The 64,723-nt window shown below is 39.0% G+C and overlaps 4 protein-coding genes across 5 annotated transcripts; 2 read left to right on the top strand and 2 right to left on the bottom strand.

Annotated features, from left to right (window-relative positions):
• The first annotated feature begins 5,786 nt into the window (after positions 1–5,786).
• LOC103328657 (translation elongation factor Ts (EF-Ts)) lies at positions 5,787–11,086 on the top strand. Of its 2 annotated transcripts, none has more exons than XM_008231065.2 (9): positions 5,787–5,945; positions 6,118–6,529; positions 6,616–6,788; positions 7,037–7,126; positions 7,784–7,958; positions 8,199–8,383; positions 8,875–9,000; positions 9,612–9,700; positions 10,775–11,086. In XM_008231065.2, exons 2-9 carry the CDS (start codon positions 6,166–6,168, stop codon positions 10,818–10,820), a joined length of 1,248 nt encoding a protein of 415 aa, XP_008229287.2. In that variant the 5' UTR covers positions 5,787–5,945; positions 6,118–6,165; the 3' UTR covers positions 10,821–11,086. The 2 variants fall into 2 exon arrangements, with proteins under 2 accessions (XP_008229287.2, XP_088906752.1); XM_089050626.1 differs by having other exon boundaries at positions 10,710–11,086.
• Positions 11,087–13,233: 2,147 nt separating this feature from the next.
• Positions 13,234–14,112, top strand: LOC148917591 (uncharacterized). Its single transcript, XM_089050692.1, has one exon. It carries the CDS (start codon positions 13,360–13,362, stop codon positions 13,948–13,950), a length of 591 nt encoding a protein of 196 aa, XP_088906818.1. The 5' UTR covers positions 13,234–13,359; the 3' UTR covers positions 13,951–14,112.
• A 639-nt stretch (positions 14,113–14,751) lies between these two features.
• Positions 14,752–19,665, bottom strand: LOC103328659 (serine/threonine-protein kinase 12-like). Its single transcript, XM_016793469.2, has 11 exons — positions 19,311–19,665; positions 18,426–18,515; positions 18,220–18,306; positions 17,792–17,883; positions 17,533–17,653; positions 16,903–16,982; positions 16,421–16,483; positions 16,084–16,172; positions 15,917–16,005; positions 15,483–15,595; positions 14,752–15,062 (listed from the first exon to the last, which is right to left on the bottom strand). The coding sequence occupies exons 1-11, from the start codon at positions 19,572–19,574 to the stop codon at positions 14,930–14,932; spliced, it is 1,221 nt and encodes a 406-aa protein (XP_016648955.2). The 5' UTR covers positions 19,575–19,665; the 3' UTR covers positions 14,752–14,929.
• Positions 19,666–21,556: 1,891 nt separating this feature from the next.
• LOC148917590 (THO complex subunit 2-like) lies at positions 21,557–41,978 on the bottom strand. The gene is given in 34 exon segments (XM_089050028.1): positions 21,557–21,965; positions 22,195–22,508; positions 23,233–24,345; positions 25,192–25,514; positions 25,629–25,656; positions 25,735–25,815; positions 25,901–26,056; positions 26,805–26,909; positions 27,077–27,683; positions 27,811–27,992; positions 28,253–28,433; positions 28,828–28,885; positions 28,888–28,930; positions 29,147–29,275; positions 29,368–29,464; positions 31,913–32,040; positions 33,142–33,201; positions 33,311–33,430; positions 33,568–33,648; positions 33,741–33,977; positions 34,081–34,291; positions 34,558–34,638; positions 35,303–35,496; positions 35,946–36,021; positions 37,115–37,248; positions 37,335–37,403; positions 37,707–37,754; positions 37,834–37,902; positions 39,072–39,152; positions 39,658–39,720; positions 39,846–39,905; positions 40,107–40,148; positions 41,486–41,611; positions 41,703–41,978. Coding segments are annotated over 34 exon segments (5,502 nt in total). The 5' UTR covers positions 41,844–41,978; the 3' UTR covers positions 21,557–21,901.
• Positions 41,979–64,723: the final 22,745 nt, after the last annotated feature.

Genomic DNA, 64,723 nt, shown 5'->3' with positions numbered 1-64,723 from the left:
TATTCATTTTTTTGTTTTTTTCACAACTTTGTTTATTTAAACAATTAATTTGGATAATATTTTCGGAATAAGATTTTTGGGTTCCTACGTGTCAATACTATTCATATCGGATAAGATTTTCGGTTTCAAATTTCAGATAAATTTCAGATAAATTTCAAATTTCAGATACATTTCAAAATTCAAATTTGAGATAAATTCAAAATTTGAATTTCAGATACATTTCGAAATTCAAATTCCAGATAAATTACCAATTCCAAATTTCATTTGAATTTCAAATTTCAGATAAGATTTTCATCCTCTAAAATTGCGCCACGTGTCATCTCTATCTGTCTAAATTTTTCTATAAAACCAGAGGCTCAGCTCATACCTCCCACACCATATCTTCTCTGCATCTTCATTTCTCATATTTTAGATTTCATTTCTCAGATTTTAGATTTCATTCTCCATTCTCAATGTCAGACATGGAAGATGTTTTGGATAGGCAAGAGCGAGAAAGGCGAGCAAGAATGCGCAGAAGAGCTGCAAGCAAAAGGGCGCAGAGAGAACTAGATGAGCAACTTGGTGTGGCCGTTGCTTTGATGGAGGAAGAAAACCAGAGCCGCCGTGGTTCACGAGAAGGCCGGGCATCGAATGTGGACAGACATAGACATTCTCGGGGTAAGAATCTTCTGGAAGATTATTTTATCCCACAATCTCTGTACTCTGATGTTCATTTTCGAGCAAGATATAGAATGCAACCCCATTTGTTCAATAAAGTCATGCATGATATTTGCAATTATGATGACTACTTTGTTCAAAAGAAAAATTGTGCTGGAGATTTGGGGCTGCTTCGAGCAAAAGTTCACTGTGATAATGAATGTTGGCGTATGGGTCATCTGCTGATCAGTGGATGAGATTGCCCGGATGGGGAAGTCCACTATTTTGGAGAGCTTGGTGCGATTTTGTGATGCAGTGGAAAATCTGTACACCATGGACTACCTGCGCAGACCTACGCCAGGACCTGCAACGGCTTCTACAAAAAGCCTGAGTCTCGTGGATTTCCTGGAATGATTGGTAGCATTGACTGCATGCACTGGCAATGGAAAAATTGTCCATATGCTTGGCAAGGGGATTATGGTAATCGGAAAGGGCGTAAAAGCATCATCCTTGAAGCGGTTGCTGGTTTTGATACCTGGGTTTGGCACGCCTTCTTTGGAGTTGCCGGCTCTCAAAATGATTTGAACGTCCTGGGTCAATCCCCGGTGTTCAATGATATTTTGAGAGGTGAATGCCCAAATATCACATATCAAGTCAATAATACCGTGTATCAGAACGGGTATTATCTAGCTGATGGTATCTACCCGAGATGGACAACATTTGTGAAATCAATTCCACATCCCCGATCCGAGAAGGAAAATTTTTTTGCTGCCTATCAAGAGGGGTACAGAAAAGATGTGGAGAGGTGCTTTGGTATCCTTCAAGCTCGGTGGGCTATTATCGGGCGCGGCGCGTCTATTTGATGAGGAGGTGCTCAGAAGTATAATGATGACTTGTATCATCCTCCACAACATGATTGTGGAAGATGAGTATGATTATGATGTTGAGGAAGTGTATGAGCCAGATCCCATGAACACGACCTTAACACGAATTTATGAAAAACCTATGGGGCCAAATGGAGAACCAGTGCAGCATGATCCGTTAGTTAGAGACGGTACTTTCATGCATCGCATGATTGAGCGCTACACGGAGATGCAATCGTCGTATATTCATGAACACCGTCAAGTTGATTTGATGGAGCATTTGTGGGCGGTGAAAGGCAATAAAGGTCAATGAAGTCAAGTGAAGAAGTTATTTTAGTGCATTATGTTTATGTTGTATTTTTAGTTATGCTTTGTTGTTTTTTTCATGCTTTGGTTGTGGTTTGTTTATTTTTTATGCTTTGGTTGTGGTTTGTTTATTTTTTATGCTTTGGTTGTGGTTTGCTTTTTATGTATGGAATGTTTTGAATAAAAAGGAATTTTGTTGAATATTTTCTTCATTCACTACAAGAAAATCAATACAACTCATAAAATAAAATACATGAATTACCACTAATTTTTTAAATAAAAAAAAATTACAATGAAATGAAAGGCAAGCAAACTAATTTAATGGTACAATGAAATGAAAGGCAAACAAACTAATTTAATGGTACAATGAAATGAAAGGCAAGCAAACTAATTTAATGGTACAATGAAATGAAAGGCAAGCAAACTAACTTAATTGTTTTGATCATTTAACCAATCCGTGTTGCTAGGTCCATCGTCACGAAAAAGTCTTCGTCTCATAACATCCCTTTATTCTAGCTTCCAATATTGTTTTGTTTCAGAGGACATATGAGTTGTATCCATGGCCATTGTTTCCCGATCCTTATTTTCAATCTTTTCTTGGCGTGCATACTCCCTTTCTTGGCGTGCATACTCCCTTTGTTGGCGTACATACTCCCTTTCTTTTGCATTTTCTACATCAATTGCCCTATCGTGCTCTTGTTGTTTCATGTCCATTTCAATTCTCATGGCTTGCATCCTTGAAAGTTCCTCCAAAAATTTAGATGATGACTTGGTCGAATTACTCCCTCTCTTCGCCTTCGCCGCCTTCCTCCCAATAGGCCTCGGCTCCTTTTCGATAGGTGAGTCTTGACTCATTGGAGAATCCATAGGTGAATCCGATGCCGGTGTCTCATAGAGTGGCGTCTCGTTCAAGACTACCGTCGGACCCGTTGGAATAATTTGGAATTTCTTACAATTCTTCACCACCTCCCAACAATGGGTATGGTTGAAGCTTTTTTTTCCTTGCCCAGAGCACCAAAAAATATTTGTGCTTGTATAGTCTATAAAAAAAAATAGGAATGCAAGAAACTTTAAAAATTATTGGCAATTCAACAAGTATAAAAAAATAATAATGGAAATACAAGAAACCTTAACAATTTATTAGAAATGAAAAACAAAATTTAAATATTGCAACAAACATTCATATTAATATTGGAAATACAAGAAATATTAACAAAATATATAAATTGCAAGAAATATTTAAATTAACTTTAATATGACATAGAAATTAATAAAACAAAAATTACAAATAATTTACCTCACTGGTAAGGTTTTCCCCGCTTCTATGGTTGTCCATCGCCTTTGCCAAGGCATCCCTCCATTTCGCCAACTCTTTGTTAAGAATTTTCCACCTACTAGATAGTGCTTGATCTGTACGGGTCGTACCAATTACCCTTTCACAAAAATCCTGATGATTTTTTTCCACATATGACAGAATTTCATCTCATTGCCCGTTACGAGACAATGACTAATGTGGAACCAAGACTCACACAAGCTAACATCTTCCATGACACTCCATGCCCCTCCGGTTTCACTAGAAGAACCCATAAATTTTTCTAGAAAAATTCAACTTCAAAGTGAAAAAATTTAGACTAGAAAGTGAATAATGGTAGAATGAGAAGAAAATGTATGAAGAGGTGGTGTTAAAAGTGAAGAGTATTTGTTGGTATTTATAGGAAAAAAATTAGTATTTTTTTGGGTATTTTTTCAAATTTTTTCCGATTTTTTTCATTTTTTCATTATTTTTGGCTGATTGAACAAATTGCCGTTGGATTGTCGGAAGAACTTCGTCGGAGCGCCGAGCATCGCCACGTGGAAGAGAGCCGTTGGGTGCAACTTCCGATTTTTTTCATTTTTTATTCGCGAAAAATGAGAAGCGTTGGATTTTGAATAAAGTTGATCGGACAACAGCGCGCCACGTGGAATAGATCCGCTGGCGGGCATCAGAAGGTGCGCTAATTTTTTAGGTTGGCGCTGCACGCGCCAATGTTAAAAATTTAAACAAATGCTACGACGCCGCCCAAAACTCGCTTTGTCGCTCGTTGGACCTCCCGAGGGCTAGCCCAGCAAAGTTATTTTGTTGGGGCCCACACCTTGCCCTGGCAGCTTTGTGTTGCCGAAACAAGATTTTCCCCATTCCTCCCCACCTACTTGGAAATGCTCTTATCAAATCTACTCGAGGAGAAATTATAGAATGATATGGTATCACTACGTCAACTGGTGATACTTCCACCCATATATTGACACGTGTCTTTTTTTTCCTCCACTAATTAAATTATTTTCCAGCTAGACATTAGGTTTCAATTTTACCCTTTGGAACAAAATTAGTTCAAAAAAAGAAAGAAGACGACTGCACCTTGGCTGCAGTGTGCCTCTACTACCCCTTTGCTGCCCCTCCCTTCTTTTCCTTCATCTCTCTCTCTCTCTCTCTCTCTCTCTCTCTTAGAATCACTTTATTTAATAGTTGGCTTTTATCATCACATTCCATGACCTTATCTCTGCGAATCAAGAATTTCTTGGGGCATTTTAGGTTAAGTTTGCTTTGCACATCTTTCTGAATGCGTGTATCTGATCATCTCTTGTTAGAGCACTTCCACCAGTTAGCCTTTTGCCATGGCAAGGGGAAGCCTAGGGCAGCTACTATTCACGTGAATAGTGGCTGCCCTACCCCCTTAGCAAAGTGTGTTTCCAGCAGTTTAGGTTTGCTATGGCAAATACTATTCATTTTTTTGTTTTTTTTACAACTTTGTTTACTTAAATAATTAATTTGGATAATATTTTCGGATAAGATTTTTAGGTTCCTACATATGAAAAATCATTTTCTCAAGATTTTTAGCGGAGGTGCAATATTGATTAAGTAAGAAAAATGGTTTTTCGGAATAATCATTTTCTCAAGATAATTTTTGGCGGCTTTTATTCCTTACACATCAAATAAGAAAACTTGATTTTATGGGATTTTAATATGAAGTATATATTCACTTAATGAGCCATCATTTTTAGCCTAAATCGTATTTTGCACTAAAACCGATTTTTCATATTTTGATTTGGTGGGAATTTGATTTTCTAGTATTTTTATTTGAATCCAAATGGGGGGGTACTTCCGTATTTACATTGTAAACTTAAGTAAATGGAATAATATAAAAATAAATAAAATTAAAAGGACAAAAACATTTACTTAAATGTTGAAAATGGAAATAAGGTATAGAGAGAGAAAAAAAAAAAGAAGTAATTTTTTGGTATTTTTTTCAATGTTTTATTACAAAAATATTGCCTGTTGGTATTAAAAGTGAAGAGTATTGGTTGATATTTATAGAAAAAAATTTCAGTATTTTTTGGGTATTTTTTACATTTTTTCGATTTTTTCATTTTTTATTGAGCAAAAATTGAATGCCGTTGGATTCTTTGGAAAAAGGGATCGGAGAGCCCGAAAGAGCCACGTGGAAGAGAACTGGGGAGCATCAGGCCGACGCCAGATTGCCCTGGCGCTCAAGGCCACCTCCCCTCGGGCCCCAGTAGTGGGCCCCACTCCTTGCCCTAGCAGATCTTTGTTGTTGAAACCCCATTTTGGGTTTCCCAAAACCTCCTTGGGCCCTTTGGAAATGCTCTCAGGGCATTGCGGGATTGAGAGCAAAGTTGGATAAAGAGAACTCGGATTTGGAGGTTTAGAGGGAGATCAAAGCAACATAGATAAGGAGATTTAAGGATGGGGGAAAGGAATACAAACAGGGAGGGAGGGCGCTGCAGAGAGGGACTGTGAACTGGACGGAGGCGGGAGGGATGACGTGGCGAAGGGGGCTGTGAACTGGACAGAGGTGGGAGGCTGTGACACAATTTTTCTTCTCTTTCAATTTTGATGAAGGGTAAAATTGGAACCCAATGTCTAGCTGAAAAAGCAGTATAAATTTTCTTTTAAAAAATACACGTGGCAAATTTTAAATGGAAGTATCACCGCTGACGTGGTGATACTGTACCATTCTATAACCTAAAACCCACTGAGTAGCGTAGAGACTTTCATCAAACGGTTTTGTCTGACCATTTTCGAAGCGTAGTTCTTACAGTAGCAGCAGAGTTCGATCCTTCTCTACCTCTTTTATCAGTCAGGTCAGTTCTCGCTTCAATCCTCAAGTTATTTTCACAATCAAAAACCATCCATTTTTGTTTCCTCAGAAAACTCATAGAAAATTTCGCAGAAAATGAGTATCTTTATTCTTTACATTGTATCATTGTATGAGATTTTAATAGAGCACTTTTCTGATTGAATTTTACATAATAGATTGGAGAGAGAGAGAGAGACAGAGAGAGGGGATAAGGATATATTGGCATGGCATTTCGTGGAGGTGCAAAGCGCTCTCTTGGCTCATTCCTGTGTAACAGGGTGCTTAACACTAGTTATAGTTCTTCAAGTACTTGTACTGCTTCTGCTGATGCCAATGGACGTGGTTTTTCAACCTGGGTTTCAAGCAGAAGATCTTCATTTGCTCAAGCCACAGAGATCCCAACCTCAATTCCTCTCAAATTTGCCAATACCCAATGTGGGTCTGCTCTTTTTCTAAGAAGGTTCAGCGTGGGAACTTCTTCTTCTTCCTCTTCTGACCAAATGAGCCTTATAAAACAACTGAGGGAGAGAACCAGCGCTCCAATCAAAGACGTCAAGGCTGCTCTCATTGATAGCAATTGGGACATTGGTTAAAACCCCTTCTCTCCATTTTATTCATTCTTATTTGTGTTTTTGCCTTCCTTATAAAAATTTGGTTTCTTTAATGAAATGCAGAGGCTGCACAGAAGGAATTAAGGAGAAGAGGGAAGGTTTTGGCGTCGAAAAAGTCATCTCGAATGGCTGCTGAGGGTTTGCTGGCACTGGTCCAGAACGAGAGCAAGGCTGCTGTCATTGAACTTAACTGCGAGACTGACTTTGTTGCTCGAAATGATATCTTTCAGCACTTGGTTAGTGTGACTGATATGGTTCCTCCATATTCGGAGTTCCATTTGATTAGGTGTTATTGTAACCATACGGTTGTTATTGGTATTTAGAACCGGTCTCATCAATGGTTTTTATTTTTATAAGAATAATTTAATTTCCAAATTTTTTTATCTGTTAGACTTTCACCCTTTATTGTATTGTCTTTCATGTTGAATATATAGTAATTTTGTTAGATTCTGCAGCCACTTTATCTATTTTGTTCTTCTTATAGGCCTTAGCTTTGGCAAAGCAAGCTTTGCTAGTTGAAAGCTCTTCTCAACTCGTTTCTGGGGTCTTCCACGTTCCCTCTAAGGATTTGGAGGTAAGCTTATGCATTCCTTTGTTTCTGTAGTGTTATTGTTTTCATATATTTAATTTAGAAACAACATACAATTTCCTAGTCTACATTATTATGATTCCCCTTTCACCTTGAAGTTAAATATGTTTCAAGAACTTACCATGAATTAATCTTTAATTTTACTTAGTAAAATCTATAATGATTAAAGTAACTTGAATTATGACCATATTTGGCAGCTGAGAATGACTTTTACATGCATTGGTAGTTGCAATGGACTACACAGATATCATATAATTTCTGTTTCTGGTGGATCCCTTCTCCACCGTTCGATGTATCTTATTTTTTGTTGTGTTGAATAAAAGTTTCTCTTATCACAAAAAAGAAAGAATGAAAAAGAAAGCTGACACCAGAATAGTTGTCCATAAAGTTGGAATATGGTGATTGCTAGCTTTAGTCTAAAGTCTTATTAAGAAGTAGATATTAGTAATGTACTCTTATGTGTGTTTTGAGTTGAAATTAGTAAAACTCAGAGATGTTAATGATTTGTTGTAAGTTTTTTTATATTTGTGAACTAGTAGTAAGCGTATTTATTGAATTTAATTAATTTCCAAGCCCCTCCTGAACTTTAATTGGAATTTGGTTTCTTGAGGAGTTGTATTAAATTCATTGAATCCCTGCCAGGACTTGAAGTTAAATCTTGAACATCCAAAAGTTAGTGGAGAAACAACTGTTCAGAATGCAATTACAGAAGTAGCTGCAGTGATGGGGGAAAATGTTAAACTTAGAAGGGGTATTGTGATGTCCACAAATTCACACGGTGTTGTTTCTACCTACCTCCATACAAGTCCCCAACCAGGTAAATATAATGAACCGCTTCTTTCCTCTTTAACTGGAGATAGTCTATCTGCATCCAAACATAGGCGCACAAAAATACTCATTTTAAATGCATTATGTTCTGCTCTTGTCGGATACTACCTTGATGTTAAGTTGCATTGCAAAGTCACAACCACTGCAGGTCCTGCAGGACTAAAAATATCTGAGTTGAAAAGAATATTTTCATTTAGTCTTCATCATTCTCTGTTTTATCTAATTACAGGTTTAGGTCGTATTGCTGGAATTTTATCTCTTTCAGTAGAGGACAAAAATTCTCAATTGGATGCTATCCAGCGCGTTGGTTCGCAATTGGCAATGCATGTAGTGGCAGCGAAGCCCTTGTTCTTAACAAAGGAACTTGTTTCTTCTGATGCATTAGAGAGTGAACGTGAAATTCTTAAGTCTCAGGTACTTGGTAATATCATGTTTTCTTTAATGGTTGTCCCTTGGCTCTGTTATAAACATGAAACAAATTGTGATCTGTGAAGCAAGTTGAAATTCATCTAGTTACATGCTTTAATCAAGTGTTTATGACACTATGTAGGATTTTAATTAAACGAGTCATTGTGGAATGTTGATTCTTTTACTTTTTATTTTTTCCTTGTTTGTTTTCTTTGTATTTTCATTCATATGGCTAAATATGAAGCCTCAAATGGTTATTAGATATAGAGATTTGTGGACATCAACATGCATGCTTTTTAATTGTACTTCACAGTTCAGCTCCTCATTCTTTGTTTATGGTGATATTCTGGCAATGATTATGCTGATTGATCCCGGTTATTTTTTTTATATGGAGAAAAGAAATAAACTATCTTCGTGCAAGTGTTTTACACCATTTACTGCTTGTAGTCACCACCTATCTGCCTGTAATAATAACTTTTGTTCCGTTTTGATTTCAGGCTGAAAGTACGGGTAAGTCTCAGATGGCCATAGATAAAATTGTAGAAGGTCGGTTGCGTAAATACTATGAGGAAGTTGTTCTTATGGAGCAGAAGTTTATTATGGATGACACCCTAACTGTAAAGGTGCGCAAATGTTGTAATGTTTTATAATTTTATTTAAATTTCTCTAAGACTCCGTTTCAATGTTAGTGGCTTCCTTGTGATGGCCATGTTCATATGGAAAAAAAGACATGTTTTTTGGTGTGTGGATGGATACTATCTTAATGAGAATTCGTGCCTGTCAAATATGTGAATTCATGGATTTTTAACTGTCATATTTTAACTGGCATATTACATCATTTTTATAAATACGATGAATAAACTGTTATCGTTCATTATCTTTCATACCTAATGCATGGATCCATGCATAAATAAATAAATACTTCATTCATGCGTGCACACATACTAAAAAGCAGTGGTAGGTTAGACCAGGTTAGTGGCCTTTCCCCACCCGAAATTTCTTCATTTATGTGGGTTGAACTTCACACTCCCTTATAGAGGAATCAAGACTATTTTGGTCACACATTCAATGTATTTTGACATTGCAATTAGAGTGTGGTAACTGTTAGTCAGGTTTATCAGTTAGTATGATGTACTTTTAGTATATTAGTTGGTTTGACCTTGGTAAAATGGTACATGCATATACAAGCGATATGGTGCACTTGCTGACTAGTGTCTTACAAACTATTCTACAGAAACTATTAGAGAATCTATCTACGGAAGTGGGATCACCTGTGAAGATTGAGAGCTTTTTCAGGATGGAAGTGGGAGATGGAATTCAAAGGTAGAAACCCATTGCTTATTCTTTATGCTTTTCTTTTCTAAGTATGATTTTTACAGTGCTATACTAGTTACATAATTGATTGGTTCCTAGAATAATGTCCATACAACAATATTAATCTATCTTATTATCGATTTTATGTCTTTCTTTATGTTATTGTACTGCATTTTATCTACTTATCTGAAACACCGACCCTAATGATTACTTTTCCACTGGGATCTCTCACATTTGGATGACGATCACGAATCATGATTGCTGTTATTATCATCATAATTGTTGTTTACCTACTTATAACTTATGAGAACTATACTATGTCATTTTGCTTCCATCCTTTAACAACTGCATCAATATGGGTGTCCACAACAATTATTCTATGCTGCACTTGCATCCTGAAAATTATCAGAAGTTCTCACCTGTTGGTGTTCTATCCCACTTCATAGAAAATGTAAATTGGCTTAACTGTGTCATTATAGAAAATGCCTTGGTGGGAGCTGAAAGTGCCCTATTTCCTTTGTGCATATTAAAGACATTGACCTGTATAATGTCACCGACTATGCTTGTCTGTGGGTATTGAGCCAAGGTTATCCTGCAAGTGACTCTGGTTGGATTATCATCATTCATCCAGTCTTGCCACCTCAAGCCCTTCAACCTCTATTTAATGAACTGCTATCTCGCAATGCATAACACCTATACAATTCTTACATTATTCTATCCTTTCGCCGCGTAATGGAATTTATAGTCCTGTTTGGCATTAAAGAGAATATATTTAGAAAGATACAAGAAACCATTCTTTGGTCCAATGTAATCGATGTCCAGGGTGGAGTGAAATATGTTTATTTATGCTTGCTTTCCTGGAACTACACCTTAGTTAATCTAGTGACTGTTGATATTTATTAGGCTGCATTTATGGTCGATTGACTCTAAGCTTGGTCGATGTATACAGTTGTATAGTCTATATGCTGTTTACTAATTATTTTTGGTCTATATGAGTTCCTTTTATTTGATGCCTAAGGTAAAAGTCTGCAACAAAAAGGCCGCATCTGATGATTGAGTGTTACTGACGTTACGAACTTGCAGGCTGGAAGCATCCAGTGCATCGGAAAACTTGGCTCAGGCTATTTGAGGAAATGCTGCCCTTTCATCCACAGAAAAGTAGAGTTTAGTTCCAAACAGCTCCAGAGATGAATCAGGGTTGTGCCTGTTGATTTTTGCACTCACTAAAGGTAGTTATAGTAATGTCGAAATGAGGTATTTTTGTTGCCTGATGTTTTCAGGTTCTGATGTAATGATTTTGAAATGCCATTTATGAATTTTGTGACAGATGTGAGATTCTTTACTTTCTGCCAACAAACACAAAACAAAGTAATAAAGTTCATGCTGTCTCTGCCATACATTTACCTATTCAGTACGTCAATCGAGTGCCTGTTACTGAATCCCCCAATGGATGCACTTGATTTAGGTTTGTATTTCCCAATAGATCAGATTCTTGGGTTGATTTAGGTTTGGGACTATGGTGGACTGATTGGCCACATTGTTCTAACTGGAAGCAAAAAGTTCAGAGGATTAAATTGAAATCATTAATCGCATTGACAAAAACAGAAATCATTAATGGCATGTTTATATACTTGGAAAGAAGGAAGTAAGAAAAGTGGGAACGTAGTAAAAGGGCGAAGTAAGAAATTGGAATTGGATCAATTAGCTTCCCTAGTTGATTCAGCTCCTGGTTTTGGGGTATTGCTCTATGTTGATTTTAAGTCGGTAAACATGAGGAAGAGAGAAATTGGAATAATTCTATTTCTTCTCATACGAACTTTAAGTAAGTAAACATGTTACGTGTGTGTATTTATAAAAAAAAAAAAAAAAAACTAAAATCAAATTAAAATTTTTGGGTGACGTAGGACAAAAAGTAAATATATTTTAAGGAAGCAGGAGAATCTGGCAGCAAAAAGAGTACGGAGTTGATGCTTTTATTTTGAAGGCATACACACACACAAACAGATATATTCCACATACTGCCAGTGGAGTTCAAGCAAAAATGAGATGTAGTCCAATAAGAGAAGAGGTGGTTTTATGAGATGGAAAGTAGCTATTTTAAATAAATATTCAGAATAAATAAATAAATAAAAATATGTCTCTAATATTATTATAGATATAGAATATAGTAGAATTAATGAGAGAGAGAGAGAGAGTGGGAAAATTATGCGAAAGATACTTTTGGAAATGTGACACCAACAATCCCGTGACGCAGCAGCTGCAGCATATGAATATGAATGTATGAATGTGATGAGCTGCCTACCCTCCTTTTGTCCGATTTCTTCTTTGAGTCTTCATCACCACGGACTCGTTCAACCGCCACCGGCAGAAAGAGAGGGAAAGAAATTTAAAACCAGATTTGTCACGCAACCCTACTATTGACTCATGCATATCGTTTTCGTATATTGCACATTCAAGGGTTCATGCCACATTCATATTATCTCATTGAATCATCCATCAATCAAGGAAGAGATATAATTTTTTTTTTTTTTTAATAAAAAAAAAATCATGGAAGATATATAGCTTTGCATGTAATTATACAAATTACTCCTACACTCATCAAATTTGTTTATCAATAATTCAGTTATATATTTCTAATAATACACTCATGATATGTATAATGACTAAACTCATCAAATGTTGTTTATAATATTGCAATATTTTTTTTATGTCAAATCTGAATTTACTCTAAATCCATTTCTAACTTGTACGAAGCTCACATGTATATTGAAATGTGATGATTTTAGGATATAGAATTATAAAATTGAAGTAGTTGTAGATAAGCTCTTAATCCCATCTCAAAAAAGAAAAAAAAGAAAGAAAAAAAGAAATGAGGAAGTCAAAGACAAATGAAGAGGGGGTCCCACACGTTATTTGACAAAGTATATTGGTTCATTGATCACATTATATTTATGGAAAAAAAAAATGTAGGGGAGAGATTGGCTACTCTTATCACCAGCGAGGTCGATCTCCTCGAGTCGGAAAGAGTTATGCATGGTACCTAATTAGTTGCCACGATATGTATTTATATAAAAATTGCATACCACACATTAACGAGAATCGCTGGTAAACTCGAATACTAGTAGAGCTACACATTCTCAATGTCACCACCAGTATAAATTTATATAGAAAATTACAGATCGGACATCAACGAGAACTACTAACAACGAAACTTCAACACTGATAAAACTACACACGATACAAAGACCTTATCAATTGAAACAGCCCTCTTTGACATAAGCGTATAGCTTTTCATGATTAACTAACTAATAAAAAAACAACCGGAAATGTAGTAGCGTACCTTCCACTACATTTTCCTTTTTCTACATTTTTTGGCCCAACGCGGACACTACTAACAATGTCAACCGCACATACAACTGGCTCTCTTTCTCTCTCAAATATTATTTTATTTATTTTTATTTTCTTTATTATTTTAGAATCTTCTAATCCTGTTTCTAGTTCAGATGAGAGACCTCTTCATACATTCCCTTATAAAAATTCAACTCCCACAATTCCTAGACTCTGTCAGTCCTCAAAAAATTTTCATCTCCTCAAACCAAAACTCATCATATCACAAACCCATTCTCTCTCTCTCTCTCTCTCTCTCTCTCTCTCTCTCCCCTCAAGACATGGGCAACTACGTTTCTTGCACCCTATCAACCCAAATAGCCAAGAACAGCAAAGCAGCCACCAAAGTCATCGTCCCGAGCGGCGAAATCAAGCAATTCTATGTACCAATGAAAGCTGCAGAGCTCATGCTTGAGACCCCAAACTTCTTCCTTGTAAACACTAAGTCTCTCCATATTGGAAGAAGATTTTCAGCTCTCAATGCTGATGAAGACTTGGAGATTGGTGACGTGTACGTCATGTTCCCCATGAAGAGGCTCAACTCGACCGTGACTCCAGCCGATATGGGCGCCTTGTTCCTCACCGCCAGCTCGGCAACCAAGCGTCTTTCGGGCAGAAACGTGAGGGTGCAGCCGGCTGAGGATAAGTCCGGGGAACTTGCTGATGATGATGATGAGGAGGAGGAGTATAATAAAAGGATGGAGAATTGGCGGGAAAATCTTGATCATGAGGCCGCGAAGCCGAAGTTGAATTTGGATGATATTGAAGATTTCTCGGCGCCGGAGTTCATGCACAGGTTGTCTATGTGTAGGTCAAAGAAGCCATTGTTGGAGACTATAGCAGAAGAGCCTGTTTCTGTTTGCTCCAGGTGATCATGGCACAATAGGGCTATTTATGTAATTTTCACTAAGCTGATCTCTTTTATAAATTTCAGCAAAGGGAGGAGATATATATTAATATTGTAGAAAAGTGGTGTGTGTATTACAAAACTTATTACAGGCAAGAAGTTTCAGTTGTTTTTCAACGTGGTTTAATTACATTTGCACCCTTTTCTTTTTCCTTCTGAATATTACACTTTCACTTTCAGCCACATATTAGATCTCTCGCTCCTCCCGAGTTCTCTAACATGAGTTCTCTAACTTGGTTTACAAGTTTACTAGGAATAGGAAACAAAATCCTAAACGAATAGAAAACTAAGCCCATCCTCGTTTTCTTCTTCCCTTGCAACAAATATTGGTGAGCCATAAAACTTCAACAAAGACAACTATCATGATAATTGACTCGCATTATCACAAATTCATGAGCAGAACTGCATTTGAAATATCTTAACCATACCTCATTTAAACACCTTATATGTTGATAGTATCAACTCCTTAGACCCACATTGGAAAAGTACAACCAAAAGGTCCCATCTTCCCTATATAAAAGGGAGTACTTTTCACCTGAAAAAGGTAATCTAAATTTCCTCCATAAATGAGTACAATACTTTTCAACTACCTCGATATGAGGAAAAAAATTGACTTAGGCATCTGAGGGTAGTTGGTGAATCTACCACCACCTCTTCAGTCACCACATCGTTTGTATAAAAATAAATAAAAATTAAAGCCAAAAAGAAATTACTCATTTTACAAAGCAAGAAGCTAAATGCGAAGTATTTCCAGTGAACCCTTCAAACAAATTATATAGCATCAATCAAACTCTAAGTTTTCACAATACACTCACACATAATATTCAATACCACAAGACAATATTACTACTTTCTCTCATAAATTCAAATTACAAAGGCTTGTCCATGACAAACTAAAGTCGTATTGATTTGGTGCATTTCTTGTCCTTCCGTCAGTCCACACCCTAAAAATGCACTGAACAAATAACTGGGCATGCAGGTCTCCCTAAAGACGCTGATTCCTCTTCTAGAGTTCCTATGACACTTTCAAATGTGGGTATTTTGGAAGGATCATTACTTGTACAACCCTCTATCAACCTGCATAATGGAAACATATACAACCACTTACATTACATATCAAAAGTTGTAGCAATATTTTTCTGCTCATGGTAATCATCGAATAAGCATGATAATTAGCATCCGTTTGAATAACATCGGTAGGTACGATTTTTCCTGTGTCATATCATCAAGATAAAATACTTTTGTTACCTATGATTTAGGATTGTCAACATGTTTGATGCAAATCTTCCAATTACTCTGCCTAAACTAGAATTCTCTATGAAAAGGAGGAACAGCATCTCCAACATTGGATGAAAACGTAAGGTTTTAATCCTAGTTTAAAATGACAGAATGCAGCAAAAACTGCTGCTTCACACTCTTCGAAAAAATTGAACTACAAATTATATTTTTCATAAGAATAAAGTAAGATGGAATAGATCAGAAGAATTCCACACTTACTGTTGAATTCTGTTTGAACATCGACTTAAGTGGAATTTTGGCTTAAAATCGACCGGTTCCTGATGGATGAAGTCAGAGTTCGTGTTGGTCATGAAGTGATTTCCTTCTAGCATCTGTAGATTACATCAAACTTAAAATGATGTTAAAACTGCTTTGAGAAAACCTAAACTACCAGTTGCCTCAAAAATTTAAGCAGATATGAAATGGACAAAACATTGTATATCAAATAACACACTCTCAAGATGAATTCCCAACGTACTTCAACTTATTAAAAATTCTACAAGTTACATAGATGCAAGGCAGTTGTCAGTATGGCCCGTTCAACTTAACTACTGACGTATGGATTTGTTTGGATTACGGGAAGATTTTACTGCAAACAGCTTCAAAAGAATGTCATGTCAAGTAAATTACCAAATCCAAACAAAAACATGTACCTGATAATATATGAATCCAAATGTACGAATATCTTTCTTGGTGCCATCTAATAGATTGGTACTGTTACAGGGATTGCCACTTCTTTTCCCTGTGAAATGAAATTAATTAGAAAGACAACAGAGATTTTCAAAACCAAGTCAAAAGGAATTTGATGTTCATGTACAACCATTTTGATCTGGGTTAATTTGCTCATACAGCATTTGAACCCAATACTCGCCGATCTTCAAGTGTCCACCTTCATCCTGCAACAAGTTTCTACTCCCAAGTGGAAAAGACAGGATTAGTTTCATTATCATATGGGATGGAAGGTTTCTTGAAGCATATATGATTAATAATAGTAACAGACCAAGAGAACAAATAACCCTTTGAAGGCAATAACCTATTTAATTTTTGTCTTTAACATTGCAAATTCAATTCTCAAAAACGGTTTAGAGATTTTTTTTTTTGGGGTTGTTTGTTGAGAGAGAGAGAGAGAGAGATGTTCTCTCTTGGATAGGGCCTACCTGGTATCCAAATGGTTGTGAACTATAGGGCAGGGCTTGTGCTCATGAAGATAGTTCATTCCCCTGCAAATACTTTTACATGTCAAAATCTAAAAGCACCTTTTTTCATATGATAAGTACTTCTAAAAAACTTGTCACAAACATGTGTACGAATTAGAAGCGTGTAGAATGCAGATGGGATACAATTCTGGAAACTTATACTCAGCATGTACGCTACAAGACGAGCATTCTGAAGAGCAAGTACTGAATTACAAAGTATGAGTCATCATCAATGTGATTAAGGGAGGAGGAGAATGATTTGGAAAGACTCTTTAGGAGTAGGAGTTAAAATCTTTCCAATACTAACAATACAAATAATATTAATATGCTTCGTAGTACGCATGTGCATTGAACATTGCATAGAAATAATTCTGATACATGGAAGGGACATGAACTCCTTCACATGTCAAATCCAATTACTGAACAGCACCAAAATCAGTTACCTAGCAATATCAAGTGCATAGCGTAGAGCAGTATGCACATCAAGTCGAGCTCTCTGCCTCAAAATATCTTCCAGGTTACCCTAGAATAGCACAAAGTAAAAATTTTAAAACTAAAAAGAACGAGAAAGATACGAAGAATCTCAAAATTAGCCTCCATTTCCAGACAGACAGAATGGTAATGTATGATCCAGAAAAGAATATTTGACAATGATGACCTCGATAACATAAAATTACTGAATTATACCTTATACTAGAATGGCTTTTACTGCACTTCATACAATATAGCATATGGTTTTCTTCCTATGTATACTAGAAAAATAGATTTTTTGAGATGGCTGAATGACAGTAAACATGTCCTTTTACTTCTTATGATGTGCTCACTTGAGCATAAATTACTTGGACTGTGGAAACTGGCAAGAACAAGAATCAAAAGTGGCAGAATACCGCTTTCCATATGTCCATGTGGTTTCATTTCATTCTTAGTTTAATTGTTCAATAAAGATCACATTTTTTAAGATTTTTTTTTGAGAATTTGAAAGCATAAATAAAATTTTCCAAATATGTAAGATGGATCAAAACCACTAACAACAATCTAGTAAGAACATATGATTGGGACATAGCACAATGTACTTTTGGTAGATACTCAGTAATCAGAACCATCTCTTCTTGCTGCACAATTGAACCGAGAAATTGCAAAATATTGGGATGTCTAAGTTCCCGGAGGCGAGTGTTGTCCTTAGCAGAGAGAATCCTGTATCAAGATTGAAGCAGCAAGCTATTGTTATCTAACACTGTCCAAAGTTTTAACCTAAATTTACTGGCTTAAACAAATAACTAAACCTAGAGGCCAAGAAAGAAGAAAAAAAAAAAAAGTCCATATCAAGCATACATTTTTACAGGATTGCATATGTGTCTCTTTATAACAGTTTTGACAACCCAGGTTCCACGCCACTTGACCTTTTCAGATTCACTGAATGAGCCCTGAAAAATTAAGAAAACAAGAGTATTTCAGATAGAGAAGCTGCTAGGTAGACACACTGTCGCAGAAGTAAGAATTTTTCACATGCCATAGTCTACAATAATAAAATTCTGCTTCTCTTAAAGAAATCAATTTTTTTAATGGTTATAGAAACCATATATATATAAGATGATACCTGCTTTGATTTCTTAGTTCCTTATCTGTAGAGTTCATCAAAAGATGAGATTTTTGGTTTTTTTTTTCTTTGAATAGGAAATTTGCAGGTTAGTAAATGAAAGCAATTTAAGGTCAACACATCAAATGATCTCTGCCTCTCTCTCCCATTTACTTTGGTATACCTGCTGAATGGTTGATGAATGCTCTGTCTTTAATTCTGACATGTCAAACTTCACATCATTTGAATCTTCTTGCTCATGTCGAACCGTCTGTGCAAAAAATGCATGAAGAGAAGTCAACAGCAGAATATCTACAAATGTCACTTTACTCCACCCACGAAGGACTTTTCACTGTACATCTGTGTGTTCTATAGTGATATTTCACTTACGAATTGATCATTGGTAAGGTCATTGCCTCCATTTACTTCAAGAATCCTGCATATATCTCGATGTCCATAGAGTCTCGCGTCTGTCAGGGGCTTCACATTAGGAAAAAAGAAAGTAGAATTACTAGCTATTATACCTAACAAGTCATTCAAAGAACACCGGCGAGGAGAGATTGTAGCATCGTTAACAGTAAACAACTATGTATAGAAGAACTCTTGACTCTTACAGAAAGATATCACTAAAAGTGTAAACCATTAAAGCACCTTAAAAAATTTATGTATATATAGTTACAATTATGAGGTAAACTTTACGAACCAGAGTAATAATAACCAGTAACTTTGTATAGACCACTCAGACATTTTGGATTGATATACAGCAGAAAGCATGACAGATTTTATTGACACATGATTTATTTTGTTCTGATAAGTCAGTCCAATCAATTAACACCTGGACAAGACATGTCCCGCATGGAAAGCAGATATACTGGTATGGAAACAATTGCCAATGACATTTAGCAATATAAATTTACTGGGATTTCTCAAAGATCATATAATTTCAACCAATTATGATACTTGTTGCAGACACTATCTAAATTTGTGGAGCTAGAGATGAAATTTGGCAAGCATAAGAGCCAAACTTGCTCTATGCTCCAAAATCCTTAAGCATATGATGAATTTTGGACAAGATAAGTTCAATCATACTATAATATCCATTTTGAAGGACTTGTAATCACATGTTTATATTCTTGATATGTGACCAAATAAAGAGATAAAGAGTTATAGCTAAGCGATCGAAATCGATAAAGGTATGCTAATTAAGAAAAGAATGTCTAGGTATATAAAGCAAATGAGAAGTTAAATGTGACATGAGTTATTGGTTGTTCTTACAGTCCGTTTCCATCGATCTTTGAGATTAACATTTGCCTTGTAGCACAAAAGAAGCTCGACAATGGGAGTGTGACCCTCGCTTGCGGCGAGATGCAGAGCAGTCCTGTTGTCATAGTCTTGCACATCAGGAGATATGCCTTTGATCAACATCTGGTTCAGTCCAACTCTGTCACCTCTTGAAGCAAAACTCAAGAACTTCCCTATCAGCTGCATATCGAAATCATCCGAGCAGTAGGCACTCAGAATCTCACCCATCGTCTTCATGATTCTTTCTTTCTTTCTCAACACAATCTATCTTTGTTTTTTCTTTTGTTTTCCTGCGGAATCTGAGGAACCAACCAGAGGCTTTGAAAGAAAATAGGGCGGCATACGGCAACAGGACACAGCAGCATCTTTTCCCAGTGACGTTTCTTGGTGGCAAAAATGGGCGGTTATGCCGATGATATGGAGGCTTCGGCAATAACGATCACCTTTCCACTATATTTGAATATTATATATTTATATCTATCTATATGAGCATGGGCGGGTTTGCGCTGGATAAAAGGTGTATCCACTATTCCATGTTTGTCCAAGTTACAAATTTGATTTGCTCCGTAGGATCCAAGCAACCCGGGGAACCCACAAAAGGGTTGTCTTGTTGTAAAATAATGGGAGATTCACTATTATACTCAATATAGATACATAAATTATAAAAAAATTTAATATGAAATGGACTTTAGAAACACACCAAAAGTCTATTTACAATATATTAACTTCTTATAGATTATACAACTGCCATGAATTTCTTAAAACAAACTCAACTCCAAAACCTCATCAAAGTAATTTAATAATCAAAATTAAATTCAATAAGGTCAACTGTCATTTTTTACGTTTTTTTGGGGTTGTTTATAAAAATTAAATGATATAATGGTTTATTTATATCATTAATGCTAAGAATAAGTATATAACTAAATATCTTTAAAATAAACTAAAAGCACCACAAAATATGATAGTGGAATTATATTTATTTTTGTGATACTACAACTCATGGAGTTCTGATAGAATTTTCTCTACGATTTCTCTGTTCTTATTTAAGGTTTTTAACTCTTCGTTTTTATTTTTCTCTTTCTTCTCAGATGCATGAGGAATTCCTCAATTTATATATAAGTTAAGGATTCAACTGCTCAATTGGATGTTGCATTTTGGAGATCATTCTCCAAAGGACACTTCCAGGAATATTTGAGATTCGACGAAGAAACGTGTCAAGGCTCAACCAATGTGAAACGTGCACAACTTCAAGCACTTTGGAGAGATTTTGAAACTCTTCACATGAAACCAAAAGAAGTCTTGATGAATGCTTCTCGAGGACAATGGTGGTTGTAAGTAAGATGCAGTAGTGACAAGATGGAGGATGTTACGATCATTGAAAAAATTTATGCCGTCAATGACTCCAATGCAACCAAATTTCTTCATGACCATGGGAATCAAAATACAATGGGGTCTTCGAGTTTCAGAATTTGGGTTTTGAGGGTACATAAAAAATCAAAGTAGAGAATCCAGATCTATAAATCTGAATTCATAATGTCTAATGGCTTTATTCATGAATTAAATCAACCAAGCCCAAGACTCAGTAATAACGTAACTTCCTTTTAGAGTAACACCTTTCAGTTTTTCTTAAATCATAAAAGTCATGGTAATACACCAGTAAGCTGGGTTAATACGCCCCTTTTAGTATTCATATATCTTCATGTTATGAATTTGTTGGCTATAACTATGTCAATACATCCCTTTTCCAAGACAAATAGGAAGATGTTGCGTTCCCGAGCCCTAGAGAGCATGCAACAGTAACCTAAATAATAGTGAGATATTTACACTGACACACACCTTGAGATTTTTGGTGTTTTGATTGAACCCGTGAGGTTTTAAAACACCCATGAGGTTTCGATTTGTTCCCTTCCAATAATTTTCCGTCCAACAATTGTTGGTGTAATTTAAAAAACTTCTTAAAATGACAGAAGTGTCCTCAATTATTAGACTTAAGAGTGGATGTTCAATCCAATCTTTGAGGTTAACTTTGTCATTTACTTAAAAATTATGACAACTTCCGTAATAAAAATCAACAAAAAGGGGTTTTAAGAAAATAATTTGATACCTCAAAAGGGAATTTCCTTATGTGAAAACAGCAAGTAGGGTGCCTGCCATGATTATATAAAAAAACACCACCATTCATAGCGACAGCCATTACGATCCAAGCATCATCTTAAGTATTTGGCGAAAAAAATTTCTCTGAATTCCCATTCAAAAAATTTGGGATTCTTTAAATTCCCTTCAAATTCTGACGTTCAGAATTCTAAAAATATCTGAAGTTTTCCTTTGAACCTAATAATTTTACTTAAAACAACTCTCTGTACACTTGTGGCCACATTTAAGAAATTTACAATATTGTACATCGGAATATGAATGAATCTATCACTGCCCAATCAAGGGATCATCGGATGAAAGACCATTCGCCATGAAAGAATTTACTACAACAGATCTGTTACAAACCAAAAAGACTAGATAGTGATGGGAACTACATCAAGAGCATGTAGATAATGAAAACTCTCAGTACATCACTTCCGGTGTCTTCTCTTTTGTTCAGCTCTTTGCCTTTTCTCATCCTCCCATTCATACATCCTGCAACCTGGTTAAGGAGTCCAAATTTCCAATACGCAATTGTACAACTGAAACTGAAATGACCAACAATATATGCATGTCAATGCTCATCGTAAACATATTCGGGCACCTTTTTTTTCTTTTAAAAATTCACGACAATAAATATATTCATGTGTGTATTCTGTCGGCAATTAGCAATTATCTATTATACGTAATGCACCATGACATGAAAAATATACATGAAGGATACGGATCAGGGTCACGACGAGTCATCTTGCTGGCTGCTTCTTTACCATGAATCCTCACACTTGGTTCCTCCAAGTACCCTGCACGCTGGACAGGGGGTCCTTTCCGGTCTCCTCTATCTCTTCCATCATATGACTGGGACAAACTAATAGAAAGAGGAGGTGGTGGAGGAGGAGGAACTGGTGAATACTCACCAGGTTCCCCAGAAGGCGGGTGCTCTCTTTTAAGTTTCCGCCTCTTAGAAGCTGCAATTGCATCTGTCTCCTCCTTCAAGAGGTTTGCTTTCTCCCTTTCTCGCTCCCTCTCCCTCTCCTCCACCTATATACAGCAAAGCTTAAAGCATAAACATCATATGCGTAATATACAACGAAACTAATGAGAAATCCATTTGAAGTTTGAGCTCAATAAATGCATCAGAAAGATAAAATTTAAACTCCTCTCTGAGAGGTGCACTCATGATATTTACTAAGCAGCGAATCATAAAAAGCCTGGGACATTGAGAAATTAATAGTGGACGTGGAGTGCAAACAAATAAAAAAAAGACTGATTAGTAACTGATAATAGACCTATTAACCTCGTGAAGAAGCGGCGGTTGTGTACACAACTTGACATAGTGAAAGAATAGAAAGTTTATTTCTCAATGTGCATACTGAAGCTTATCTGGCATAAAATCCCTATTGAAAAAGAATAGTGCCATGTAAAAAGCTCTAAACGTTACAGAGCCCCTGCCGTGATAATGAAGCTACTAAAGATGATTGTCCCACACACTAGTGAACTTGCACAACTCATGAATAGCCAGGCCTTTTGACCAACCCCATGAAATATATGGGGCGTAAGCACATGTTTTTTCGACTATTACCAAAATACTTTTATAAACCAAGATATTACTAATCACATTTATTTCAGGCATCATTACCAACATACGCTGTTCTAATTAGAATGAAAAGGGGCCAGTTAACAATGCCTGAATAAGGAACCACTTAATATGACATATTGAAAGGAAGTTCCCCAAATGAAAATATAAACTAGTGCTGATACATACCTTTATTGACAGCCCCTCACGATCTTCGCGCTTCCTATCTCTAAAATCATCTTCTCTTCTACGTTTTGAATCATCTTGTGAATTATCTTCAGATCGTCTACGCTCCTTCTCATCATGTCTCGGAGAAAGCCTTTGAGTATGCCTTGTGGTCCCAAACCTTCTATCTGCATCTTCATCTCTTCTTCCAGAACTAACTGAATGTGGAACCATGTGAGGAGGTAAGGGTGGTGGCGGAGGTAAGCTTTGCCCATGATACCGTTCATCAACATGAGATTTTTCCGTTGATATATCATTGTACCTTACTTTACCTCTGTCATCCTTAGATTTGTCAGAGAGTCTATCCACACTCCTATCCATACCCCTCTCTTGAACTTTCTCCACTGAATGCTCCCTTCCATGTCTCTCCATTGACCTGTCCCTGGATCTCTCACCTAAATCGTCTCCACGTGACTTATCAGGACGGTCCAACCTTTCCCTGTAATCCTTTTCATGTCTTTCACTGCCCTTATCTTTGGACCGATCTGAAGGCTTATCAGAGGCCTTATAAACACTTTGATCATCGGTTCCTGATTTGTCAAGATCCAACAGTCGAGCATCAACAGACCTCTCTCGGTCAGACAATCGAGCTTCGCCCTCAAAATCCCTCATTTCAGTTTCCCCTTTCCGCCGTTTACTTTGTCTGTCAGTTTCTTCAGCAGGACTGGTTCTCTTTTGCAGCTTATCACTAGACTTTGAAGCACTAGCAGAATTATCATGCCTAGGAGAATGAACAAGTCGAGAAGAATGGGGCCTCAGTGCATCAGAAGTTTCAGGACCATCCTCCTTTGGAGCAGAAACCCTTGTATTGGAAGCCTTTGCAGCTCCAACATCCACCTTTGATTCAATACCATGAATTTCTACTGATGTCTTCGCAAATGAACCTTTAGCTGATGCTGAAACTGTATTACCGTTTGCTGCGATGGCAGGAGAAACATTTGTAGACACAGCTGATGCATGACACAAGACATCTCTGCCAATTCCTTTTCCAGATCTACCATCATCTTTTGCAAGATCCTGTTTCGGTGGCTTAGCAAGCAATCCAGCAGGACCTGACCGTTTTGCTTGGGCTCTCAACTGTCAACAAATGGAAAACAGATTTTAAGGAAAAAAATAAAGAAAAGCAAGATGATAAAAGCCAAAGCAAGAAAATGACTGACCACATCATAATGAAATGCCCAACAGGGACAAACAGAGATACTAATTCCACGGAACTATATCATTCTTATAAACATTAAAAAATTACATTTAGCTCTTTATCTTTTGGCCATAAAAACTTACATACCATATTCGTGAACATCAGGGTCCAGGAATAGGCACCAGGCTTTGGAAAGAAAATTGCAAGAAGCACCACAACAGAGTGAGATTCTAGGTCAAGATTCATCCCAAACTCAAGTAGTAGATGTTTTGGTCCGTAGAAGGGATACAACATGATTGCAGATGCTCTAATGATCAATATCAAAACAAACTATATAGATCAATAGAACATCTGACTTTTATCAGTTGCATTTAAGTTTAATTCTGGAGCTTCGGAGAGCTATCAGCTACTCCAGAACCCTACAAACTTCTGTGGGGTGATTTCAGTCTCGAGTGTTTAACAAGAATTTTCAATATCATTCTTCTCCATCACCCATATGCAAAATACCACATACTACTTTGATATCGTTTATTGATTTAGCGAACATGACAAAAATGATGTCGAGGAGGATTAAATGAAGGAAATGAAAATAAGACTAAACTAAAAATGCTTGTCTCCTACACATCCACATGAGTGCAAAATGCATTTTGCCACCATACCCTTAGTTTCTTCCAATAAAAGTGGTCATCCCGGTGTTAATTACACTACAGCTTGAGTGGAATGAAGCATGTCCAATGATACAATAGTTAAACAGAAAAGTTCTTTTTTCTTGGTCAACATAATACCTCAGATTCAGAAGAGTTCTTCGGGGCAGCTTTTCCCATGTTTTCATCTGAGGTTCTATTTGAGGATTCATTCACTTGTTTTTTATTTTCCATAGATCTTGATGTTCCAGATTGTAAAGCAGCTGAGGGCATCGGTAACTGAGCATCGGAGCCACTCACCAATGAGCCACCTTTAAGTTTTAGATGCCCTTGATCAGATTTTACAGTTGAGATACTTTCTGCTCTTTCCAACCTCCCATCTGAGGTTTTGGTTTTCAGAATCTGGTCTTTGACTGAGTTTGATGATTCTGGGTGTTGGGAGGGAAGGGCTCCCACTTTTCCTCCTATAGGTTCAGATTGAGAAATATTAATGGTAGAACCACTGTGTGTGGCTGCTGAATTACCAGCCGAAGACTTTGAAGCAAGTGGTGCAGACTTTAATTCAAGATATCCATTACCAAATTCTTCATCTGTAATCCATGAAGACTGCAAATGGGAAAGATAAAAAAAAATTAAATACCTTCATATCTGAGCTGAAAAGCAAGTCCAAAATTTAAGACAAACCTTTCTAGCAGCCAAAGCAGCAGCAACACCAGTTGCCAACACCTTGAGATCCTCTCTCTCATCAGCCTTTATCTTGGAAACCTGCAAGGGAGGTGTCAAAAGGAAGATGCGCATAATGATTCCAGTGAAATTCTAAATAAAAATTGCTATTCAAAATAGTTCTCACCCGTTTTTCAAGATTTACACCCGTCTTTCGGGTAACTGGAAAAACACTAGAAATTTTTGACAACAGTATGAGTGCGTTACGAATTTCCATGTACTCAGTTGATTCCAGACACTGAATCAATAACTTTGTAATCCTTTGACTCCACTTCCAGTGAACCTATAAGAAAGTTAAAAGAATGAAAACATCAGACACTGAAAACAATTTTGTTTTTGGTTTTTAGTTTTCACTTTTCTTGCTAGGGATAGAGGGAAAGTATATGGGGGAAAGGGAAATCAAGAAGGATGAAGCAAGATTGATGGGAGGAAGGAGATAGAAACGAAGGGGAATGTATGAAACAGAAACTAGAAAGAAAAGAAACTTACTTAAAATTGTTTTCAGATTTAGTTTTTAGTTTTCATTTTGTGTGCCATTTACGTTTCTTCCACATCCTCCTTCCCACCACCATTCATCCACCCTTGTTCATCTCTCTCTTCTGCCTTATATTTCCCACTCCCTCTCAAACAAAAAAATTAAAACTAAAAACAAATGGTTATCAAACATGCCCTAAACGATTTGAAAATTGAAAGTCTGTCCAAGCAAGAACTCCATGACATGGATGAAATGGCCATGGAATAGTTGAGGTTATAAGATCAATCACGAAGTACCCTTCCTTTGGAAAAGGTTCCAGTGTCCAACTGAACTATACAGTTGAAACTTGAAACGCAGAGTACACAGATAAAACAGATGTTTATACATAAATAAAAGAATAGAGAAACAGAATAACTAATTGGGAGGACAAGATTTAGCCAAGTCCTTTAAAGAAAACTAAAAGACCTCTACATGAAGACCTGTAGTATTCAGTTTAAGCTTAGTGACTTCTGGTATAGCAGAAGTTAATTTTAGACATAAAAGGCCATGGACCCACCTTCATGAACTGGAAATAGGCAACTCGCTGGCTATTTGGATGTCTATAATATACAGCAAAGCCAGGCATGTTTCCACATTCGCGTTCATAAATAGATTCATCCTTCTGGAAAAAAGCATGGTTCAGCAAGAACAATCAAAAAATGGGGAAAGAGTATAGCAGTTTCGAGTGCCCATTAGACCCTCTTATATGTCCAGGACTTATGATCAGTGTGATTGAATGTATGATTGGATTAAAAAACTAAACCACCAAAAAGCATAAAGTTGTCTCACCTTCCAATAGTATGCGATCTTCAACGTCTCCTGCAGAAACTTCCCAAATCTACCTACTTCATATTCAGTACAGCAGCATATCATAGGCTGTAAGGTTCTACAAATGAGAATATCAATGTGGTTGACTGTGTTAAAAAATGGTGTCCCCAGGGAATGAAGAGTGTGCACAAACATGGCACAATAGACAGCATCTGGCATACTGAAAGTACAGCGTGGAAATATACAACGCTGAAGGAACTCCACGTTGATCTTCAAAGTATCAGGGCAAGAACTCAACCATTTGTCCTTCTCCCGAGATAAACGTTTACGAACGGATGCGACATTTTCCTCGTGCTTTCGGAGTTCGCTAGTCAGGCGATCTAGGGATTCTTGAATTCTTTCCTTGTCTTTCTTCCTTTTGGTTATTGCTGAACTTGAATTATCAGAAAGCTCTTCCAGAGCCTTAAGAGCAGCATGCTGTTTCGCAATTTCAGACTCATAACAATTTCTAGGGACATAAAGATCATAGAGTGTGAGACCCCAAAATGTCGCATAGAGATCAGGGGAGAGGCTATTCCAGGCTTTTGGAGGCAACATCGTTTTAACAGTATTAAGAAGATCCAACCACCTAATACAATTAGATAAAAACAGCAAAGAAACACAACACAATTAGAAAAAAGGGTATGTCAAAAGTAACTAGACAAGAATAAGCTTCACATCAAGAGATGTCTAAATGCAATCTTTAGAAAAATTACGTTACGGGCTTTGATGGAGAGCCAACATCCAGAACCAAATTTCCAGAATGCTCAGCAGCTTCAGACTCTGAATTTGCAGAGGTGATACCCTGAGTGTCATTATTGTCTAGAGGCCAGAAGACATCGGAACTCCCACGGCACTTGAAGAGCCTCATTACAGGGCGATAAATTAAGAAAGCAACCTATGTCATGGAGGAAATACAATTAACAGACTATTCAGGTACACAATTTATGTTATGTGGAAACTGTAAGCCACTGAGGTAGACATAACTTTTCAGGGAAAAAAAAACACTTAAACCATAAATAGATACAAAGTTCACTATTATGAGAATTTACAAATTAGGTGCTGTGATTAAGTACAGATGAAAGAAAATAATTAAAATAACTAGATAATCAAAGCACTTAACGAGAGAGAGAGAGAGAGAGAGAGAGAGAGAGAGACCTCAGGATCAAGATGGTATTGATGGACAAGATCATCAAGCGAAGGAATTAGCTGAGCATATGCTGATGTCGGTGTCACAGCACTGCAAAGAAATTCCACGTATTGAAGGAGAGTTCCATGACATCTATCAAACTGCTCACTAACCATCTTAATGTAAGGTGCATCAGCATCTATTATGACCCTGCAGAGAATATAGGAATCTCGTCAGTACATAACTGAGCTTGCCTCAGATAAAACAGTGCCCCCATAGTTCATCCACAGAATCAAAATTGTTTCATGCTGAACACAAAAGATGGATGCTTTATCAGGATGTTAGAAGCATTGCATAAATCCCCTAAAAGGACTGATAAATGCCATTGGCTGTTCCTCTTAATACACACCCAAACCAAGAAAAAAAAGAAGACTACAGAACAGGTCTACCTACAGAATGAACCAGCCCATAAACAACTTCAAGACACCTTGCAACCAATCATCTTTGGAACAAACAGACATAAATGTTTCTTGAAAAGAATCATATAGCAATATGATGATGGATATCAAATAACAAATGAAAGCAAATAAGCTGTACAGCTTACACAGAACGATGCTGAGCAAGAAGTAACAAAAGGGGTATTGCCAGCTTCGATTCATCCTTGGGAGCAGTGAGTCCCTTAGCCTGTTAGTGGACTTGATTAATGCCTGTAACATTATTAAAATCAACATTAACATCTTCAAAGTTAGGCACTCAAAATCCATAACATGCATTACTGCTTTAAACTTAACAAGTTATGCAACATTGTAAGATTAAAACATACTTAACATTCATAAGATATCAAATATTGATAAAATAACATCTAAAAGATTATTCTACTTGCCTAATTGAATGACAGAAAATAATCAAACATTACAAGGCACCTTGTTATTGCGAGTAACACCAAAAGAAGTTGCCTGATAACGAAGAGTCTCACTGCCTGCCATGGCATCCAGCTGATCCTCAGTCAGATTCTCGGTGTAATGGACATTTGCCATTTGCTGAATAAGCTCCTGATATAATCATAGAAATATAATTCAATATTATCAAAGCTTGAGGACAAATCATATGAATAACAGGTATAACCATTGAACCTTGAAAATACCTGAAGGAGAACCAGCTCAATTCCTTGGCCCTTTTTCAGTTGATTCACAAGATACTGGAAAAGGCCCCTCAATTCCATAGATGGGTATTTCTTACACCTAAGAAAATAAAAAACTGAGGTGGTCAGCTTTCTTAAAAGCTAAAAGCACATATTACAAACTTGACTCTAAAAAGGAAAAACAGTAAGAAATTAAAATTTTAATAAAATAACAACAATCATAAAACCAAAGGGAAAAATAAAAAGGAACAACCAATCCAATTAAACATTGTTCACCTAAATCTATCAATTTTTATTATAAATTCAGAAGCAACTAAAAAAGAGAAATCGTCAAACTCAACAGAGATAAAGCAAGAAAAGAAAAAAAAATTTACGTACCAAAGTGACAGTTTAAGAATAACTTGACACAATTCTGACGAAAATACATAAAATGAAAAAAATAAAAGACTTCCTTAAGTGATTATAAATAGTATCTCAAATGCAAAATAAACATATTGCTATACTAAATTATGCAAAAATAATTCTATGTCCTCAGATCGGTGATTAGAAATTATATCATCCATACAGCAAGGAAAGGTGGACAAAACATCACTATGAAAGAGACAAAAAGAATCAAGCATCATCTGTTGAATCTATTTTGTCTATTCAGACAATCTAGAATGTGAACATTTTCTGACTATCAATCAAAGTCTCCCTTTCAATGTCCACAAATTTCCTAGCTCCATTCATACAGCCTTGTTTTTTCAGAGAAGAAACACATTTTTATTAATGAAAAGGAAATTACAATCTGTGGACAAGCAGTCGACAGTAAAACAGGTGAAACGAAAAAAACTCTTATTTCAACAAGAATGATCAAATAGAAGCTACAACGTGAGACAATTACAACTAAACCACAGACCCGAGTTTAACAACTCTAACCATCAACTCACAGTTGCCTTCCAATCTAAATAGATAGAATGAAATGAAAGCTCCTTGAATTCCACTGGAACTGAAGGCCAAAAGAAAGACCGAAAACTTTGCTTTTTCTCCCAGAGCTCCCCCGATCCCACTCCTTCAAAATTTTCAAAGATTCTTCTATTTTGTCCCCAGAAAACCACCCCATTACAGCTAACACAATACAAACCCCAATCACTTTAGCTTTTTTACCCCTCCCAGCCACTTTGTGCTTTTCAGACAGTAAGGAATAACAATCTCTTGGGACAAACCAACTCAAAGTTATTTCCCTGAACAACCTCCATCATAGACTTAAAGTAATAAAGGGCGGGCAGTGAAAAAACATGTGATTGGCACTCTCCCCGCCTCCTTCACGTATAACACACCATTGAGGAGAACAACAAAAATTAGGCCTCCTCCTCTGAACCATATCACAAATATTGACTAACCATACACCACAGGCCACGCCAAAATTTGCTCTTTTGATGGGACCATTGCTTTCTAAAGCTGCCAACAAGGCTGAAAGGAAAGATGTTCAGGCTTGTCATAAAGAAATCTGACAAAGTACTTGCACAAAATTCTCCTCAGGATCTAACATTCATTTCCAAGAATCTAGTCTAGTTTGAGAAAGGTGCACACTTTCTAACAGCAGTAATGCAGATAGCCCCTCCACCTCTGCCTCATTCAGATTTCTCGTGAAACCAAAGTCCCAACTATATGGAGAAGTAAAACAAATCACAAGGCTGGAAATGTTTGAATCTTTTAATGTCGAGTGCAACAGTATTTGAAATAGGCTTCCCAGAGTTCTCTTTCCCCTACCCAGAGATCCTTCCAGAAACTTACCCTTAAACCATTACCAGCACCAAACTTGCAACACAATAAAAAAGGATGGAGTAATTGAAAATATATTTCCATGGATTCCGACTTGATCCTCTTTCCACCAGCTTGGTATCCCAGCCTGGCCTATACCATATTTGCTTCTGACCACTGAATACCATAAAGCTTTCTCCTCCAAATGGAACCTTCAAAGCCGTTTTCTTAGCAAAGCTTTTCCCCTACCCAGAGATCCTTCCAGAAACTTACCCTTAAACCATTACCAGCACCAAACTCGCAACATGATAAAAAAGGATGGAGTACTTGAAAAATATCTTTCCATGGATTCCGACTTGATCCTCTTTTCACCAGCTTGGTATCCCAGCCTGGCCTATCCCATATTTGCTTCTGACCACTGAATACCATAAACATTTCTCCTCCAAATGGAATCTCCAAAGCCGTTTTCTTAGCAAAGCTTTACTCCTCAATAAATTCCCCAATCCCAGGCTAATCTGCAACCCGGAAACTGAAGTGAAGTATCCAAGTATATATCTAGACTTTGTATGATGGTGTAAACATGCAGAATGACTCTAATAAATGCCAAAAAGTCAAAAGGGGAAAAGAAAAAGGATGAACAAAAATAAACAAATAAAGCTCAAGAGTAACCAAATTGTACAAACCCAAAATAAGCGAACAACTAAGGCCAATGCATATCAACTACTATATGGCATAAACAATTATGGTAATTCCAAATAAGCGTATCAAAAACACATATGGAAGCCATAAGACGAAAAAGACATACAAGTGACCCCAAAATGAAGCCAAAGATTGAAGCCAGTCTGACACGTTAAGGCCATCCTCTTTTAGCTTATCACGCCCTCCTTGTGCAAGACGCTCAATCACAACATATTCCAAAACGTCATACTCCAGCTGGACAGAAATCACGCATATAAAAATATTAGCAAAGAAAGCATAGGCATAAAAATATGTATATATAACATTTATATATACACCCACACACGAAAGCCAAATCCAAGAAGCAACATCATAAAGTAGCAAAATAGAGTGAAGGCTATTCTGCAAAGAAAGGTTCCTCATGCTGGAGTATAAAGTCTCAAGAAATGCACTAGAATATCATGCTGGAAAACAGAGAACCAACCACAAAAGTTAGATCACCAAATATCATGCTTAGGGCATTAAACTTGAAAACCATCTCTCCAGAAGGCCAAATCTGGAGAAGGAAAAAAAAACACTCATTGTAATTTCCAAGGATCCTACTTAAAGACTCTAAAAGATTATTGATTAAATTACTGGCTATGACTACTACTTCATAAAATCACAACAGAACTTTATTCCAGCCAAGTATCTTCCTGGTAATTCTTAAGCCCCAAACGTTAAGTATAACTAATTCTAAATTCCACTAAATGGTCTTTCAGAACACAAAAAGGTAACTATGACGACGTAGTACAATAACTACTCCTATATGGTGTTTACAAGGAGCAGAGATTCCATCAAAAGCTTGATTAAAGATCACTTAGTGGATGCCTGGCCAAGGAATCGTCATACATAATCTTTTAGGTAGAACAGACCAAAATATAGGCCTCCACCGCCTCGTATACACTGACAAGAAATTCACTAGTATGAAGACGTGTCAAAGCTGTCTTACTGTCAATCAAGAGCCTATGAACAGTGTCAATAATTTTTAAAATAGTAACCAAATATAAGTAATTTTGAAAAAAAATGTATAAAAGTTGGATACAGATGGGCACACATGGATATCAGTGCTGTATCCTAATGTGCCCAACATAGAAAATTTATACAAATTGTCCTACAAAACCACAGGTTTTGTCTCATAATCAACTTCAATGATGGAGGACAACACTTTTGAGTAAGATAACAGGAGGGACAAAACAGATAGCTGGTATACAACCCGATTACACCCATTCAAATCAACAGTCTTAACAGTAGTCATAGAAGGGAAGGAAAAAGATGAAGAAAAAAAATTTAACACAACAAAATAGAAATTCACACCTGAGTCAAATACTTAAATGCATCTACAACAGGAGTAATCATATCTCTGTACGCCTCAATCTGCACATAATATCAACAGATTAACAATTGCTTGTGCACAAACACTAAAATTCAAAAAACAAAATATCAAAGATTCCAAAAGACAAAGTGAAAGTAAATAAGGCAAGACCTGATGAACAATTGTTCTAAGTACGGTCATTGGATTTGCATGAGCTAACTTTGCAACCATCCGACCTAGCTGCTTCAAATTTTCTTTTGCAAGGCGTTTCAAAATTCTTCTAGTGTCCAACTATAAAGAGGAAAAATAGAACACGTATCAGTGATGGTTTTAGGGCATTAAGCATGCAACATACAACAATGAAAAAAGTGTAAATCCAGGCATATTCAGAACGCAGGGAAGACTCAAGAAAAAAATATTTGTTGTACCTTGGCTGTTTGCCTTGCGGCTAAAACCATAGGAATGCGCTCATCTTCTTTCTCCCACTCACCGTATAAACGATACCGCACCTAAGCAGATGAGATTTATCTAGCAAGAGTGTCTACCATACAAAATAAATTCTCAAAAGTGAAGAATCAAATATCTTTGATTCAAGGCCAACCTCATAGGGGAGTAGACTCATCACTTCCCAGATCTCCTGTCCAACGGCTGGATTTGCAGGTACCAATTGTAAAGAAGGAAGTAGACATGTTCCCAAGGCTTCCTCTATCCTTGACTTTGCTTCCTTAAGGTGCAGACGAGGATTCCCGACAAAAACATAACTGGGATCCACGACTCGTTCACCACTGCTTACAAGATCAAGTGCAGATGAGTAATAACCTCTCAATACTCTACATACCTACACCAAAAATGAGATAGAATCAGTCAATCCTTAAGTTATAAGGAGATAAAATCTGAAAAAGAAAAAACAAATACATGAAGATAAGATACAAAATTTGCACCTTCTGAAGCAACAAAGTATCGCGATAAAGATAGGGTCCAGCACAAGCAAGCATCTGAAAAAGTTCTTTGGGAAGGTCAACAAATGATCCATGTCTGGATGAATTTTCTGTATTAATTAAATCAACACTGGTTCCTGAGGAAGACCCAAAACTTAGGAGATGTGCTCGGCGAACAGTGTCATATGCAGAAGAGATTGTTTTTTCAATGAGCCTGGACACAAATATCGAATAATTATTAGAAAGAAAAAGTAGATGCCCTACCCCTGCCAAAGCTCAGAATGGGTATGCGCAAAAGGAGGCTAGAGAAAGCCAAGTTAAAACTCTTCAAATGCACTCAAAAACAACCATGCACAATCATCCACCTATCTGCACTTTGTTTGTGCATGCATGTCTATGAGAGCACATTCAGTCAAGTCACAAGTAGCTCATAGTACAAAACAAAAGAAGAGTGAAAGACATAAAATACATTAGATTTACCTGAACAAGCTATTACAGATTTGAATATGTTCAACAGGATGAAGAGGTGAGAGACGCTCAAATAGCAAATGTGCATGGTACCTGATGAGCAGAAATTCAATAACAAATGAGATCTTTAAAATCTACATGAAATAAATGCTATTGCACAAAACTGAACATCAGTTCAAAACTTCAAACAAGCTTAATTCATTATATTTTAAACACTTAAGAGTGTATATATGCATGACAAACAAAAATCAAATACCAATCTTTATGCAGACAGCCGACAAAGAGTTGGTTAGAACAAGTATAAACCATTCTAGCCTTTTCACATAAGTCCCAAGCCCTGGTGTTGTGAAATTCCAGTCAATTGAAAGCATCTAGGTTAACAGATCACCATCATTGTTGCAAACATAGTAAACCATACATTTACAGAATTTTGACATGACAAAAATTTAGAATGATCATCAAGAAGGCAGCACAAGGACCTTTAGTTCATAAACGAATTTCATCAGACAAATAATATAACTGTAAAGATAATATTGTAGGGTAAGACCACACAACAGACAAAGAACTGGCTCAAAAAAGGACATTGCATACATGGAAGCAACCAGTTCAAGAGCTCTATTACCAATTTAAGCAAGCAGCAATCACTTATAGAGTAATAACCAGTGTAAACAAGAAACGAAGAAATAAGTACAGAACTCAGAAATCATTAAGGGGGAAAGGCTGGGAACCAGAAGATCCCAAGTACAAGCAAACATACCAGTCATTTACAGAAAGAAAACCAGTGAGCAAGCCCAAAGTTTGATTATTTTCACACTCTGTAGACCGCTCACCAACTGCCTCTGTTTCCATGTCTAGAGCAGCAAAGAGGTCTATTGTCACGTCTCCTTGTTTCTCATCATCCATGAGATCCTTCCCGGTAGCAGCAAGATTTATTTTACCAATTTTGTTAGCCTGCAAATATTCGCAGATATACAAGTAAAAATGGAAAGCATAGCCTTTCATATAAGAGTAAACAGACTTTGAAGGCGTAAGCAACTAAAGCTGCTACCATAACTAAAAGAAATATACTTGAAACGCTCTCTACAGAAAAATCAGGTATGATCGAATAACATAGCATCCACCTGACACAATATACACAATTTTCTTGTCCACCAATGCCCTGGGAAAGGGAAGCACAAAATCCATAGGCAATGGAAATAAGTTGGCCTCATACATTAGAACAGGCAGGATAACAGATGTTACACATCACATAACATACAATTGAAACATAGCATATGCAATGGAAAAAAGTTGTCGCCTCAAACATTAGTAACCATGCAGAAAAACTCCCGCAATAACAGATGTTACAGATCAGATAACAAAGTTATAACCCATATTTTATACATATAATAAAGTTATACCTCATCAAGTCGCTTGGAAGAGAAAGCACTATAATGTTCAAATGCTTCATCATCCTTGGGAAGTAGATGAGCATATCTGTCAAAGACATTAATGAAATATATCACCAGGAGGCCCAGTACAAATAGAACTCTAATTCAGATCATCAAGGAAACGGAATACATGGGCAGATAATGAACAGCATAACAGCACATATAAAAATGACAAGAAAACATATATAAATAAACCAACCACAATTAAAAGATGTCAAAGGTATAAACAAGAACTAATTCCAGACTCCAGCAGTGGTTTACATGTAATTTAATCCTCCTGTAGCTCCATCTAGTATTTACCACAAAGAAATATTCATTATAAATCTTGCACTCATGCTATTATGCAATTGCCTCACGGTATTCAAGCACAGTAGCAGAACTTGTCACATCCTTAGGTTTGATCATTGTTAAGGTTTCAATCAAAAAACTGTAAACGCAGTTTACGCACCTTAGGAGTGCATCATGCACACAATTACCAAAATCAAGTTCAAGTTAGCACCACACTCCCTCAATATTAGAGTCATTGATCCCAAAGCAAGATCTGTCTCAATATTAGAGTCATTGATCCCTAACCTTAGGAGTGCATCACTAGCATCTGTAGATGTGTCTCACCACACTCCCCAAGGACTCTACATTTGCAAGCCAATCTTTAAGCTTACTAAGCTACTGTACTTAAGCACTATGAAACTGCCCATGACAAGGCACACAGACTCAACCATAAGTGTGGTTGCTAGATAAACATAGTGATTGCCGGCAGGCTATGAAATTTAATAGTCACTAGCCTTTCAATAGAAATTACCATGCATCTCAGCTAACAATGTAATTATGAGTAAGGCTGAATCCAAGCTACACCAAGATAGTCACAAATGGCCCATAGTGGCACCACAGAAACCCATGAATCTTGTACTATCCATGATGATCTCAGAATGTACAGCACACTAGTCTGCCCTTGCGCTTACCTAAATAGACACATGCTTGTGGGTGCTAAGTCAATGCTCCCACATGACGGGCAATGACATTGCCCTTTCAACTTTCAACTTCATCCATTCCAAGAGGAAACAGTATCCATGATTGAATCAAAATAATTAAACTCAACTAAAAATCCCAACAAATACAAAAATCACCAAAGGAAAACTCACATGCTATCAAGATCAATAAAGTCCTCCTTCACCAACAAAGCTGTAAGCTTATAAAGTCCAAATGGCACCGGACTATTTACTTCCAAACGCTGATAATATTGAAATTTAAAACCAAGGATTTGTGAAGCATGAGACTGCAAAAGATGATGAAGTAGTGAGTTAAATCAAAATTATCAAAATATAGCACACTAGTTTAAGTTGGTAAATAGAATATCCTTACCTTCGGAAAAATTGGTATCAGCTCCAAAAATACATTACTATCTGGCTGAAGTTCAAAGCACTCCAAAACCTAATCAAAGAAAAGTATTGAAGAGAAAATAGTGAATCATAGAACATCAAATTCTTAGTAAAAGCATAGAAAAAGACAATACTTGGCTCCTGATGCATTAGGATCAGGAGGAGCCCCTCCTTATATGGAGATGTGACTCATCTAGTAGTGGACATGTGTCCACAATTGAAATATAAAATAAAAAAATGTTGAAGCAAACACAAACAGTTCCTCGTGATGCATCAGGATCCAAGCATTGTCCAAAAAGAAAATACAGGCTGTACAGAAAAATAAGTACAAATAAGGTAAATAGCGACAACTTACAATATCAAAGACATGATTTGGATCCAGATCAAAATGTCCAATTAATGACTGCAAGGATCAGTCTAATCAGGAAGATGAAAAGTATATAGAAGAAAAAAGAGTAGAGAAAAATATATCAAAGCTAAACCTTTATAATGCCTATTGTTGCTGCTGCATTGTGTGATGAAGTTTCTGAGTTTTGGCAAAGAAGGGTAACCTACAAATAAACAAGGCAATAAATATACATAATTACATGTCTAAAACCTACTGAAATTAAACCGCATGCTTCAACCAAGATGTCCCTCATTAGATAGAGAGGACACAACAAACTTTATATTCATAAAAGGGAAGAAAAAGTGACAACTTAAATGTGACTTCACCATGGAAGCAAACAAAATGGTAAAACACACTGCTAACAAAGTACCTTAAGCTAAATCCAACCAACTATAACATGAGTCACAAAATATAAAAAAGAATACATACGAGGACTTCTCCCATGATGTTGAAACAGAAGTAAAAAGGAAATGTAATACAATAGAACATTTTTTCTGCATAACATCGTATGGTTGCAACAATGATTGAATCAGAAAGTTAAAAAAGTAGAATAAAAATTGTTTTAAAAAAATTGAAGTCTTACCCATTTGCAATGCATTCATTCATGAAGTTGCAAACGTGATGACTTACCAAGCAAAAATCCGATGGCCAACTCAGTAAAACCAGACTTTAACTAAATAAACATATTACCTAGCTTATGTGGAAACTCAGAACAGTTATATCTCTCCAATCATATATATGGAGATAGTACACAGACTACCAACTACACACTTCTAGATACATGTAGTTTATCAAGATTCAATCTATAAATTCGAAGGTGATGCTAAACCTCCAACCTGACGTCCCAAATCTAATCACTAGATTCACAACTACATACAATGCCTAAAGGCAGTAGTCTAGTTTATGGATATCCTGAAAGCAACTGCACTCAAACTCATCAAATAGTGGATTTCTTTCAGTAAAACTATAATTAACAGGAATTAAGATTTATTTGGTTGCATGAAAATTTAACTTATGTATACTATAAACTCTGAACTTATGATGATTTTTAACTTGGAAACAATGAGTTGAATCAATTGATAAAATAAAAGTTCCATACCAAGAATAAAACGCGGGCACGTAAAAGCTAAATACCAGCAAAAGAATTAACAAGACAAATGTCTCTTTTTTTTTTCCAAAAAGACATTAATAAAACTGCCAGGCATTTGGAACAAGCAAAGTAAAAGAAAAATTATATATCCCTTGTTATGAAACAAAACTGGAAGGAAAATATTCCCATTAGTGTAGCACATTGAACAAACTTCCAAAGTATATTATCAATAATAATCTTACTAGCTTGGCATAGCCCTCGCTCTCTTCTCGTAGAAGGTTAAACTTTGTTTGCTGATATAGAAGACGGGTGTTTACTCTGACCTGAAATTAAAAGCATGCACATCAACTTAGATCATATTCAAGATTCCTGCTTCAACATATTGATTATTTCATGCTAAACCTTTGTTTTCTATAAGATCCTTTTCATAGCAAACTTATGCTTGCCATATTTTGTTAGGAACCATGCACGTCATATACACAATTCCTAGCCTGACTTTGTTGAAACAAACTATTGCATTTAGATCTCCCTATTACAATCAGTTGCACAGGTTGACTCTAACGTTAATGTACACCTAATGATATTAACAATTGACAAAGAAAACATATAAATAGTACATTATAAAGCATATAGAATTGACATCAACAGGGATTTTTTACCAGATAAAAATAAATTAAAAGTTCACCAAGGGCATGCAAGATTCTATTTGGACAAACTCATGTCAGGATGATACTGTTAAAAAGTACAATTACAACACAAAGTCGGTTCATACTTTAGGCAAGGCCACCATCATATGAGCACATAGCTACACACTAATAATCTTCTTACCTCTTTACTCTTCAATTCCTGAGCCTTTATCTTGATCATTTCAGCCTCCCACAAAAATTCTTCCTACAATTTGTGAAGTATATATGCATAAGTTCTTTTTCATACAAGAAGATTGAAAACAGAGCCAACGAAGAAAAAACCATGACCAGATAACCATCAGGTAAACTAGGACAAGTATAAGTGTTCACCTCACAGCGTTCCTGGAAAAGTCTCAATGGAACTAAGGAAGATTCCACCAACCATTTAGCCTGAGAAACAGAAAACAACTAAACAATAAGTAACCAGGCTCAGAAAAATCTAGATAAAATCACAAACAGAAATGGAAAGGGCAGGGTGGACAAATAGAAAAGATGCTCCAACAACCAATATGCATAGTGAAGAAGACAATGGACATCAATAAAGTACAAGACTCCTGTTTCGAATGTAGTGCCTTTTAACCAAGTACTAACCAATTTTATAAGACGAGCACGATGCTCTCCAGGCATTCTAATCTGCAAATTAAGTGAACTTCCACATGTCAGCAAGAACAGCCAGATAAACATCATATATTAGTGGGTCATTGATTAAACAAATGATTACATTAAGCTTAAACATAATATGCCATAAAAACAAAAACAAAAAATCAAAAGGCAACAGTGGAACAACAAAATCGTTATCTCCAAACAATTAAGCAGAACCCACACATGCAGTAGCTTGCAGAAACCATTAAAAATCCAACTTCCTCATAGTTGCTTTCTCAAAGCCCCCTTTTTCAATAGTTTACCCTTGCTTTTCCAACAAAGTTTATTTATAAGACAGACGAATTGCACCCATGCAACCACAACCCTCTCGTAATACTACTTGTTATTATCAACCATTTGCAACAATTTCTCCTACAAATGTTACTGAGGATCAATGACATTAAAGCATCAAAATAATATCAAGATGTGCATCCAGACATCTGAAGGTCAAGCACTAGCATCCAATTAAAATGACATCAAAACTATACATCCCCATCCATTCATTAAGTGAACAATCTCAGAGTTTACAGAAAGAAGTCCACTCTAAAAGGGAAATGTTACAAGAGCACCATAAGCGATACCACAAATGAAGTAGGAAAACAGCCAACAGAAGTTGTTTTCAATTTCTAAACAAAACTCATGCTTCTCTCCAGCACAATCCCAGCTTTAAGATTTACGGAAACAATCCATTTCAAAAAGAATATTTTATAGAAGCACTGCAAGTGATCCCACACACATAGTAGGAGGAATACAGACAAAATCTACCACACCAATCTCATTTGTGGCCAACTTAAACAAATCTCAAGAGATTACATAAGACACTAATATAGTGTAGACCAAATTTCTCAATCAAAAGTTTGAAGTACAAGCAAAACTTGTAGTGAATAGGGCTGCAAATTGTATCCACTGGGTCTGCTAAACCGTATTGTACTATTTAATACTAAAAAGACAACAATGGAATGATACCTACGGGTAAGAATCACTTGAAACTAAAGCTACTAGAACTTGCCTGCTTAAAAAGGAAGCCATCAAAAGCCCATTTCAAGAAAGAGTCTTCTGATCATAATTGCACCACACGTTGTTACGACAATCAAATGCAAAAAATAATTTCAAGTGTAGTGGTTTTGTGGCACGTTTGTTCCTGCTATTCACAAACACTCACCCCTAAATTAATCCCATCGATATCACATATAGCGGTAGGCTCCCTTTATATTAGGATTCAGCTCCCTAAGGATTTAAACTATTGTTCAAGATCCAAAGTTCTTCATCCAATTTCACTCTTTAAAAGAAAAACTAACACACTTCAAGCAAAAAAATAAACAACTCACATCTTGAGACAATTGGGTGACAATATCCGCAAAACTGGAAGCCAACTCTTCGTCCGAAACCTTATCGGAGAACTCAACTGAATCCAACGCTGCTTTACACTTCTGCAATGGCAATTCCCCAGAAACCTAACAATCAAACACACAAAATTCAATCCAAAACCCTTAACAATTGCTTAAAAATCATATTGAAAGAGAAAAGGGGGCATCTTGAGCTGACCATGGTGGAGCAGAGCTCGTAGAGGAATCGAAGCATGGGAACGGGGTCTGCGAGCTTGAAATTAGAGGTTCCATTCTTCCATTCACGAACGCAGTCCTCTCTAACGTATGCACGCTCTACGGCTGGGAGAGACATGCTCATAGAGCTTGCAAAACCCTACAGACACACTGTGAGTCGAGTTCAACGTCAACCTTATAGTACCTTAGCGTACCCGTTTTTCACAACGACAACGAAGAAGAGATGGGAGGGCAGGTCGGCCTGGTTCAACTGGAAAAAACGACAACGGAGGAACCTAGGGATTTCGACGAAGGAAGATCGTGGTGCGATAATGGGCTCGGTGTGAAAATATGGAGCGGCCCAGATAGCAGTAGCGATGGATTAGGGCTCTTCCAACCTATTTGGCCCTAAACCCAAATATTCCCTCAAGAAGTAACTATTTGGGTTTTGTCCAACTCAAACCGTTTTTTACCTCAAACTCTTTATGCTCAAACTTTAAGTCCGTAACTTTATTAAATTGTTTAAAAATAATTTAAGGCGGGTGTATTCAATTAGGATTGTATAAGATTTTGAAATATTTTTTTTAAGTGACAGATTTCCTAGAATTGTATAACTCCTATAGGTTTTACCCGGATTTTTAATAAACTTTTTTAAACTTTTATTATAGACTTCCATACTTTTGTATAAACTTTTATTATAGATTCAGATCAATTTGCATAGACTTTTATTACTCTTTCTTCCCAACATTATTTTCTTTACCTAGCCACTAGTCGATCACTAAAAGCTATTTTGGTTATATGATTCAGGTGCATTGAAACCTGCAAAGGTGGCATTACTCCTCTATGTATTAGATGTGTTTTTATTAGCTATGGACTCCTTTGAGGTGGCATTACTCCCCCATCTGGATCAATGGAACTTCAAAATCAAAAGAGTGCTGAGGAAGATAGATACTCTCTGATGCCCGTTGTGAGAGTAAATTTCGTCCCACTAGAATATTCGCCTAAAATTCCTTCGTCTTCTCCACTTCTCTTTCTCCCTGCAAAATAAATCAGGGTAAAAGGACCACACCCGGGTGTTGGCCAAAATCTCTCCGATGCCTAAGTTAGGTAGGGTATTTTAAGAAAAATCGGGTGACCAGAGCCGTGTGTGATGGCCGGATCCTTGTGTCAGAGAAAGAAAGAATATAGTGGCTAGGGTTTTGGAGAAATGATTTCTGCAGAATTTCAATAGGATTTTAGACGTACGTTCACCCTTGTGTGTGACCATCTTTTTATAGTGGTCTCGGAGGCTAGGGTTTCAGAGGAATAATTCCGTAGTTGGTAAGGAATTATTCCTCCTCCGATTTGGCATTGATTTGATTAATTAGGAATTTGATTCATTAGGGTAAATCAAATCCCTAATTGTGGTAGGTATCAAATCAAATCTCAATTTAATTAGGTAATTATCAATTTAATTGGGTAACCCCCAATTAAATTGAGTAACTTCCAATTAAGTTGAGTAATTCCCAATTAGGTCAAATAATCCCCAAATGGAAGGAATTATTTGACCTAGAGTTTTGATTTAATTGGTTCCCACAAATGCCCCCCCAGCTTCTGCATGGCTAGTGACGGCATGTAGGAGATGTGAATTATCCTGTTGGGCTGTCCAACAGAATCGGGCTTCTTTCTTTGATTTGGGCTCCTACATGGAGGAGGTCTTTGACTTGCCACTTTGGTCTTTTCACTTGAGCTGTCCATTGTAACTGGGCTTTCTTCTTTGATTTGGGCTCTTGTGTGGAGAAGGTCTTTGACTTGCCACTTTGGTCTTTAACTTGGGTTGTCCATTGTAACTAAGTTGGAGGCAAGGCGCCCTCGCTGGAGCATGTGGCGCTTTGGGTCGGCTTATTTGTGGTTGATCCAAACTGCTTCAATTCCTTCTTTTTATGTCACGGACTAGAAACAGATGAGTCAAGGCGATCATGTGTGGAGCACGGACATGTTGGAAGTCAGCAGCAGATGGGTAGGGGAGGTTGGCGACGGTCCGCTCGTTCTCACACCTCTGTGATGGTAAGTTGCATCCCTTTGATCCGCCATGAGCTATGGAATTTTTTTGTGTGTTTGACTGACTCTTCGCTTAGAAAATGACATCCACAAGAAGCTCGATCTCGGCCCGAACACGATCAATGTTCATCAAGTTTTGAACATCCTTGCTGTGTTCGTGGATTACGCTAGTTACCGAGTGAACATCGTAAGAAGGCTGATGGTCTACCCTCACCAAGATGTTGAAAGATGGGAGCTGCATGGCTCGGACCTAGATGATCTGCCAATTGAGCAGGAGAAGTTCTCTACCAAGCTTCCTTATTCTTCCACAATGAAGTCTTCCGTAATGGGGTCTCATTTGTTGAGAATGTCCCTATGGGAGTTGCTTCTTCATCGCCAGATCAAACGCCTCGCCAGACGAAAGAAGAAGATCAATGGCATGCAGGAGGTCCGAGATATTCGCTCGGTATCCGCCGAATCGCCTAAAACCCATGATCTACCCTCGTGAGGAGGCCGTTGAGAAGCGTGGTTTGAGTTGCTTGTGCCGATCCCGGGATCAAACTAAAGGATCTGACATTTGTCTAGCAATCACGGCTCGTCTGCAAAGCACGAACAATGTGCACGGAGCCGACTTAATGTTGCGAGTTACGCCAAGAGAACTAAAGAGTCGTTTGCTCGAGCAAAGAGTCCTTAAGTTGCACGAATTGCCGATCCATAAGTTGGTGATAGCTTCGCTGGTCAAGTTCGACACTCATGTTAAAGCCACGGAGGCATCCAAGCATGAGATTGTTGCTAATGCGTACAAGCTGGGATACTTGGATTGCAAGAATAGTGCTTCTCCTTATTGCCCTCTCGAACATGAAGACGGTAAGCAGCTTTATCTTGACATGCCCCCTGCATAAGCAGTTGAAAAGCAAATAGCAAATGAAGCTGCAATGGAGAAAGATAACTCCCAAGGTGGCGTAGCTGATAAGGCTAGACCATATGCTAATGAGCAGGCAGGTGAGGCCGCTAAGTAGATGGTACTGGTTGGCTGCTTTGTTATGGAATTTTCAATTGTTTTTCAAACTTCAATTCTCATTGTATCTTGTAAGTGTACGTCCGGAGACATATCACTTGAAAAAGACTTCATTGAGTTTATACTCGCGAAATAGCTTGCTTACAATGAAGGTGAGGCTTGTCGCCAGCTAGTATATGTCAGGGACATAATGCTCCAAAAAGACTCCATTTAGTTTGTGTTTCATGGAGCAGCTTGTCTGCAATGAAAATGATGCTTGTCTCCTGCGAGCGTATGTGGGGACATAATGCTCGAAAAAAACTCCATTGAGTTTGTGCTTCAGAGAGCACTTTGTCCGCAATTGAAATAAAGCTTGTCGCCTGCGAGCAAATGTCGGGGACATAATGCTCGAAAAAGACTCCATTGAGTTTGTTCTTCGAGGAGCAATTTGTCTGCGATAGAGATGAGGCTTGTCGCCTGCGAGCCTATGTCGTGACACAATTCTCGAAAAAGACTCTATTGAGTTCGTGGTTCGTGGAGCAAGCTTGTCGCAATAGAGATGAGGCTTGTCTCCTTCGAGAATATGTTAGGGACATAATGCTCGAAATAGACTCCATTGAGTTCGTGGTTCGTGGAGCAGCTTGTCTACAATGGAGATGAAGCTTGTAGCCTGTGAGCGTATGTCAAAGACATAATGCTCGAAAAAGACTCCATTGAGCTCGTGCTTTTTGGAGCAGCTTGTCTGCAATGGAGATGAGGCTTGTCGCTTGCAAGCATATGTCAGGGACACAATACTTGAAAAAGACTCCATTGAGTTCAGGTGCTTCGTGGAGCAGCTTGTCTGCAATGGAGATGAGGCTTGTCGCCTGCGAGCGTATGTCAATGGCACAATACTCGAAAAAGACTCCATTAAGTTTGTGCTTCGTGGAGCACTGTGGGAGCAAATATTTCCGTCTCCAATCAGGGCACGCCACGTGAAAAGAAGATTATCTCTTAAATTAATTAATTAAACCAGTTTATCTGGCCAATTAATTAATTGGGATAAATATCTTAATTAATGGGATATTATTTTTATTTAATGAGATAATACCATTAATTTAGATATTATTCTAATAAAGAGAAGATAATATCATTAATTCAGATATTATCTTCATAAAAAGAGATAATATCGTTTAATTTAGATATTATCTTCAATAAAGAGAAGATAATATCATTAAATCAGATATTATCTAAGTTCGACTCGGCCCTACGAATTTGGGTAGAGAATAAACTCAGTATATTCTCTACGAAATCCTAGCCCCGAGGCTCTTATAAATAGACGACTTCATTCATTATTCAATGTACTTTGAAAAACCCACATCTAAACCTTCTACAGAACCCGAGAAAAATACCCAAAGCTCTTTCTCCCTCTTCACTCTCCATATTTTCATGAAAGAATGGTCTAGTCGCTCGACAAAGTCCAAGGACTTTTGAAAGAATTCCATATTTTCATCATCCAACAAGTTCTGTGGCAGAGAACACTTATATAGATGCATTGGCGAGCCTAGGATCAGACTGGACACCCAGTTCAGACGCTCCATCCTAGTTGAACACCTTGACCAGCCAAGCATCGAAGACATAAAGCCAATCAACTCAATGCAGATTAATGATGACCCCAGCTGGCAAGACCCTATCATCGACTACTTAGTGAATGGAAACCTGCCAACGGATAAGTCCGAAGCTAGGAAGGTCCAGCAAAGGGTCGCAGATACTATATGCACGGTAGCAAGCTCATCCGTAGATCATACTCCGCCTTCCTCTCACCTGCATAAAGTACCCTTAAACACTTGAAGTCCTCTGTAAAATTCACGACGGCGAGTGTGGCAACCACTGGGAGCGCACTACCGCCCGTAAGGCTCTGGCAGCAATGTAGTCACACGACATCAATACAAGTTCAAAGCTTTTCTTTCCAATGAAGTGTTCACAAAAGAAATCGACACGTCTCTGGACGTAGGCCAAACGGGTCACACACATCGACACGTCCCCGGATGTAGGCCAAACGGGCCACTATCATTGACACGTCTCCGGACGTAGGCCAAACGGGTCACACACATCGACATGTCCCCGGACGTAGGCCAAACGGGCCACTATCATCGACACGTCTCCGGACGTAGGCCAAACGGGTCACACATTGACACGTCTCGGGACGTAGACCAAACGGGTCACACACATCGACATGTCTTCGGACATAGGCCAAACAGTCACTATAATTGACACGTCTCCGGACGTAGGCCAAACGGGTCACACATCGACACGTCTCGGGACGTAGGCCAAACGGGTCACACACATCGACATGTCCTCGGACGTAGGCCAAACGGGCCACTATCATCGACATGTCTCCGGATGTAGGCCAAACGGATCACACACATCGACACGTCCTGGACGTAGGCCAAACGAGCCACTATCATCGACATGTCTCGCACGTAGGCCAAACGGGCCACTATCATCGACACGTATCCGCACGTAGGCCAACAGCCACTATCATTGACACGCCTCGACGTAGGCCAAATGGGTCACTCATTGACACGCTCGACATAGGCCAAACGGGCTACTATCATCGACACGCCTCCGAACATAGGCTAACCATGCCACAACCCACAGTGTAACACTCCTCCTATCTAGCAAGTCGATCATCGATCCTGATCATTCGCTTTCATTCCCGGAAATTCTGAAAGGGGTAGACTATCGCCTTTCTCTCGATACTCGCCAAGAGCAACTAGCAGCCACCGTCGCTCTAACCTTCAACGACCGCCACCACGATGTCACCCACCTGGTCCTTGCCTCGAAAAGAGAAGACGAAAAAATATACGTGCTCGACTTACCATGGGATGCACGGCAACCTCTCTTCAGATTTGTACAAGTTGGACAACGCAGTCAAGAAGGAATCGCAAGCTCATTCCTACCGAATTCAACTCCAAGAAAAAGCCTACGCCAATTAGTAATCCGATCTACAAAAAGCCTGCATACGAGGAGAGCCCAAAAAATAATTTCATCTCCTACATGCCACACAAGCGCCATGCAGAAGCTGGGGGGCATTTGTGGAGCAAATATTTTCATCTCCAATCAGAGCACGCCACGTGGAAAAGAAGATTATCTCTTAAATTAATTAATTAAACCAGTTTATCTGGCCAATTAATTAATTTGGATAAATATCTTAATTAATGGGATATTATCTTTATTTAATGAGATAATACCATTAATTTAGATATTATCCTAATAAAGAGAAGATAATATCATTAATTCAGATATTATCTTCATAAAAAGAGATAATATCGTTTAATTTAGATATTATCTTCAATAAAGAGAAGCTAATATCATTAAATCAGATATTATCTAAGTCCGACTCGATCCCTACGAATTTGGGTAGAGAATAAACTCAGCATATTCACTACGAAATCCTAGCCCCGAGGCTCCTATAAATAGACGACTTCATTCATCATTCAGGGTAATTCGAAAAACCCACATCTAAACCTTATCCGAACCCGAGAAAAATACCCAAAGCTCTCTCCCTCTTCACTCTCCATATTTTCTTCACACGGCTCCGCCACCACACACAGCCTGCTTGCTCACACCATAAACACATAAACTCCGTACCTTTTGCTTAGCTATTGTTTTCCTACAAACACTCGAACTAACTTAGGCATCGGAGGACCTTTGGCCAACACCCCGGGTGTGGTCTATTTACTCCAGTCTTTTGTAGGAATCGAGGAAGAGAGAGAAGGAAGATCGAAGGTTGAAGGATCACAAGGCGAATATTCTCTCGCGAGATTATTTGCACAAACAGCAGACTTGTCCGCAATGGAGATGAGGAGGCTCGTCGCCTACTTGAGTCGAGCCGTAAGCGCAACTCGAACAATGGTCTTCTTGTTGTAAGATGCCACCGTTGTCGGTATGTCAGCCGTCGAACAATGGTGTTCTTGCTATGGTAAGACGTGAGTCGCTGCGTAAGTTGCAACTCGAACAATGACCTTTTCTCATTCCTCTTCTAGCGATCAACGCTGACTTTCATCCGCTTGCAATTTTGGTCAAGACTGCCACTTCGATGCTCATGGAAGGGACTGATGTGTGGGGAATGATTGCTTCATCCCATAGGCCGGGAAAATGGTGTCTTTTCGATCGATCTCCTTTGGTCGTGCGATAAGTCCATAGGACTCTCGGCTCGTCGACCCATTTTCCTTCGCACCTTCCGTCTTTTCTTTAGGCGCCCCGCACTATCTTGTTGGATGCCTCGCTGGCCATTGCCTTGTGGGTATCGGGTGTTGAGAGGTGCTGCTTGATGCCATACTGCAAAGAATGTTGTGATCGCCGCCACGAATCTGTACAATTATCGGTGACTATCGATTGCGGACAACCGACCGCAAATAATGTTCTTCCCGATGAACTGCTCAACATCGCCTCCTTGGTAGAAGATAAAGCCTCACTCGATCCATTTGGTGAAGTAATCGAGTAACGATCATCATCTCTTTATTGGCGTGTGCACAAGATAGGTCCCACTAAGTCAATGGCCCATTGCATGAATGGCCATGGACCGCTCGATAATGGTATTCCTCGGGCGGGCCAAGGACCGCTTGTAGCGCTGGCATCGATCACATCTTCGAGCATACTCAGGAGTCTTGGCGCATGGTAGGCCAGAATAGCCGATGCCGAGAGCCTTCGAGCAAGCGATCCGCCCTCATGATTTCCATATTCGCCGCCGTGTATCTTGCAGAGAACTTCGAGCATTTGCGGGTACTTGATGCAAGTGAGATGAGGCCCAAAGTATGATCTGCGGATAAGCATGTCGCCTTTCATGTAGTATCTTGCAGCCTTTTGTTTGATTTTTCTGGCCTCGGACTTGTACTCGGGCATGTTTTCATTCACTAGATAGTCAATGATGAGGTCTTACCAGCTAGGATCCTCATCGATCTGCATCAAGTCCGGCTGCCTTGCCTCTTCTATGCTCGGCTGGTCGAGGTACTCGACCGAGATGAAGCGCCTAAACCGGGTATCCAAAGACCGATCCTAAGCTTGCGGTGCATCTACGCAGCGCTTCTCGCCGGGCACCATCGGATGATGAAGATGGGAAACGCCTTCAACAACTCTTGGACTTTGTTAAGGTACAAGATCATCCTCAGTGCTTCGCCATGTATTCTCCGAGGTTTGACTTGTGATCACCGGGAACTGAGTAAATCGCCAGATTTTTGATTGATAGCTCCTTTGCCAAGTGCAAGCCGTAGAGTAATGCCTCGTGATCGCCTCGTTGTTTGAAGCCGAAGCCAAGCGTGATAGCTTGCTCCAGCGGTGGTTTCATCCGGTGATGATGACGACGCCGCTTCCAACTCCTTTCTAGTTCGACGCCCGCTCACGCAACCGCCACATGTCTCGGGTTGGTCAGTTCAAAGTGGAGATCTTGTCGCTTCGAACTTTCCTTTTTTTTGTCGACCGCTTCTTCTTCTTCCGACATTGTGTGAATTCTACAACAAAGTCCGCTAAGGCTTGAGCTTTTATTGCAGCCTTCGCCAGAGGAGGTCGTGTTGGCTTAGCTCTATAGCCCACTTCATGAGTCGAGAAGCATCGTGTGGAGGATTGATTTCAAAGAAAAGTCACCATGACGATGACTCGGTGAGCTTAGTAATGAGGTCGCAGCTTTCTCGCAGAAACCACAAGGGCCAAAATGAGCTTCTCCAATTTGTAACGAGTCTCTGCATTGAGGAGAGCTTTGACGCGTAGAATATCGAATATTGGGCCCCAAGTTCTTCTCGGATGAGAGCTGAGCTAACGGCGAGTTGGACACCGCCAGTACACGAACAAGTCTTCACCAGAACGGCTTTGAGAGCAGGGAGGTGAAGTAAGGTAGGTCTTTAGATTCTGGAAAGCTTCGCACTCTTCGTCCTATTTGTTTTATCCATTCTTCAAAGCTTTGAAGAATGGTCGCACTTGTCGGTAGATTTTGAGAGGAATCTGCTGAGGGTCACGCCGCTTCGCCAGCTTTGTATTTCCTTCACTGTGGATGACGACTTCATCTTGAGAATGGCTTTGATTTGGCGCATGTGTGCCTCGATACCTCTGCGCTCACTAAGTACCCCAGAACTCGCCATATGATACACCGAACGTGCATTTACTTGGATTCAGCTTCATGCAATATTGGCGGAGCAGATCAACGCCTCGGTGAGGTTTTTGAGGTGGTTTGCCCGCTTGGGGCTTTAACCAGATATCGCCCACGACGCCTCCATGGTTCTCGCGACCGCTTCATTGAAAATTTTATTCACGAACCTTTGGTAGGTTGATCCGGCGTTCTTTAGCTCAAAGAGCATGACATTATAGCAGTAGGTCCCTCTTTCGATGATGAAAGAGGTCTTCGCTTGTCATCATCGTACATCATAATTTGATTGTAATCGGAGTAAGCATCCATGAATGATTGCGAAAGTTGAATCCAAGAGCCTGGTCGATCCTCAAGCAATGGGAAGTTGTCTTTAGGGCATGCTTTGTTGAGGTTGGTGTAATTGACGCATACTCTCCATTTTTCCTTTTCTTGTTGGCCATCCATTCCGAGTAGGAGATCTCTTCAATGAAACCGGCAGTTAGGAGCTTGTCGATCTCAACTTCAATGATCTCGACCCGCCGAGAGCAAAGTTGCGTCTCTTCCGCACTCACGAGTTTGCTAGCAGTGGTTGACATGGAGCCGGTGGCAGATGATGTTTGGGTCGATGCCGGGCATGTCGATGGTGACCACGCGAATATGTCTTTATTATTCGGAGGAAGATGGTCAGCCCATCTTCTCATTTGGGTTGAGGTGCGAAACGATCCGCGCTTTCTTATCCGGCCGGTCGATCGAGGGTACTAACTCAATGTCTTCCTCAGCTTCCAACCTTCTTCAAGAGAGCCTTCCGGACGGATTCCTTATCTTGATCCTTCGGTTTGATTCTTGCGCGAGCCGATCTGCGGTTCCTTGTCCGCCGATCGTGATCGGGATACTAACTCAATATCTTCTCAAAGCTTCCAACCTTCTTCAAAGGAGCTTTCCAGCGGATTCCTCGCCTCAATCCTTCTTGTTTGATTCGCGCGAGCCGATCTACGCTCTTTGTCCGGCCGCCAGATCGGGTACAAACTCAACGCCATCCTCAGCTTCCAACCCTTTCGTGGAGTCTTCCGAGCGGATTCCTTCTCCTTGATTCGCTCCTTAATCGCTATTGTGAGGCAGAACTCCCTTCCCTTTAGGTTTACTTGTCTGCTAGGAGCGCTCCTCGCCTCGCTGGCGCTTGCACATCGTGTGAACTACATGCTTGCTCTTCTTAAGCCCTTGAGTTGTGCATCTCCTTGCCATGGCTTGGTCACTATTGGTCCGCCTGATCCCGCCCGGAATGGGGTAATGGATCTTCGATGTAGAGCAAATGTGATGGCCTCGATCTTGCTGATCCACGGTCGCCCAAGATTCCATTGTAGTGGGAAACCTCATCGATGACCATGAAGGTTTGCGAGCAGACCATTGGGGTGATTGGAAATCAAGGTCGATCGTTCCAACGGTGATTGATGTGGCCCCATTGAAGTGGTGAGCGACCTGGCAAGTTTGCTAATCTTGGGCTCTAACCCCATCCGTTGGATAACAAGTAGTTGCAGGATGTTGGCTGCGCTGCCCTCATCTCATACTCGCCGATCACAGCTTGTTCAATTTGGATGCAGATGACTAGGGCATCATTATGTGGCGGTCAAGCCCGATCAAGTCCTTTTCTAGAAGCCGATGATGGGTGTATCTCGCAATGGTCTGGTACTCCCATTGTGACTTGGGAGACATAAGTTGCCCGAGCGATCTTTCTCTTGCGCTCCTTGGTGGTTAGCCCAGACTCTTGGGAGTCAGCTAGAATGGTGTTGGTTCGAATGACCTTTTGGGGAGGTTCCTTGGCAGCTACATCACGATCCTCGATCTGCCTGGATGACCTTCTTTGCAACAAATTCTGTGCAATGGCCTTCTCTCGACCAGCTCCTTAAGGTGCATTTTCCAAGCATTGCAGTTGTTAGTGTAATGATCGTGCTTCTCGTGGAATGCGCAATACTTACTGGTGTCCATCTTAGAGGGTCTCCCTTCATGGGTGGTGGCTTTCGCCCATGGCTTGTCCTTCGCTTGTGCCAGGATCTGATGGATCGGGATAGCGAACTCGTGAAGGTCCTCGCTTCGAGCTTCCTCTCTTGGGGTCGCGATATGCGCTTATCCCGGCTTTATGCTCGAACTTGTTCATTTTTTGGCTTGCCTACATCGTCCCAAAGTGCAAAGCGCTCTACCGCCGCAAACACTTCCGCCAAGATTTGACTTGAGTTATGGCGCTCCTAGTATAGCTCATGCTCTACTAGGAAGCCCTTCTTGAAAGCTGAGGATGCAACTTGGTCATTACATCCTGTGATGTTAGCCTTCTCAGCCTTTAAACTGCCTCGTAGTCTCAGAGACTCGCCTGCTCCTTGCGCAGTTGAATAGGTGGTCCGCATGCTTTCGACCGCTTTGTAGGAAGTGTACTCCTTTGTGAAAATGATTGCGAACGGTAGTGTGTGGAACCAATCTTGAGCTGCTCCTCGCAGAGTCATCGCGAACACTTTGCACATCGGGCCTTCGGCCTTATACAGATCATGGCGCTCTTAAAGTGCCTCAAATGGCTCTCGTGGTCGAGTCCCCTTGAATAGAGTGATGAATGGCGTTGTAAACCGCTTCGGCGGTAGAGCCTGCTCCACCTCGTCTATAAAGGGCGAGCAATCAACTCCATCAATTTCCTTGCACAGGCCTCATCCATGCTTCCTTTAAGTCTGAGACCTCGCAGCTTGGTCATTTAGAAGCTTCTCGACATCCTCCGCCTGCAGGTTGGAGTCTCGGGCCCCAAGGGTAGATCCTCAGTGCTCTGCCTGGGGCGATTAGAGATTGAGCTTGTGAGGATTTCTCTGTAGCTTGTCGCCTCGTGTTGGTCCTCGAGCAGCGGTGGGCGTCGATTGTCATCCTCTGCCGCAAGGAAGGTCGCTCAGTCGACGCCCTGTGGTGCCGTGAGCGTGATTGGCTAACTCTCTTCTCCAGCTCTCAAGAGTCGATCCTTTGGTTGCCCTACCATGGGGCGAAAGAAGGTTGAGTTTGAAGGATCCTCCACACCTTGTCGCCGAGTGTTGGTCCTCGAGCGGCCGGTGGCGCCGATCGTCATCCTCCGCCGCAAGGAAGGTCGTTGTTGACGCCTTTGGTGCCTCGAGCGTGATTGGCAAACTTCTTTTCTAGCTCCTAAGGGTCGATCTCCTTGGTTGCCCCGCCTGGGGCGAGAGAAGGTTGAGTTTGGGAGGATCCTCCACAGCCTTGTCGTCGCGTGTTGGATGTCGAGCGGGCTAGTAGGCATTGATCGTTGTCCTCGTCGCGCGACCACTCACGAACTCGAGCTCTTTGTGGACCTAAGAAAGCACGGACATTGGATTATGGGCCTAGCCTCTCGAGCACATTGGTCCCGAGACCTAACCTCGTCACTCGCAGCTGCTCGCCTCGTCTCGCACGATCTTGCTCTTTCCCTTGCCGGTTTGCCCTGTCACCCCGAGCTCGAACTGCTCGCCAGATGCTTGTGTGCCCTCATCTCCTCGCCACGGGTCCAAGGTTGGGGCCTTGATTCTGCTGATCTCGCCGAGCACCTGGCCAATCAAGTTGTTTTGATCATCGACCTTGTGTGAGTTGATCAACCCGTGGGTTAAGGTCCACCGATCGCGGGTCAAGTAGAGTGGTGTGCATCGGGCTCAACGGCATGTGGGCTAGGGCTCTATTAGATGCGCAGGTGCATATGTCAAGTGTGATCGCAGAAGAGGGAAAGAATGGATCGCTCCAGACTGGGACGACGCCGAGTAGCCGTGGCGTGTAGCAAGTCCCGTAGTTAAGTGGTGTGGTTGCTGCTATGCTCGATGGTAGGGCAGCGAGGCAGAGGAGCTCGTAATCGGCACCGCGATTGCAAGGTTGTGGAGGTCCCGGTCATGTGGCGCTGCTCGCAATTCCAAGAAGGCGACTACAAAGCACTAGAAGACGGGTGCAAGGCATCGGCAGCCACGATTCCATGCGGTTGTATTGAGGTTTCTACCACGAAACCATGAGATGGGCCCGTCTTGTATCAACCATGGTTGTTTGAAAAAATGTGTGAAAGATGGATTTGGAGCACGCTTTGAATATTATCTCGCGCTCTCAATGAAAGCACCAATTTGTGGGAGCAAATTTCGTCCCACTAGAATATTCGTCTAAGATTCTTTCGTCTTCACCACTTCTTTTTCTCCCTGCAAAATAAATCGGGGTAAAGGACCACACCCGGTGGGTGTTGGCCAAAGGCCCTCCAATGCCTAAGTTAGGTAGGGTATTTCAAGGAAAACCGGGTGACCGGAGCCGTGTGTGGTGGCCCGAGCTTTGTGTCAGAGAAAGAAAGAATATGGTGGCTAGGGTTTTGGAGAAATGATTTCTGCAGAGTTTCAATAAGAATTTAGACGTACCGTCACCCTTGTGTGTGACCATCTTTTTATAGTGGTCTCGGAGGCTAGAGTTTCAGAGGAATAATTCCGTAGTTGGTAAGGAATTATTCCTCCCCGATTTGGCATTGATTTGATTAATTAGAGATTTGATTTATTAGGGTAAATCAAATCTCTAATTGTGGTAGGTATCAAATCAAATCTCAATTTAATTAGGTAATTATCAATTTAATTGGGTAACCCCCAATTAAATTGAGTAACTCCCAATTAGGTTGAGTAATTCCCAATTAGGTCAAGTAATCCCCAAATTGAAGGAATTATTTGACCTAGGGTTTTGATTTAATTGGTTCCCATACCCGTGCATCCAAGAAATGAACGTCAACATGATTTTTCTGGCACACCTGCCCAAGCTGCCTATCAATATTATATGTCTGGGGTGGTCAATCAAGTTATGATGTCATCATCAGCCCATGTTTATCAAAAGAATCTGCATGATATGCAAAATCATGCTACAACAGCTATTATGCCACAAGACAATCATCTTCCACACTGCCCTCCACATGTAAATGGGATGGCGTACCTTTCTGAGTATTTGTGCCAGACGTTGTACTTTTTGTTATAGATTCATATCAATTTGTCTTCACGAACCCACCATAAATTAACGAAAATCAAATATTATAAGAAATTCAAAGTAATTGGCGTTCAAGAAAGTATAGTGACAAATTTATAACAAGTTTGAAAGCAATGCTGAAAGAAAAATATGCAACATTCATTCATTATCATTGTTGTCATTGTGGCCAATATCTCTCCACATATTCAAAGCTATACCAACTCTCCATTCATTAGCATGTGCTCGTTGTTGTTCTTGAGTTTGGAAAACTAGTTCAGGATCCCCTTCATTAACCGGTAATGATGAAGAAGATTCATTCTCCAATTCAATAGGAAACTCGTCTGATCGACATTCCTTTCGAAAAAAGTTGTGTAGTCCAGCACAAGCTAACACTAGCTCTATTTGTGTCCTATATGGGAATGGAGGTGCAGACTTGAAAATTGTAAATCGTGATTTAAATATACCAAAGATCCTCTCAATGACATTCCTCAAGGACGCGTGACGAAGATTGAACAACTCAACTTCATTTGCAAGGTCACGACCTTGACCTGCAAACTCTTAGAGATGATATTGAACACCTCGAAATGGAGCCAAAAATTGGCGTCGATTTAGAAATCCACAATCCACTAAGAAATATTTACCTGATAATTGAATACACATATTTTAGTATCGAATGTATGATCTAATGTAAACAGTAAATGAAAAAAGGAAAAAGAAAAAAAATAACTTGTGGCACTTTAAGTCCATTCCTCCTTGTTAAAGCATCATTTAGTACTCTTGAATCATGAGTTGAGCCCTCCCATCCACTAAGCACATATATGAATTCTAAATCAAAGTTATAAGCTGCTAATACATTTTGAGATATTGTTCCGTGACGATTACGATAGCTGCTTACGTCACCTCCTGCTACCATTGCTGGAATATGTGTGTCATCGATCGCTTCGATGCAGTCCTAAAATAAATTCAAAGTTTATATTTTGATTTTAAAAATATTACATAAAAGTAAACAAGATGCACAAGACAACACTTACCTTAAAGTAAGGGTAAAACCTTGTACTTTCTCTTGTTTTGGCTGGCATTGCAAATCTAGGTTTGACTAACATCTCTGGTGCTAATGTGTTCAAAGCCTTTAAAACTTTGTTAAAACTTCTACTAGCAGTGAAGTGGGATCGACCAAATGTGTCACGTATTACAGAAAATCTGTTATTTTGACCCAGAACACGAAAAATGTCGCAAGCATTTCTTCTACACAAATGAACCTTGTATCTTGTAAAAGTGTTTTTTCTCTAATAATACTGCACAACTTGTGAAACACATCTGGATACATTCTATACATTTGTCGGAAATGCTCAGGATCATCACTCAAAGCATTATGTTTGTAGTTATATCCTTTCCTAGTAATTGTTCGCTGAGTTAATGGACGTTCAACATTTTCACTATGCATGATAATCATAAACTCATTCAACGCATGAGCTACTACTTGGATTGCCATTAATAAATACCTAATGATTTCATAAAGTTCTTCTTCCCTCTCAATTTCTTGCCTTTCAATTTGTTCTTCCTCCATTATATAAATTGATATTCGACCACCTGAAATAAAATACATATATATATATATATAAGAAATCTGATCTTATAATTATTAATTTCTTTTGGGTTCATGCCCAACTCAAGACAAGGACTCAAAAGACCAAGAGCAATGACAGAATAGGAAAAGCTATTATGCAACCGTCATGCTCTTCCAAATAACAATAGGAAACTTATTATCAACACCCAATAACAAGTAGCCTAATTTAGAACCTGAAATAAAAACAATAACCAAGCACATATTACAACCAAGCAAAGCTATTTCATCATCAATATAATAAAAACCAGTTCATCATTAATTTAATAAAAATTTAAGTCAATACATCATATGAAAAATAAATAAAACATAGAGTATTTAAACATATTGTTTGATAAATCCTAATGCATTATCAAGCAAAAAACCACTCATCCCCAAAACCCACTCATTCCCAAAACCACTCATTCCAAATTGTAGGATATCCAACTTGAGTGCTCTTTAGAGGACATCAACAAAAATGCTTCCTTCTTTGTAGTAGTATTCAACAAAGAAATGGCTTTATAACAAGCACGTTCATCCACCTTTCGGGTCTCCTTAATGGAATCCCATATATAACTCTGCCTCTCCCTGTCTTTTTCCCTTTTTTTCCAATAGGCTATGGATTGCCTTGAAGTCGGTAGTAATTTCAGCAATGCTAAAACCAATTATGTCCATACATGTCTCATATTGGCTACCATTCCCTTCATGCTCTGGTCTAGTTCGTTTCCTCTGGCTTGAGCTTTCTGAGGGACTTGTCCAAATATTGGCATGAAAAGGTAAGGATGAAAAAGAATGTCCGAGTGGTGGATCTTGGTGTGATGCTTCATTATGATTTGGTACAAAGGTCTAAGTGTCATTATCATAAATGAAGTCCTCTATTCCAACTTGTCTATCTTCCACCCAAAAGTTCTTGCATCAGTACCATCACCCAATCCTAATGAGTTTTTTTCCAATAGCAGTTGCATTCCCAATGACAATTTGCAAATCCTCAGAGTCATCACAAGTTTTTGTTTGAATATGCCTGTGGGTTGGGTGGGACTACAAAAACAACAATTAAATAATAATTATTAGTAATGAATTATGTACTTTAGGTTCCACATAACGCATATTGAGAGAGAAGTTAAGAACCTAACCTTAAAGTAGTTTTCCCAAATTTCTTCAGGAGCAGTGAATTTCTTTGTGGTTGAGTCCCACCCAAGTCCAGAGTTATGACGCATAAGCTGTGAATATTTTTGATATTCTCTCTTAAAATATTTCAACCGACTTTGGTAATGACAATAGGTTTTCTGACACCTAAGTTTTTCATTAAGGATGAGAAGTATTTTGGTTTCTACAGTTGCCTTGCTTAGCACGCCATCCACGAGATGCAACATCAACCATGAGCTGCAACAACATTTTGCTCTCTTCCACACTCCAAGCACTATAATCTTTCTTAGCTTTTCCTTTTCCATATACTTGTTCGCGATCTCCCATTTCTAATTATATATATATATATATATATATAAACATGCAAATTATTGTTAGCCAAACAGACAAGGATAACAACAGACTCATTATGATATACCAACACATAAAAACCAAGCCAACAAAAAAAGAAAATTTTATATGCAGCTATTTACGTATGCATCCATATAACTAGACAACAAATCACGAGACCCATCAAGCAATATCACATAAAAAGTGCAGAATAACATAGCAAAATCCAAAACAGCTATCAACAGCACCCAAATAAGATAATATAACAAACTCATTTTTCCCTCTTGTTACCCTCTTTTGTAGGCGGCCGGAAGAAACTTTGGTCCTTCTTTTTTTGAGTGCGGGGCGTGCCACCACCAAGCCCCGAATTTGGGCTTGAATGGAATGTGAGTAGATGGATGTGTTGCGTCCGAGATATGACTTTAATCAAACGATTGTTTGGCCGAGCAAGGAACCTCCTCACGGCCTAGGCTCTTTCACTACCTCAGAGTCAAGGCTTTATGTGAGCAACCAAATGATGTGGAGTGGGTGGAGATGAAGATTGAAGGTGAAATGCAATGAAACGAATAACACGTGCATAAAGTAAAAGGTGCTTGAATTTAAGTATAATTGAAAGACAAGTGCGGAAAGTAAAGTGCGTAAAATAAAGAATTTAAAGACGAGTGCGTAATTTAAAGTGCGTGAAATAAAGAATTTAAAACGAGTGCGTAATGTAAATTATGTAAATTAAATAATTGAAATGCGAGTGTGTAAAGTAAAGGGCGGAAAGTAAACTAGATTGCTAAGAACAGTAAAGAAACATGAATTGAAGTTACTGTAATTAAAATAGAATTGAAAAACAAGAACAAGAATGTAAAGGCATAATTGAAATCTACGGAAACTAGAACGGGAAAAATAAGAACTAGGCTATGGTTACATTATGCTACTCCTAGGATAGAAATTGAAGAGAATGTAAAATGACAAGTTGTGTGTTGTGTCGGGCGTCCTGATGTCTTCATGGAGCAAGGTTTATATAGGGCACTCGTCAGCCCATGGGCTAGCCATTAAATGGCCAAATGTCAACTCTTCTTTAAAATCTTTCCTTTCGAAGCCCTCCTAAATCCGTGAGATTGCGTTGATATTCTGACAGGCTTGATTCTTCCTTGTTTTGGAACACTCGGAGTTACTATAAAAACTCCCTTGATTTCTTTCCTTGTGAGGCCCTCCGTCACGTGCACATTATTCTCCGAAAATTTGGGCGTGAAAAGATGGCTTAAAGTTGGGCATTTGATTCCTCTTATATTGCCATCCATATATTAGATTTCATATCATTCCATATTAATATATAATATATATATATATTAATATGTACATATAATGTAAGACAAAAACCTTCAGCCCCAGTTTGCAAAACAATCAACTTCGGCCGCCACATTCATCTATATTATCTATATAAATATATATATATATTAAGACCAAGTGGACTACAGGACCCATTCTGCCCAATTTTCCAAAGAGACAAACTAGCCACATGAACCCTCCAATCTAAAAACACTCGGCTGCCAACCTTCCTTTTGAAAATAAACCCAGCTATATTTTGGCCGCTCTCCAGCCCTTCTAGTTCCATCCGCCGCAATTTTGAGAGGCCCGGACAGCTACGGCCTCCAAGCTTCAAACCCCAAGTTAGGTTTTGAATTCCTAGCCAGCTGCACCTGTTTTTCTTCTCCGGTCGCACCAAATCGTGCCCACCTGCCTATTCACCACACCCGCCGCATATTCATCACACCCGACCGCAATCTTCCACCCTGCCCGGCTGCAAACTTCCAATTCTGCCCGGCTAGGAACTTCCACCCTGCCCGCTAGGAACTTCCATTCTGCCCGGCTGCAAACTTCCACCCTGCCACGAACTTCCACCTGCCTGCCACGAACTTCCACCGCCATGCCCCACAGAACAACCCATATGCACTAGCCCAGCCGTAATTCTTCTCGTGCCAATCCAATATCCCGTGCTCGGATTAGGTGGGTTTCCACCACCCCCAAACACCCGGTTAAACTTCAACCAGGCTCAAACATTACCCCCCAGTTTTTATGAATTTTGCCTCAAGCTAAGTTTATGAAAACTTGAATTTAATTCTCTTCTATGAATACATGGCCGTTTCAAGATTTTCCTTTTATACTGGGGCCTAGAAAACTTTGAACTTTAAACTAGTATTTCCGTAATATTGCCAAGCAATCCGCCTGTGAAAGTTCAATGAACTATTTCAGCAAATGCACTCTTCATTCTTTGATCACAAATAGTCTTTTATGGCCATTATTAATTGGCCCAATTTCATTACTAGTTTTTTAGAACTAGCAAATCATTGATTGACCTTCTTGACCAACATACTGCTTCTCTTACTTGAACCAAAGTAACCACACCATATTTTTATATTTTTAAACTCACTAAAGAAAATTAGCCATAATAATTGGCTATAATCATGGCAAGATATTTTGTGGGCAGTCTACCCTAATTAATATGATCGACCTCCTTTTGGTTCAAAAAGGGAAGGTAGATGCACCTTTCTTTTCTTCTCCTCATGGCTTAGGATATAATATGTGATACCCATATTATTAACCATTAACTGACTAGGGTAAAATGAGATTTCCTCTTCCCATTTGTTCACGTCAATTGCAAAGCTGGCCATTGAATTGGCCCAAAACTAAGGCTCCCATTATTTTCAGAAAAGGAAAGAAAGAATATATATAATTGCTCCATGAAACAAATTTGCACGTCAATATTACTATATATATATATATATAGTAATAAGATTCTCTACGTCACCCATTAATTGGCTAGAATCATGGGGAAATATTATGGGTAGGTAACTCTTCCCCCTCTTCCTTTATGAAGCAATTTCCTTCTTCTACTTGCCCAAATAAAATTGGCTATTATGGGAAAGTATTTTATGCCATGCGATAAAATCTTTCTTTACTTTCCTTCAAAGCAACATAAATATTCTCCCAGTCAAACTAGGTTTTCCTCCACTCGTTTATATAAACCCCAGTGAACTAATCAATGAAGTACATCACCCCTATAAACACCAAAAGTGTCTTTGGCTATTCTCAAAGGTAAGCCACTTCTATCACCTCTTCTTCGGTTGCACTTCTATCACATATATATCTATATATTTCTTTACTCATTATTTTTCCTTTGCTTTTCTGGCACACAATTAGGATTTGGAAAACCACGCGCCGTTCAAAAACTCTCTCAAGTTCGTGAGTTTTTCAATCTCGGCACTATACCTTGTTAAGGTATTTATCGTTACTTTATATATGTATATATATAAACGTACGTATACGTATATATTTTCTCTGATCATATGAATATGGACCCGTTGACATCTTCAATATCCCACAATGCATGCTTTTATTCTAATTGCCCATATGGCCATTTGGCTTCCTTCGTGGATGCAAGGCCATTAAGATGGCTTTTGTTTAATAATTCTCTTTCTTTCTTTTTTCTTCACGTGCATGGCCGATTTGAATCATTGTTGTGGCTGCAAAGTTATGAAGATTTCTTTGGCCGCCAGGCCATTTAGCTGGCCTTTTTATTTTATTATTTTTTTTATAAACATAATTTAACATAGCATGCAGCTTTGACCATTGGCCCAAAAGGCCATTCATTTTGGTCGTGGGATTGTTTATTTGACCCAGCATGTAGGGTCAAATCATATATAATATATATACATATATATATGGGAATTTAATATTACTAACAAATAATATTTTGCAGATTACCAATCTTCCGTCTTGTTATCGTTCTTCAATGTCTCCCGAAGAAGCAAGAGAGTACAATAATATATTGGTTGACGCCCTTAATGAAGATGAGACCGCTTTCTCCAATGACTTTTATGATTTTGCGCCACTGCCTGCCACTCCACGCAACATGATCCTTGGTCCCTATTTTTACGGTCGTATGCCCAGCTCTGTTGTTAAAGTCATGCGACCGCAACAAAAAGACATTTGTTTGCTCGGAAAATACCTTAATTGGCAAGGTTGGGACCGACCCAAGCTTATGAGGGGTTGGCCTACTTCAGGGCCAGAAAAATGGAACAAGTGGCTTGATCGACTGCAAGCTTGTGTGATACGCAGTGGAGGGAAGAAGGCATCTATGATGCAATCATGCTTTGTAAGTCCAGTTTCACATGTGACCGTAGTCTCGTCGCAGCCGGTCTTTCTTTTTGGTCGACTTCTACTAATACTATGAAGTTAAGATTTGGGATGATGACCCCAACTCTTCTTGACTTAGCCGCCATGGCGGGTTTTCGACCATGTGGTGGTGAAGTAAGTGCTTTATCTTCATCAAAATGCGAGGTTGATTTCGGTTTCACCAAGAAGAATAAAAGCTACAAAGTTTTCATGGAAGCTAATGCTCAAGAAACAGGGCCACTCACGCATAAAGAACATACAGCTTTTCTCATGATTTGGTTATGCAAGTACGCTCTCGCATGCGCGCGCAAGTTACTTTAGAAGTTCACCTCGCCAAGCACTAGCAAAGGCCATCGGTTGGCCCTTGGGCCAATGGTGTTGGCGTATCTATATCGAGGTCTCTACAATATGGTGTCACTCAACCTAATGAATTGCAATACTACCGGGCCGATTTGGTTGTTTCTGTGGCTTCAAGTATACTTTCCGTATACGGCCAGCTCATGCTATATTTTCTCCTAATTCTCTTATTGGAGTAAATCTTTTATCTCTACCCCTTTCCGGCCTTAAAGTTGAAGATTACTTTGGAATTTTATACAACTGTGAAGGCCGTTCCCTGCAGACGAATTTTCTGTTTGTCTAGACCGAGAATTTCCTTCTTATCTTGGGTTGAAACTAAGTTCTCTTTCCCTAGCCGATAACGGCCGAGATGCCTTCCGTAAGAGCCTTTGGGCTAGCATTTTATTGAGTAGAGACTTACACCTCGGCCTGTCAGTGGGTATACATGCCAACTACCCATGCGGGGTTGAGGTTTATTTCCCTTCTGCGATCGGCCGTCAATTGGGTTTCACCCAAGCTATCCCTCTTCCGATCACAGAATCTTGCAATATGGGCACATCTCACAGAGCTAAGTTCAAAACAAAAGCTGAATGTAACGTGGTTTCTGTAGATAGCAAGCGAATGAGGAAAACTTTTAATCTGCATATTCGAGATGCCAACTTTAACTCTACAACCCACTTTGATACTTGGTGGAAACACGTCACCCGTGATTGGTTTACATCAGTTGCTAACATTATTTTTGCCAAGCTTTTTCAGAAATGGCCGTCAACGATTAAGGATGCTACTTCCTGCAACTCGGTGAGCGACACCGCACGCGCTATTCACGGCTGTAAGTTTGATTTTCAACTGCCCACATTATAACGATTCTCAACAATTTTTATCGCAGTAACGTGGCAGAGAAATAAGTTCGCTTCACAAAGATTACCAAAGAAAATACTGCTCAACAAGCGTTTAAATCACTCAACCATGATCTGGTAACGTCCTTACTTCTTTCAGAACATGTTATTCTTAGGCTTCGTAATTAATTGATTATTTGGCTTTAAATCAGGGGATTCATCTAGTCATAGTCAGGCCGCTGCTTCGGCCAAGCCTAAAGTAGTCTCAAGGCCTAAATCCCTTGTCATTCGTAGTATGTCCCTGTCCCTTCTCCCCTAACTTCTTTTCTTTGGCTATGCAATAACATAATAACTTTACTTGTCCTGTAGCTGGCCGAAAAACTAGCATGACGTACGAGTCAAGTAGTGATGAAGATGATGATGGAATAGCAAAAGCTCCAACAAAACGGCCAAAGAAAGATCCCGTCATTGAGGTACTCTCACCTAAAGAATTATGCTACCATTCTTA

The sequence above is a fragment of the Prunus mume genome, linkage group LG4 (genome assembly GCF_029339155.1).
Source record: "Prunus mume cultivar Tortuosa linkage group LG4, ASM2933915v1, whole genome shotgun sequence".
NCBI classification, from domain to species: domain Eukaryota; kingdom Viridiplantae; phylum Streptophyta; class Magnoliopsida; order Rosales; family Rosaceae; genus Prunus; species Prunus mume.
This window is presented reverse-complemented; position numbering and strand designations above follow the sequence as displayed.

What these genes read in the sequence shown, in the direction of transcription:
- LOC103328657 (XM_008231065.2), top strand. Translation starts at nt 6,166, where the DNA reads ATGGCATTTCGTGGAGGTGCAAAGCGCTCTCTTGGCTCATTCCTGTGT. An exon ending in ATGATATCTTTCAGCACTTG is followed by an intron (nt 6,789 to 7,036) that starts GTTAGTGTGACT and finishes TTCTTCTTATAG; the next exon opens with GCCTTAGCTTTGGCAAAGCA. An exon ending in GTGGGAGATGGAATTCAAAG is followed by an intron (nt 9,701 to 10,774) that starts GTAGAAACCCAT and finishes ACGAACTTGCAG; the next exon opens with GCTGGAAGCATCCAGTGCAT.
- LOC148917591 (XM_089050692.1), top strand. Translation starts at nt 13,360, where the DNA reads ATGGGCAACTACGTTTCTTGCACCCTATCAACCCAAATAGCCAAGAAC.
- LOC103328659 (XM_016793469.2), bottom strand. Translation starts at nt 19,574, where the DNA reads ATGAAGACGATGGGTGAGATTCTGAGTGCCTACTGCTCGGATGATTTC. An exon ending in ATTCATCAACCATTCAGCAG is followed by an intron (nt 17,884 to 18,219) that starts GTATACCAAAGT and finishes TTAATTTTTCAG; the next exon opens with GGCTCATTCAGTGAATCTGA. An exon ending in TTGGATTCATATATTATCAG is followed by an intron (nt 15,596 to 15,916) that starts GTACATGTTTTT and finishes TGTAATCTACAG; the next exon opens with ATGCTAGAAGGAAATCACTT.